At 50.4% G+C, this 62,071-nt stretch overlaps 5 protein-coding genes across 10 annotated transcripts in view; 3 read left to right on the forward strand and 2 right to left on the reverse strand.

Annotated features, from left to right (window-relative positions):
• The window catches only part of si:ch211-137a8.2 (uncharacterized protein LOC777613 homolog), a 7,774-nt gene extending 4,313 nt beyond the window's left edge, over nt 1-3,461 (reverse strand). For 2 of the 3 annotated variants that reach the window (XR_003787896.3, XM_029170342.3), the window contains exons 1-3: nt 3,320-3,461; nt 146-360; nt 1-6 (exon numbers count right to left, since the gene is read on the reverse strand). The exon at nt 1-6 is cut by the window's left edge and continues 145 nt beyond it. Coding sequence is in view for 2 of the 3 variants with exons in the window: in XM_029170342.3 (XP_029026175.1) it covers nt 1-6; nt 146-360; nt 3,320-3,394 (296 nt within the window). In the remaining variant the exon portion in view is untranslated. The other variant, XM_029170343.3, reaches the window with a different exon arrangement.
• A 4,210-nt stretch (nt 3,462-7,671) lies between these two features.
• dharma lies at nt 7,672-8,951 on the forward strand. Its single transcript, XM_029171808.2, has 3 exons — nt 7,672-7,948; nt 8,065-8,273; nt 8,398-8,951. Exons 1-3 carry the CDS (start codon nt 7,672-7,674, stop codon nt 8,494-8,496), a joined length of 585 nt encoding a protein of 194 aa, XP_029027641.2. The 3' UTR covers nt 8,497-8,951.
• Nucleotides 8,952-9,105: 154 nt separating this feature from the next.
• On the reverse strand, nt 9,106-21,322 carry clip3 (CAP-GLY domain containing linker protein 3). 3 transcript variants are annotated; one of them, XM_029170338.2, is made up of 15 exons: nt 21,162-21,322; nt 17,849-18,253; nt 17,349-17,488; nt 17,030-17,123; nt 16,777-16,938; nt 16,577-16,695; nt 16,257-16,493; nt 15,883-15,930; nt 15,642-15,777; nt 15,400-15,564; nt 15,194-15,325; nt 14,986-15,109; nt 14,857-14,924; nt 14,699-14,771; nt 9,106-11,878 (listed from the first exon to the last, which is right to left on the reverse strand). In XM_029170338.2, exons 2-15 carry the CDS (start codon nt 18,228-18,230, stop codon nt 11,824-11,826), a joined length of 1,935 nt encoding a protein of 644 aa, XP_029026171.1. In that variant the 5' UTR covers nt 18,231-18,253; nt 21,162-21,322; the 3' UTR covers nt 9,106-11,823. The 3 variants fall into 3 exon arrangements, with proteins under 3 accessions (XP_029026171.1, XP_029026173.1, XP_029026174.1); XM_029170340.3 differs by lacking the exon at nt 21,162-21,322 and adding an exon at nt 20,961-21,081; XM_029170341.2 differs by lacking the exon at nt 15,883-15,930.
• A 655-nt stretch (nt 21,323-21,977) lies between these two features.
• On the forward strand, nt 21,978-35,291 carry timm50 (translocase of inner mitochondrial membrane 50 homolog (S. cerevisiae)). Of its 2 annotated transcripts, XM_029170344.3 has the most exons (11): nt 21,978-22,238; nt 22,968-23,124; nt 23,938-23,969; nt 26,424-26,445; nt 29,668-29,726; nt 29,893-30,012; nt 30,393-30,497; nt 30,887-30,985; nt 33,387-33,543; nt 34,179-34,285; nt 34,364-35,291. In XM_029170344.3, exons 1-11 carry the CDS (start codon nt 22,026-22,028, stop codon nt 34,460-34,462), a joined length of 1,170 nt encoding a protein of 389 aa, XP_029026177.1. In that variant the 5' UTR covers nt 21,978-22,025; the 3' UTR covers nt 34,463-35,291. The 2 variants fall into 2 exon arrangements, with proteins under 2 accessions (XP_029026177.1, XP_055369811.1); XM_055513836.1 differs by lacking the exons at nt 21,978-22,238; nt 22,968-23,124; nt 23,938-23,969; nt 26,424-26,445 and adding an exon at nt 26,645-26,825.
• Nucleotides 35,292-38,537: 3,246 nt separating this feature from the next.
• Nucleotides 38,538-49,384, forward strand: dlc (deltaC). The gene is made up of 10 exons (XM_029170337.3): nt 38,538-39,582; nt 39,868-40,110; nt 40,250-40,310; nt 40,463-40,720; nt 41,220-41,408; nt 41,580-41,749; nt 41,824-42,040; nt 43,992-44,742; nt 44,840-44,945; nt 48,380-49,384. The coding sequence occupies exons 1-10, from the start codon at nt 39,535-39,537 to the stop codon at nt 48,383-48,385; spliced, it is 2,049 nt and encodes a 682-aa protein (XP_029026170.1). The 5' UTR covers nt 38,538-39,534; the 3' UTR covers nt 48,386-49,384.
• Nucleotides 49,385-62,071: the final 12,687 nt, after the last annotated feature.

Here is a 62,071-nt window from a genome sequence, read left to right on the forward strand (position 1 = left end):
TCCAACCTGAACCACATCAGGGACTTCTCATCATTTCAAATCAAACCGTACCGTTTCATGTGCAATACGTGGGTGGCTTCGACGTCCTGTCGGACCAAGGAGACCCAGGAGCCCAGTGGACGTGAGCCCGTGAAGCATCACTCACCGTCCACTTTCCTGCTCGTCTCCATCTCCGCTCATTTGTTGCGTTTCCTCCTCCAGAGGAGACGAGGCAAATGGAAACGGAGGCTCCGACAGCTCCAGCTCCAACCTCCCAGCTGCAGACGCAGCATCAGCATGTGCTGCCGGACCCGGACCCGGACCCGGGCCGGCGCTGGGCATCCTGCACCTGCTGGGAGCCACGCAGCCCTCGCCTGTTGTCTAAAGACATGAACACATTAGTAGGATTATGGAATAAGGAATAACATAAGAAAGGGTGTTAATCTTTAGTTCAGTTAGTTTAAGTTTGGAGACAGAGTCAGCAGCAAATGTTTGTAATATTCCTTGAAATTCTCTGCTCACGTTGAGTAGCTGCGGTCTTTTAGCTGATGCAAAGTGTGTTGTGAGTGTGTCTGCATGTTATTCAAATCACTCCAACCCATGGAAAACTACCAGACGAAGGCGTCGTCCGGCCCAACGTGGTCCAACGTGCAGACAAGGATCCAGTCACATCCTCAGCTTGTCTGGAGCCGGGTCAGCGTCAGCCTGAAGGACCGATCGCACCGGGGCGCTTTCGGGTCGGACAGGACCGCGACCGCTCTCAGAGACCGAGATTTTTGCGTGGTTACAAACCGACGACACATTGACACGTGAACTTCAGCCTGAGGGCGCGAAGATATGCAGCTCATCTGACTTTAGAAGGAGGCACGGACGGAGTGTCATTCAGATTAAGACGAGGGCTTCCTCTGGAGCCGACGGTGATATGAGGTAAAAGAGCCGAGCTGAGGACTCGGCTTAGACTCATTTACATGAAGCTACAGAACCAGGGAACGCTGCTCTGAGGAGTCACAGCCACAGGTGCTGCTCTCAGCATCACGCACGTCTGTCATGACCAGGGTTCAAAGGTCACCGCATGTCTGAGAAGTGAAATCGTTCCCAGAGCTGCAGTGGAGGAGAAGACCCATCTCTGCTCCCCAGACTCCACGCACAGAACCGGGCCCGCACAGAACCGGGCCGAGGCCAAGCGGGCACAAAGAGCAGCCGATTCAGCCGCTTTTGACGTGGAGGAAAAGGCTTCACAGAATGCTGTTTCCTGCCTCCGCGCCTCCGGCCTCCAGTCAATCTACTGCTCGAAACAAAAGGAGGCTCCAGGCCGCCTCCCTGCTGCTCCTCCTCCTCCTCCTCCTCCTCCTCCTCGGGGAGACAGACAGAGAGCATGAATGAAGACACCTGATCTTAAAGAGCTAATTCTGCAGTTTGAGGCCAGGATGGAAAAGGAGACGGTGGGAATATCTGGAGGGAGGATCGTCCAACATCCCTGAAAAAAAGCTGGAGCCACAGGCGAAACGGGCTCTGCACTGGACCCGACCCGATACGATGATTCATAAAATCAGAACTAAACAGCCAGTAAACGGGAAACTTTCAGCACGTGAAAGATCAAAGTATTTTTAAATTATTCTTTCATAAAAGGTCCAGTTGTTTGTGTCTGGATGCGACTGCAACTGTGGACAGTTCTAAGTACCGGGGTGTTCACCTCAACCATAGACTGGACTGGACTAATAACACTGATGCTCTGTACAAGAGCCAAAGCGGCCTCCACCTGCGGAGGAGACTGAGGTTCTGGAGCGTGCAGGTCCACGTTAAGGACCTTCTATGACTCTGTGGTGGCCTCTGTCATCCACTATGTGGTCTGATGGGAGCAGGCAGGAAAAGGCTGAGGAAGCTGGTGAGGAAGACGAGCTCTGTCCTGGGATGTCCCCTGGACTCTGGAGGACGTTGGCCGAGCTCACATCCATGGACCGTTCCTGTGGGAGCTGTGAGCTCCTTCAGTGGAGACTGATCCACTCAGTGTAGGAAGGAGCGCTACCGCTGTCAGACTGTACAATGTGGAGGTCTGACAGGCAGGTTGTTTGCTCACTTCATCTTGGACACTATTTGAGTTGTTAATACGTACACAATGTTGTTGCTGTCTATTTTTTATGCTCCTTTTTCTTGTGATCCTGCACAATTTCTTTGCTGTTCCAGCAACAGAATTTCCCCGCTTTGGGATCAATACAGTTCAACCATCCATCAGCTCTGGTTTAATGTTAATGCTGCACCTACTAAGACCTCTCCAGAACCGAGCAACTGGATCAGCCGACAGAAGAAAGCACTAACTGCTTCTCCTTCTCTTCACTGCACCACACGGATTAAAACAGCAGCCGAACAAAAGTCAGACAGAATGAAGTCATAACTCTACTCTGATTATGTCGTGTGGAGCTTCAGGCTAATGAGGGCGATGAGATTTCTAAAGGTGTCAGAAGAGCTTTTAACTGCACTCGTCCTAATCCCGTGACCCAAATGGGCCGTGAGCAGGATCTGAAAGCTGAACTGACTAAGCTGGAAAAAAGAGTTTAAGAGGACGCCAGGAGGTTCTGATCCGTTCTAAGACAGACGCTTCAGGCCAAGCCGGTTCAGAACCGGGTCAGACAGAACCAGCTGTATGTGGAAGCATATACCTCATGGTCACCGGTCCAGCTACTGGAGGTTCTGCTGGAAAAGTGCGTCAAATAACCGCGTTAACGTACGACTGTGGAGAAATGACCCAAAGCCGTTTTCTGTATCTGAAGCCAAAAGACGGAGCACAGAAACAGAACCACCACAAGGAGCTGCTGAGCCAGAGAGAAATGACCCGTTCCTCAGCAGAACCTGAACCCAGCTTCTCTTCAGGAACCAAGAGCAAACAGAACATTTAACCCAGGGCAGCAGCTGCTCTGCTTTGTCTCCAGCTATTCAGCTTTAAATGTCATTCACTGGCTTGAACCACGAAAACACGTCACAGCGCGAATGTTTTCTTCCTCAAAGTTAAAACCTCGGTAGAAAGAAATTAAGTTGTTTTAGTGAACGTGCAGAGAAAATCTGACCAACGCAAAACCGAACACTTTCCCAGCACGAAGTCAATGACTGAATGACTGGACCCCGTGCACGCGCGCGCGCGCGCGCGCACAGCCGCAAACGACCAGTTACGCGAACCGGTTCCTTCACTGTACAGGGATTAAATTACCTGCTTTTACAGAAGGTCACATGCTGCATGACAACAACATGCCTTTAAAACAACAACAACGTGCCCAACGAGTTTTAGAGACGCACAACAGCGTCGCACAGACAGATGAAGTAGCTGCGGCCCAATTAATGAACGTACCCGCTGTGGAAGCAGCGCCAACCCAAAAGGCGTCCGAACCGGAGGGAACGCACTTCCGGTGTGTCTGCTCGGCATCAGCTGATGAGAACCATCTGCAGGTGAATTATCTTCAACCTACAGCAGGAACAGCCGCGACGGAAAACACAGCGGTAACACGAGCCTACCTGCTGCAGGTAGCGCACAGGCCACGCCCCGCGGTTCCGGCTGCGTGCGCGCGCACACGCTGCTCGCCCGCGCCTTTTACCTGCGTCCCGTTTTTAAACAAACATTCCTACGCACACTAATAAACTTACTTTCTATCTTTTTTCTTATAGAAGTCGTTAAACATTTAACTTAACCCTAAGCTTCAACTTAATCCGGAATGGGACGTGGCCCTTTATAAACTATAGAGACGAGCAGCTCCGACGTCCTTTAGCTGAAAGCAGCCACAGCATCAAAAAAATGATTAACCAGAGTCACATGAATCAGGAAATATCAATAAACAAGTGAACGTTGCACCAGACTGGAACCAGGAAAGGTTTTAAACAGCGAGGGGACAAATCAGACTCTGCACCTTTGATTGTGTTATGATTGTGAATAGACCTGCTGCAAACCTGAAGCTGGTGAATGGAGCGAGTCCTCAGAGGAACCTCAAAGTCTGAACTAGAAACGCAGCAGCTTCTGAATCGCTTCTTGTCTAATGCTTCACACCTTCTGTTTATTTGGTGCCGCACAGTCTCTTCACTGTGATGAGCGTTCACACATGCGAGGACGAGGCTCGGACTCGTGGAGGCAGTAGATCAGCCCCGAGCTCAGAGGGGTCCTGGACCCTCGGTTCTGATTGGATGGTTGTAAGCAGTTAGCACACACACACACAGGAGCAAATCAATGTGTGTGTGAGCACGTGGGGCTCATCTGCATATATGCAAATGTACTCACATGCTCTGCTGCAGATTGGTGCACAGACTTTATCTCTATGCAATTATGTAAATGAGGCCCAGTGTTGTAGGACAGTTACGTAAACACTGTATTTCAAAGAGAGATTTAGCAGGAAATTACATAAGCGGCTGGTTCCGAGGCTATTTACAGCTGCAGCCGACGAGTCCCCGCGGAGACAATGTGCTGCCTCCACCTCCACCAGGACCACGGGAACCCGGGTTCTGGTTGGGTTCTGCTCTGTGCCGGTCACATCTGTGCACCTCTGGCCACGTTCAGCATGAAACGGATCCTTGATCACAGCTTCACAGACGACGCCTCTTCGTTCCTCAACAGGGAACATTTTAAACAACTCAAGTGTATTTTGTTTCTCGTCACCTGCAGAAAACTGAGTTCAGGTTCACATTCATCTGCTGAACAAGACCAGGTTCTCTGTTGGTTCACATGAGGAGACGTCGTGCAGCTCAGCTTCAAAGTTGATGGTAAAACGTGAGCTGAGACGGCAGACGCCTCCGCAGCGACACCATGACCTGATGTGAATAAACACTACGCAACTGTCTTCAATTCAGTGTGCGTGTGTGTGTCTGGAGGCCGTGTGTGTGCGTGTGTGTGTGTGTGTGTGTGTGTGTGTGTGTGTGTGTGCGTATGTGTGCGTGCGTGTGTGTGTGCGTATGTGTGTGTGCGTGCGTGTGTGTGTGCGTATGTGTGTGTGTGTCTATGTGTGTGTGTGTGCGTATGTGCGTGCGTGTGTGTGTGTCTATGTGTGTGCGTATGTGTGCGTGTGTGTGTGTGTGCGTATGTGTGTGTGCGTGCGTGTGTGTGTGCGTATGTGTGTGTGTGTCTATGTGTGTGTGTGTGTGTGCGTATGTGTGCGTGCGTGTGTGTGTCTATGTGCGTGCGTGTGTGTGTGTCTATGTGTGTGGTATGTGTGCGTGGCGTTGTGTGTGTGTGGTGTGTGTGTGCGTTGTGTGTGTGCGTATGTGTGTGTGTGTCTATGTGTGTGTGTGTGTGCGTATGTGTGCGTGCGTGTGTGTGTGTCTATGCGTGTGCGTATGTGTGCGTGCGTGTGTGTGTGTCTATGTGTGTGCGTATGTGTGCGTGCGTGTGTCATACATTTCTTGACCTTTACTGCATCTTCAGTTCTGACCTTTGTAATAATGGAATCTGCCCCACAAAAACATGTGCAGAGGTGAAACAGTCAGAGCTTCCGGGTGTGTTGTGCGTCACACATCTGAGACTTGCTTGCAGCTCTCAGACTCTGCTGCAGTGGACAGCATGTTGGACTGTGGCTGTGTAGGACTGAGGCAATTTAATGGCTGTGGGTTCGAGTCCCTCTAGAGTTTTCTGACACTGCTTTTTTTCCTCTACTTTCTGTTTCTTTGGTTTTTAGCTGCGTTACACCTCCCAGATGTGAATGATGCAGTTCTACTTTGGACAGACATCTGGGTCGGACTACGGTACCAAGACTCTAAGGAAGCAGAGTCTGACTCGCTGACACTCACATGTGCTGTAACTGACTGGAGGTGTTTTATATCTCAGAGAGTTTGGGTTTTTATGAAATAAATGTAATCCACAATGAAATATGTGACCATTTGTTCATAATATTGTAACCATGTCCTTTTAATTTCACTCAGCGTGTGTCTGTCTGTCGAAGCCTGGTTGTGTGATTTATTCAGCGCCTGCTTTATTCTGGTTCCCATCACTTCAGCATTTGGAGCTTTAGGGCTGAACCTCGATGATGTTGAGTGAGTGGTTCACCTGGTTGAAGGTCAGACAGTCCACTGACGGCCAGCAGAGAGCGTCAACAAAGACAGAGAAAACGCTGTCACCGGGAAAGTGAAGATGAGAGAAATGAAGAGGGAGACGTTACATAATGGTCTTAGCAGCCGTCTGCTCGACTGTCTGCCGCCGCCTGGCGGCCGGACGCGGAACTGCAGCGGATATTCCAGCCATTCTTATATAAGTAGACGGAGTCTGAGGCAGAAGCAGACAAATGCTGAGTTCTGACTGAAGGAAAGTGGAACTCGTCCCAATCCGTTATTTCGCTTATTCCACCTCTACAGCAACATCATGTCAAATAGTGTCAATAAGCGCAGAATTTACCCTCATGTCCTGATCCTTGACAACAGTGTCCGATGCTTTGAACAGAACATTCAAAAGCAATAAAACCATCGTCAAAGAGTCGTTGAAGTGTCTGTCCGCTTCGTTGCATTGGATCGAACCTAACGCTGAAGGGATCATTTCTGCAGTTAAAGGATCGATGTCACTGTGATACTTGTCTGATACGTGTGATCACACGTGAAGGTGAAAATAAAGGCGCAATTTCCTTTCACAAGTGAAGGAGATCAGACAACATAAACATACAAACTTCAGCATCATGGACTTTTCCTTCATGTTTCCATGTCAATGACTAGAAAGCATTGATTGATGTCCTTTGTAATATGATAATTAATCCTTTCATCTCTTCCATCGCACGTTTGATTGTAAACGGGACATTTAAAATAAAGCATGGATGCTTCTACTCTTTGATCTTTGGATATTTAATATCTGCATCAGTGTCATTTTTCCTTTTCATGTCTAAATTGAACGATCAAATTAGAGTAGAAAGGAAGGAAACTGTTTGATCTATAGGTTATTATTCGGTGCGCGCCAGATCACAGACTCAGCAGCTGGAGTCAATACTAAAACGAACATCAGCGCTGATTGACCTCCACGACGCAGACGTTCACAAACACGTGGTGAATCCGTTAACGTTGCTTTTCATTCTATAACTGTAACTTACTACAGTCGTCGATATGAAACTGTGAAGGCGAGCACGTTAGTGACGCTCGCTGCGTCCACGCAGGTCTGGACCTGAACCGTGGCCACATTTTCCGTGAATCCCACCACGAACAGCCGCGTTAAGCGTCTATAAGCACCGCAGTACATAAAGGTACTTGTGTAGAACTTTATGGCGCTTTACTCGATGACGTAATGAATGAAGTGAAAGCTGATTTCTACGTCACTGCAGTTTAGATGAAAATGTTGTACGTCACTACTGGGACCAACTCTTTTCACAAACAATAATAAAATATAATAATCAGGCTGAATCTGAAACCAAAGCGATGATACCACAAAGTATTTGACTTAATTGTCTCTCGGCCTTTGTCCGGTACCGACAGAACCAGGTTGTTTGAAGTTTACTGGAGAAGCGGTTAGTGACGTGAAATCACTTCACATCACTGCTCACTTCAAAGAAGCAAAGGGTTCAAAGGTCAAATCAAAGTCCAGACTTCTCCTCATCTCTGACTGAACTCCACCATCACACACCGAAATCACCTTCATCTCATTAGCATAAGAACGAGCTGCGAGGTGTCCGATGGCCGAACCTCCCTTTAAAACTGGAACCTGGACGCTACTGGAGCAACTTTGTGGCCGCTGCAGATCCTGAAAGGCGAATGATGGACGGAGGCAGAGTGTCGGACTTCAGCATCGAGCGCATCCTGTCCCCGCAGGTCGGACCCAGGCCGCAGGTGGCGGATCTCCCACAGACAGTGTCCGGGGGACTCACTCTGGACTTCGGCTACGCCGGGCCCGCGGCCCCGGGCCCGGCCGCGGCCGCGTGCTGTCAGCGGTACCGAGGGATGGGCTTCGTTGAGGCGTGTTATCCGTGTGGGACGTGCTTCCACCGCCCGGACCTTCACCTCTGCCCCGGAGTTTGTGTTCACGCTGCAGGTACAAAGCCACTCTATTTTTTTCTATTTTGTTTTATCAGTTACAGAAATGCTGTTTTAAAGTTCTGTAAGGATCCACCGCGTCTTTTCCTAACTGCGTTCTGCGCTTCCATCCAGACGCGCAGCTGTGCGCCGGTTTCCACGTCCTCCCGCACCCCGCGGCGCCTCCGCAGGCGCCGCTCCGGCAGAAGACCCGGATGAGGACGGTGTTCACCGACGCTCAGAGCAGGCAGCTGGAGGCGCTGTTCGAGCTCAGCGACTACCCGCACGTGGAGGCGCGCGCCGAGCTGGCGAGACGCACGGGCCTCAGCGAGGAGACCGTGAGGGTGAGTTTTACATCTGATGGACGCCTTTGAGTGTGAGAACGGAGACACCGCGGATGTAACGTAGGATGACATTCAAATGGGAATTTGAAGCACCAGCTCAACCCAAAACTGTCCTCGTTTGCAGGTGTGGTTTAAGAACCGACGGGCTCGAAGGAAGCGGCAGTGCAGCGGCGCCGGCGTCCAGTCTCCCCCCTCTCCCCCAGAGAAGCCCCCGTTCCTCTGACGCTGGGCACGAGCCGCTCTAGTTGGACCGGTGCTGGTCCACATAACCGCTGTTGACCTGGGGTGATGCGTTCACGGCCTGCTGGGAAAGTCACCCGAAGCTGAACTGTACAAGTGAATCTTGAATATTTGGGCTTAGTTCAACTGAATGATTCAAAGATTGATCTTCATATTTTAATGCAAGTTATTTAAGATGCTCTTTGTAGTTTTAAAACACAAGCACCGTTTATAATGATGTGATTTAAAACTGTCTTTTGTTACTTTTGTTAGATTTTTATGAACTTTTTTTTCTTGTATTTATTTCGACAGTCAGACTGAGTGTGTATGGTTTTGTTAAAGCGACCACTGAGTTTCTACTGATGCTGGTTTATATGGACACTGCACATTTTGGGAAATAAAACAGATCCTAAAACTGGACGTTACATTTTTTTGTGTCAAGTCAAGTATGAAGTTATGTTTCACTTACTGTCAGACTGATGCTTGGAAAAGCAGAAACGCTGATATAAAACTCTCTGATGGCAAACAATGCCAAAGTACTGGTTAAATTAACAATTTACTTTATAAACACAACAATCAGATTCAAGTGAGAAAATGCAACAAATACAATAGGTAGAAAAACATCAAATTCTTTATTATATTCATTGAGTTGTTGCTGTTATTAGGAGCATTTCCATGCTGAAGAAGACACAAGATACATGTTGAAAAAACAGATCAGAAAATACTGAGAGCGAGCATGCAGTGAGTATCTGCTGGGATGAGGGCGTTCATGCTCCTTCTCCCGTTTCCCCTTTGACGTCCTTTTAAACAGGAGTGATTCACACACGGACCGTGACCGAGCACAAAGTAACACACAGGCTACAAAACCAGAGAACTCAAAGTACACTTAGTGAGCTTATCAAAATAGAGGCTATAGATCAGTGTTAAAACAGCAGGTGCTGAATTAGTTCTATGACCATGATCTTAACGTTATATTCTCACAAACACTGATTGATTATAGAGGATTTAACAACCCGACAGTTATTCAGCTACAAATCACATGGGTTCTTGGCATTTCTGCTGATCTGCTTTTCATGAGCTTCGTCTGAGTTACAGAGTGGCTGTTTTCAACCTAAGCCTTGTTTTCACGCTTGTCTTCAGATTCTAATGATCGTGAATGACAACGACACAGTGGTGAGAAAATTCTCAAAACTCAGCACCTGAACACAAGCATGTAAAGCATCACTTTAAAACCCAGTCGGCAGAAATGTCAAGCGCAGAAAAAGAGTAAAGCAGACAAGAGCATTCGTCCTTTAAATGGAGAAAACCAGGAAGAACCGGGGAATGAGGAACCCTAACACCAGGCTCATTTACTGCACGGTGAACAACCAGCGACTCACTGACGCCTAGTGGTCAAACCAGAAAGCTCCACATTTACACAGTAGAACACTAAGCTCGACCCAATGGGCTTCACTGGGACAGATTGACTGTACTGTACGTTTACTGTACAAACACAAACGTCCACCATCACTGTGATCCACTAACATCAAAGTTCACCTAAGATAGAGACTGAACAGCTGCTACAGGTTATTAGTAGCAAAGCGTTTCCTATCCGTGAAGTTATGAACAGATGTAAAGTACAAGCTCTTGTCTTTGGGCTGGAGGAAAGTGGCTGTGGGCATAAATACAAGAAGGTAAAACTGTGAGTCATCTGCATATCGCATTGTCACAGCGTTGACAGGCTCTACAGGAAGCCTTCTCTGGACCCGGTAGCTTCCGCCATCAATGCACATTCAAAAGTGGGATCCATGGTCTCAGTTTGGGTTCAGTCATTTCTATACGTGGAATGTCAAATTAATTATTCACTGCGTAGCGTCACAGCCTAACGTGCTGACAAACGAGGTCAGCTGGGAGCAGCTACCAGCACCTTCATGTGATTCGTGTCACATAAGTTGAATCTATCAATGATAGGATGGAGAATAAATTCTGCTGATGAGTGGAAACACTGCAGTTTGTGTAAATATAGAGCTGAAGCTGAATCAACAGGCACAGACCAAGCGACAGCACTGAGCAAGAGCAAACAGCACACGCTTCCTTTCTTTGGGCATTATTTTCTCAGCCTTAACACTTCTGAATGTCCGTGAACAGTTTTAAATGTCCCTGAATGCTCCTAAACGCTCCTAAACGTCCCTCAACGCTCCTGAACGTTCTTGAACGCTCCTGAACGTCCCTGAACGCTCCCGAACGTCCCTGAATGCTCCCGAACGTCCCTCATGGCTCCCGAACGTCCCTGAACGTGCCTGTTGGGAGGTTTTATTCTTGGGGTGAGATCAGGTTTGTATCTGTGCATTACACATTAACACACATTAAGACTGAACACTGCTGCAGTTTACTTCAGTGTTTTCATCCATGCACATAGTTTCAACATTTAGCACATGTAAGTTAAGTGTGTTAAGTAAATAAGTAAGTGTTTTTGCAGATGCTCACATCCACAGAAGACTAATGTCTTAACTCAATGAAGACCAAGGAGAGAAACTATATTAGAGAACATATTCAATGGAGGAGAAAAGTTTATATTTCTGTTCTACAGAAATGAAAGATTAGAAATAATACAACTGTGCAGCTCATTATAATTAACAATCAAACAAACCAAGCTGAAAGTCACTAACCTAAGGTTACGTCCACCAGCAGCAAACCTAAACCTGCATCAACAGAACCCTCGTTTTGGGCCCATCAGCAGGTTGGTTTCCAACATCACATCTGCAGCTCCATGTGTTCCACACACTAGTAGATGAACTTATGTCACAGAGGAATTAGGATGATTTGTTCAGTGTCAGAGTCTCATCATCTGAAATGTTTCCTTTTGTGAGACTCAAACAACTGATCTAACAACGCAACAGCCATAAAGTGACTGAAGCTGTCGATGATCCACCCTGTTTCACTTTGAATCTGACCAAGGTGATGAGCCTCACTGGCTGCTGCTGTCTGACATAAGGCTTCACTGAACGCCTTCATCAGAGACCTCGCAAAAAATGTGGCTGAACCCAAAAGTACAACAAGGAAATCTGTTCCACTGCCAAAACGAAAGGACGGGGACGAATACCAGCTGGGAAATGAGCAACAGCATGCAGAGCTGGACTGTGGTTTAGGAAAAGAACGTCTCAGATACAAGGCACTAGAAGAACGGCTAAATCAGAAGGACGGAGGCCGAGCGTCGGCGAAGTGAGGACCAGAAGTTCACTACGAGGAGTTGGACCGACGACAGCGACGGTCCAAGGACCGTACGACTAACGATGGACAGAAAGCAGAGCAGACAGACTGGACCGTGAAGGAGCAGAGGAGGAAGAGGAGGTTAGGACTGCATCTCAGCACGCAGCATCCATGGAAACCAACAGCAGAACAGCAACCTGCAGGAGGACCGAGAAAGGAGTCAGGAGGAGCAGGAATGAAAGCAGGAGGAGCAAGGGCAGCACAGAGAGGAGGAGGAGGAGGAGGAGGAGAGACGACAGCACAGAGAGGAGGAGGAGGAGGAGGAGGAGGAGGAGAGACGACAGCACAGAGAGGAGGAGGAGGAGGAGAGACGACAGCACAGAGAGGAGGAGGAGGAGGAGGAGGAGGAGAGACGACAGCACAGAGAGGAGGAGGAGGAGGAGGAGGAGAGACGACAGCACAGAGAGGAGGAGGAGGAGGAGGAGGAGGAGAGACGACAGCACAGAGAGGAGGAGGAGGAGGAGAGACGACAGCACAGAGAGGAGGAGGAGGAGGAGGAGGAGGAGGAGAGACGACAGCACAGAGAGGAGGAGGAGGAGGAGGAGGAGAGAGGAGAGACGACAGCACAGAGAGGAGGAGGAGGAGGAGGAGGAGAGACGACAGCACAGAGAGGAGGAGTAGGAGGAGAGACGACAGCACAGAGAGGAGGAGGAGGAGGAGGAGGAGAGACGACAGCACAGAGAGGAGAAGGAGGAGGAGGAGCAACGGCAGCACAGAGAGGAGCAGGAGGAGGAGGAGGAGGAAAGACGACAGCACAGGAGGAGGAGGAGGAGGAGAGACGACAGCACAGAGAGGAGGAGGAGGAGGAGGAGAGACGACAGCACAGAGAGGAGGAGGAGGAGGAGGAAGAGACGGACAGCACAGAGAGGAGGAGGAGGAGGAGGAGGAGGAGAGACGACAGCACAGAGAGGAGGAGGAGGAGGAGGAGGAGGAGAGACGACAGCACAGAGAGGAGGAGGAGGAGGAGAGACGACAGCACAGAGAGGAGGAGGAGGAGGAGGAGGAGAGACGACAGCACAGGAGGAGGAGGAGGAGGAGGAGGAGAGACGACAGCACAGAGAGGAGGAGGAGGAGGAGGAGGAGGAGAGACGACAGCACAGAGAGGAGGAGTAGGAGGAGAGACGACAGCACAGAGAGGAGGAGGAGGAGGAGGAGAGACGACAGCACAGAGAGGAGAAGGAGGAGGAGGAGCAACGGCAGCACAGAGAGGAGCAGGAGGAGGAGGAGGAGGAAAGACGACAGCACAGAGAGGAGGAGGAGGAGGAGAGACGACAGCACAGAGAGGAGGAGGAGGAGGAGAGACGACAGCACAGAGAGGAGGAGGAGGAGGAGGAGAGACGACAGCACAGAGAGGAGGAGGAGGAGGAGGAGGAGGAGAGACGACAGCACAGAGAGGAGAAGGAGGAGGAGGAGGAGGGGAGGAGGAGGAGGAGGAGGAGGAAAGACGACAGCACAGAGAGGAGGAGAAGGAGGAGGAGAGACGACAGCACAGAGAAAAGGAGGAGGAGGAGAGACGACAGCACAGAGGAGGAGGAGGAGGAGGAGGAGAGACGACAGCACAGAGAGGAGGAGGAGGAGGAGAGACGACAGCACAGAGAGGAGGAGGAGGAGGAGGAGGAGGAGGAGAGACGACAGCACAGAGAGGAGGAGGAGGAGGAGGAGAGACGACAGCACAGAGAGAGGAGGAGGAGGAGGAGGAGGAGGAGAGGAGAGACGACAGCACAGAGAGGAGGAGGAGGAGGAGAGAGACAGACGACAGCACAGAGAGGAGGAGAGGAGGAGGAGGAGGAGGAGGAGGAGGAGGAGAGACGACAGCACAGAGAGGAGGAGGAGGAGGAGAGACGACAGCACAGAGAGGAGGAGGAGGAGGAGGAGGAGGAGGAGGAGGAGGAGGAGGAGAGACGACAGCACAGAGAGGAGGAGGAGGAGAGACAACAGCACAGAGGGCAGGAGGAGGAGGAGGAGAGACGACAGCACAGAGAGGAGGAGGAGGAGGAGGAGGAGGAGAGACGACAGCACAGAGAGGAGGAGGAGGAGAGACAACAGCACAGAGAGGAGGAGGAGGAGAGACGACAGCACAGAGAGGAGAAGGAGGAGGAGGAGCAACGGCAGCACAGAGAGGAGCAGGAGGAGGAGGAGGAGGAGGAGGAAAGACGACAGCACAGAGAGGAGGAGGAGGAGGAGGAGAGACGACAGCACAGAGAGGAGGAGGAGGAGGAGAGACGACAGCACAGAGAGGAGGAGGAGGAGGAGAGACGACAGCACAGAGAGGAGGAGGAGGAGGAGGAGGAGAGACGACAGCACAGAGAGGAGAAGGAGGAGGAGGAGGAGGAGGAAAGACGACAGCACAGAGAGGAGGAGGAGGAGGAGAGACGACAGCACAGAGAAAAGGAGGAGGAGGAGAGACGACAGCACAGAGAGGAGGAGGAGGAGGAGGAGGAGAGACGACAGCACAGAGAGGAGAAGGAGGAGGAGGAGGAGGAGGAGGAGGAGGAAAGACGACAGCACAGAGAGGAGGAGGAGGAGGAGAGACGACAGCACAGAGAGGAGAAGGAGGAGGAGGAGAGACGACAGCACAGAGAGGAGGAGGAGTAAGAGGAGGAGAGACGACAGCACAGAGAGGAGGAGGAGGAGAGACGACAGCACAGAGAGGAGAGGAGGAGGAGGAGGAGGAGAGACGACAGCACAGAGAGGAGAAGGAGGAGGAGGAGGAGGAGGAGGAGGAGGAGAGACGACAGCACAGAGAGGAGAAGGAGGAGGAGGAGCAACGGCAGCACAGAGAGGAGCAGGAGGAGGAGGAGAGACGACAGCACAGAAAGGAGGAGGAGGTGGTGGTAAATATCCAACTCCAGACATGTGCGTATATTCGTCCAGAGCCAACGTCTGAGTTTGGGCTCCAGGGTTCTAACTCCAGCCCGGTCTGCTGGACTGAAGGGGTCCAGGCGAGCCGGTCCTACCTGGATATGGAGTTCTCGGAGGTCAGGTCCTTCGGAGAACGCATGGTGTTGAAGTTTCGCTTGGGCTGTGACACTGAGACACAGAAAGACCATTCATGAATTCATCAAATGCTGGAATGGATTCAGACGCAGAACCAGAACGTGTCGGGTCCACTCACTGGTGACCTGGTGGACCTTCTTGACCGTGGAGCCGTCGCCCTGCGAGCCGTCTCTGGGTCCGCAGAGTCTGAGGAGAGCAAAGCGTCAGTCAGTTGATCGCGGCCTCAAACATGCTGACTCAGCGTTACCTCTGCACGCGGGACGGCGGCGCGAACACGCCGTATTTGGGCAGGCAGCTGAAGTACCGGACCCCAAACACGGAACCGTCGTGTTTGCCAGTGGGCTGATCCAGTTCAACTCCAAACCAGAAACCTGCAGGGACAGAGAGCTCTGGTGACAGGCGGCCTCGCTTCCGGCACCGACCAGGACCCGGGTCCCTGAAGGCAGCACACAAACCTGGAGCAAAGTCCGTCTTGCCGAAGTAGCGAACGGTGCCGTGTTTCTGCCCGGCCACCAGAACCTGATCTCCCACGTCCACGTTGGTTCCCTCTGGGTCCAGACTGGCGACGGACGCCTTCTTCCTCTGGGCTGAGATCACACACAGACGTTAGCGCTGCCTCTATCGCGCTGCCTCTATCGCGCTGCGGCGCCGCTAGCTCTACCTTTCTTCTCCCGCTCCTTCTCCTTCTCCTTCTTCTCTTTCTCCTTCTTGGTCTTTCCAGCGAGCCGAGAGGCCAGGTCCAAGCGTGGCGTTCGGGGCGTGGAGGTGACCGACGAAGGAGTCTGATCAACGGCCTTGGAAATCTTTGACACTGGGGCAAAAATTCCTGCCGAGCAGAAAAGGCATCAAAGGTCAGAGACTGAAGCCGAGGCGGCTCTGACCCAGACGCCGGCGAGGCGGTACCTAGTTTAGGAGGACAGATGAAGTAGCGGACTCCGCCCACGCTGCCGTCGTTCTTCCCCTCCGGCTCGTCCAGCTCCACGCCGACCCACTGGCCGCTGGCGAACTCCGTGGTACCACAGAACCTCAGGGTGCCGCTCTGGGGAGAAGACCACAGCAGTTACGGCCCGCTCGGAGCTCAGGCTGCTGCTGCTGCTGCTGGCGCTGGCGCTGGTGTGGACACGTGCAGCCCGGTCCAACCAACCTGTCTGAGGGTTGCAGCCGGGTCCTCTCTGCTCTGGTCTCTCTGGAGCTACACAGCGAGAACATACTGTTCAGAGCCATGCATTCACTACAAACATCCCACTCAAACCAGTGCTTCCAGCAGCTCCACTGCAGCAGCGCCGCTCTTTACGGGAGCTCACCGCGGGTCTGACTGAACGTGGGACTGGAGAATGGAAGGTCTGATCTGATCTGGACTCCTCACAACCTTCCCTCAGCTCCTACATTTCTCAGTCAGCCTGCTTAAATCTTTTTGTCTGGAGACCCCTTCTCCTGTTTCCTGACGCGTTACGACTTGGTGGTTTGGCTTCTAATGATAATCCTGCTCCCAGACCCTGGCAGCTCCTAAGGTCTGACCTTCATGTCGTCCAGCACCACGCGGTCGCCCAGCTTCAGCCCCAGGGACGTCAGCATCAGGTTCCCGGGGATGTTGTCGTAGTTGGGCAGCGTGGCCTTGGGGAGGTTACAGCTGAGGGGCACGGCGTCCAGCAGCAGCTGCTTCAGCTCCTTGGCCGCCATGGCCGCCTCCGCCTTGTCCAGGCTCATGTCCATCGGGTCCGGAACCACCTCGGCTGGAACCTGGCCTTTGTCGTTCTGCAGAAAACGAGGAGAGACTGTTTTTGTGTGACTGTGGAGCTCGAAGCGCCCGACTGTGCTACGATGGCTGCAGCTGGTACCCGGACGGTGGGGTTGGCGCCGTGCTCCAGCAGACACTTCACCGCCCCCAGACACAGGTTGGAGGCAGCGATGTGAAGAGCGGTGCCGTAGTGGAAGTCACTGCACGTGGAGTTCAACACTGTGGAGCACAGAACAAGAAGCCTCCTCAGCAAATTCAGCATTGGTTAAAGTGCCCGCACTCTGGAAGCCGCGTTTGTACCTCTGGGTTTAGCCGCTTTGAGCAGAACCCGGATCAGTTCTGGCACATCGAAGTAGGCGGCGTAGTGCAGCGCGTTCATGTTGGTCCAGCGGCTCCTCAGGCTCACGTCGGCGCCCAGGGACATCAGCTGACTGGTGAGTCGCAGCGCTGCTGCCGGGTCGCCTGCATCACAACACGGCTTGAATCAGGACACTTTCTCCACTAAAGGTTCTGATGCACTATGAAGCTAGAGGGCGGTCCGACAGCGACTCACCGACGCCGTGAGCTCCGGCCTTGCAGCTGTAGTGAAGCAGCGTCATGTCGGTCAGACCGTCGCGGTCGTTCACGTGGCAGCCGCGCTTCAGGATCTGCAGACACGGCACAGACGGCGGTGAATAATACGTTCAGCTTCGCGGCATTAGCAGAATTGAATGCATCCTGCTGAGTCATGGAAGCGCCTCTGACACTGACTGCCTTTGTTCGTGCAGCTTTAACACAAGCTAATGTGGAAGAGGTTGAATCCGGGTCAATGTGAGGATCGGACTCAGCAGAACCGAGGGGAGCCTCGAGCCACTGCTGGATTCCGCTCTCACCTCGTTGCCAATGATGTCGATCTTGTGCTGAACCTGAGGAACCCACTGACGCACGATGGCAAACAGCTCTGGGATACTTGTGCGAGGCTCCATGAGGATCTCCAGACACGCCGGGTCATTCGGGTCGAAGAAGGTGAACGCTGGACAAAAAGTCACACATGAAAAGAAGTTAGAGAATGCGAGATGGACAAGGAAGTGATGAGAGCAGAAGAACGCAGACTGAGGCTGGAGCTTTTCTACAATCACCATCAAATGTGACGTGACCGTGAGCTCCAGGCAGGTTTCATTTCACTGACTAACTGCAACGAGCTCGACAGCAGAGATCAGCTCATCGGCCTCTGGGCTGCAAACTGGATCCTGTGTGCTGCGTTTCAGGTTGGACCCGGGTTCTGGCCAGGACGTTCCACAGCGATGCCAGGCCGCAGTCTGGGCCTCGGCTCCGGGTGGACGTTTGCTTTAGGGTGAAGCAGCCCCCGTCTTACAGTGTGTGTGCAACGTACCGTAGTCCTGGGGCAGCGGTGCCTGGGCGGAGGGGTGCACCATGGCTCGGCGCCGCGGCTCCTGAACTGGACTCTGGTGCTCAGACACAGACTGTGGCTCGGCCTCAGGCTCGGCCTCAGGCTCCCGGTTTGCCTGTGCAGGGTCCTCCTCCTGCTCTCGCTCCTCTTCGTGCTCATTCTCCTCCTCATCCTCCACCTCTGCCCTCTCCTCCCCCTCCCTCTCCTCCTCTAGCTCATACTCCTCCTCGTCTTCCTCGTCTTCGTCCTCATCTTCCTCCTCAGTCAGTGCCTCCTCGTCTTCTCTTTGGACCCTCCCCTCCTCCTGCTCCTCCCGCTCATGCCTCTCCTTCTCCTGCACCTCCAGGTTCTCTTCTTTTGTCATGGTAAGGGATGCTGCAGATGTGCCTGTCAAAGAGGAGGAAGGCATCTTTAATCTCTTTAAAACATTTTACTTTCAGAAGAAAGAAAACAACTTAACAACTAAACCTTTAGTTGTTATTGGTCTTTGGTCCCAACCCTGGACAAACAGGAGACAATGTGACCTGAGCTACAGCAAAGAAAGCATGAAGAAGATTCTCCATACAGCGCCTGACAGATGCACCGGTGCCTGGACCGACCAACACTGGACCGAGCGAACACATCCCAGCTGAACCTGCACGCCTGAGCCGAATGGATTCATAGCATGTGAACAGGTGCAACATGCAGCTCAGAGAATCAGGAGGAACGAGTGCTAAGTGATGAGGGCAGATGCTCAGGAAGCCGACGCTCAGGCTTCCTGTCCATCATCAGCGACTGGCAGCTCCAGCTGGATTCCGTCTACTCCCCACGTCAACAGCAAAGCAGTCACCAAGCAGAAAGCCCTCGTCTGTAATTAGATCCCAATGAAGGAAGCAAGAAGGAATATCCAGTTGTTAATAATTGTTTATACTAGTGTATGTATTGTGTATGAAGTGTGAATGAAGTAAAGGCTAGAACCCGGTGAGGACAGAAATAAAAAAACACCTTGGTCTGTAATAGAACCAAACAGACCTGTACAGGTTAATGAGTGCAGCCTGAAACTGGCACAGGACACCTCCAGTATAAACCAGTGTTGACGGGTTGTTTCACTACAGCCATCAACAGATTAGAGGCATCAGTGGGGAACCAGGGTCTGGACCCACAGTAACTCTACATCAGTACTAAACCGATGTGTGTTCACATCTGGATCACATGCAGCTGCTGATTGGAGCCACACACTGAGCAGAGCTGGACCATCCCGTTTAAACCCCATGTGTCCACGTGGGCTGGGATGCAGAGATCAACCAGTCGGTCAAAGGAGGCGCGTGGGAGCAGCTCCGGACTCCACAAAAACACTTGTTGTTCTAATTTTCATAATCCATGTCTATCTGTGACTATGTGCAGCAGAAGCTACATGCTAAGCTAGTTGCTGCTGTCAGTTGCATCAGACATTCACAGATGCTGGATACTGGTACTGATCTGTGAAAACAGAAAAAAAGCTTGAAACATTTGTCAGCCCTGACACCACACATGTCTGGACTGAATATTGTGTTGTACTTGTCTACTGATCTCAGAGCAGCTGAATTGTGGTCACAAACCAAACACGTGTTGTTTCTCCCTTCTAAGACTCAAACTGATTTGTTTAAAGTCATTATGTGGCTGATGTAATCTGAGGTGTCAGTTGTCTGATTCCTGCCTGAACAGGTGCAGATGAAGGTTATGCAACTTCTACTGCTAATTCCACCCGTTGTGATGAAAAACACCCGGTTCTGTTCATTGTTTTTATGGACAGGATTTCTAGGCTGGTTCAGGGACCACAGGATTGCATCTCTGCCTTTTGCAGATGATGTCGTCCTGTTGGCTTCATCGGTCCAGGACCTCCAGCGTGCGCTGCTGCTGTTTGCAGCTCTGTGTGAAGCAGCTGGGATCAGAATCAGTACCGGTCCGTCGTGGTGGAGAGGGCGCTGAGCCAAAAGGCAAAGCTCTCAATTTACCGGTCAGTCTCCGTTTCTGCCCTCACTCATGGTCATGACCGAAAGGGCAAGATCACGGGTACAAGCGGCCGAAACGAGCGTCCTCCTCAGGGTGGCTGAACGCTCCCTTAGAGACAGGGTGAGGACCAGGGAGCAGCTCGGAGCAGAGTCGCTGCTCCTCCACATCGAGAGGAGCCAGTGGAGGAGGCTCGGGCATCACGTCCCACCGGCAGGAGCCCCGGGGAGAGCCAGGACACGCTGGACATAGAGGGACCGTGTGTCTCGGCCTGGGAACGCCTTGGGTCCCACCGGAAGAGCTGGAGGAGGTGTCCGGGGAGAGGGAAGTCTGGAAGTCTTTGCTCAGACTGCAGCCCCGGATAAGTGGATGAAAATGGATGGATGATGAAAAACAAGTGAACAGATCTCACCAGCAAGGACAAACAGATCGAATGAGGGAAAACAGTGGTGATGAAAACGAGCAAATGAAACCAAATCCAGGACAAACTCATTGGGATCATTGGGATTTTGTGTTCCAGTTGCTGAATGTCAGCGGAAAGCAAAGCTCAGCTGACCCCTGAAGGTTTATTTAATCAGACATGTGCTCTGATGTTTGTCAGGTAGAGAATCACTAGCAGTAGCAGAACAAGGTGGTCACTGGTAGCATCTCCATAATAGGCCTCATAGCAGCTCTTATTGAATAAGAGGCTGCAGGAGCCTGTCAGACTCTAACCTACTCTGAGCTCCTGTGGGAAAACTGGCCCAGATGGAAGCCACCAACAATAGGCCTGTTTTAAGTCAATGTGTCAACTATGTCAACGTGGAAAATACAGTAGAACACCTTCATCTCAGCGTATGTGAAGGACGTATGGAAACCAGGCCTGAAGACGGAGGAGGCGATGCCAACAGCATCCTCCTCCATCCAGCCTCCATTTTACAACAAACCCAGGCCGAGCCTCAACAAAGCCTCCGCGAAAATGAACGCTTCACCAACAGCGTGTGTCGTCGCTGTGTGGATCGACATGAGCAAAAAGAGCAGCGCGTCACAGCTGCCATTTAAGGCTGGTACCAATGTGCGTAGTAAAGGACGGGCCGCGGACCAACAATGAAAACACGCACACGCGACACGAAGCAGTGGAGCTCACGTTTACGCCAAGAACACGCTGCTGGTTCGGCTGCGGGTCCTGTCAGACGCAGAGCAGCTGTTGATCAGAGGCGTCGTTTCGAACAGCGCCCATCTATCGTCTTTCAGCCTCAGCATCTTCCCTGATAAACACCACAACCCGCCGCGGGCTGCTGATTATCAGCTGATCAGAATAACAATAAAACCAGCAAAGTGCTTTTACCTGCAAACAATCCGCTGCTTGGTGGGTCGACGATGAACCAATCGCCCCTCCGATCGGATCCACGGCACAAACAACACTGACGCTGTTCCCCTCCTCGTCCTCCTCCTCCTCCTCCTCCTCCGCCTCCTGCCGACGCTCCAGACCCCCTCCCTCTGGTTCTGTTCTCGGGATCTGTCGCTCTCTGCCACTGTCTCTAATGTTCTCTTCGTCACGTATTGACAAAATGAAGTCTGCATAATGATAACAATAACAATAATAATAATAATAATAATAATAATAATAATAATAATAATAATAATAATAATAATAATAATAATATAATGATCGAATCAATTCTACAGACAAAAACGATTATGTTAGAGGTGTCGTTACACCCCTCATCGCGCCTTTTGGTTTGAGGCCACTGATGTGTTAGTCTTCACAAATTTAAGAACGTCCATATAAAGAGCGTTTGGACTCCCTGCCCCCTAGTGGCCAAAGCAAGCAGCTACACTCCATAAAACACTCCTATAATGTTCATCCTTGTGTTTGCTCTGCTGTGATTAACACAGTTAATCTCTTCTGCTTTTATTTCTGACTTGTTAAATGTTGGTTATGTGTAATGGTGTATTATTGCATAATTGGCTAGACAGAGTTACCTCAAACCATCATGGCAGTTTTGTCTTAAAATCGAAGGTCAGCCTCAACCTTGCTTCTGATTGGATTAAGCAAACTAAGGCCCGCCCTACTCTCGTTGCACGTGATGTATTGATAATTTGACTGCGTTTCTTATATGTCACTCAAATCAGGACGAGCCAATGAGGCGTTTTTGTCCTTTTGACGCACGTCATACACGCTCGCCGGTAGCTTGCGCCACCATCCAAGATGTCTGCTACTTCTTTGCTCCCCATGTGTGTACGCGCGAGCCGGGGTCTCCTGAGGCTCAGGACCGGGCCGGCGGGGGCCTGCTCCCCGGTCGTGCTGGACATTGTCCGTAAGCTTTCCACCGACAAGCCGACGGCGGGAACGGGCAGAGGCACGGGTGGACTGGCCCAAGCCGTCCTCCAGGAGAAACTCCAGCAACAACAGCAGAGTCCGGTGAGGTTGTTAGCCTGCGTAGGTGCGCTTCATTTACACTTCGGTGCTGGCGAGAAAAGCGGCTGCCGCTCCTGCGACGGAACGTGGTAACCCGCCCACACGCGCCGCCCATGTAGAACAAATCCACCTTTCTTACGTTTTTATTTTCAATATAGACTCAACGCCAGCTCAGACGTAACCTTTATATAAGTACTTGACACATTATACTAGTAGCGTTGTGTTTTTTGTGCCTTTGGGCAAGTTCACAAACATACAACCTTTTCTTCACCGGTCCGTGTGTCACACGCAGCTGAATGAATGAACCTGACGTTAGAGGAGCTAACGGCTTAGCTAGCTGATAATGTTAGCTTGTGAGTCAATGGCAGAGGATTTGCGTCTCAGAAACGCCTATTCGATGCTCTGTTCACAACCCGTATCTGAGGGAGACCGTCACATTTCGGGTCAGAACACGTCGTTTTTGTTTTTGTCCTTGTGCTCTGCGACCTGCGAGCGTTAACGTGTGCTTCAGCGGTGTTCGCTCCCGGGCCTCGTCCTAAGTTTCACTGTGTTCTGGTAGTTCCTGTGTGTCAGACTCTCAACATCTCCAGATAAATAATGTCAGCAGCCAAGGTCGGTGTGATCCGAAGGTCAGAACCGACCCCTGCTCGTCCTCCTGCTCTGTTATGTTGTAATAGAGTTACCTTATAGTGGGAGAGGCATTTGAAAATGTACCTGCCTGTTTGTGTCCAGGGCCAGCCTCCCCCCGGGGGGGAGGAGAGCGGGAGGCAGGGAGAAAAGGCGGAGGACAGGAAGCAGAAGGAGAAAAATGCCTATTCCAAGAAGATGCTGCTACAGTTGGCTGGACTCATGGGCATCGGTGGGGCAGTGAGCATCGTCTATATATTCGGTGAGTCTAGAAAAACTACTGTTCAGAACCAGATGCCACTGAATGAAACCAGTAACGAGCATTTTACCAGTTAGAAGGTATATTGTCTTAAGATGTCATGTCCTGCATACTTCTGCTTTTGATTTTTTTATCAGTCTTAAAATGTTGGTTCTTTGGAGATGTCACTGACTGAGCAGCTGAAGGGCCTGATGGTTACAGCCCTACTGGCTGGATCCACCTAATCTTACCTGCTTGGTGCCTTGGTATTTGATGATCAGAGGTCCTCTCCTCACTCTCTGTCAGTGAGGGGTCGTATACACTGCTTGTTCTTGCTCTGTCACCCTGAGCTGCCTGTGGGACTTCCCACTGACTGGGGCTGACAGCTGTCACTGATGAGCAGCTTCAGAGAACAGTGACACTGATGATGATAGAAATAGGTTTACATGATCAGCATCTGGCGTCTAGGTTTATTTCTCTGGGACGCAGCCATGTTTAAAATGTTTTTGGCATTTTCCTTTTTTTACCACATTTCCTGTGATTTCCCGAATGTCTGGTAGTAACAGTCTTTTATTTTAAACCATAAACAACATACTATTGTTTTAAGGGTAATTTAAACCTGCTTATTTTGCAGATGTTTATCTGTAAACTCTCAAATTGTTTTGGGGCCTGTGGAGGTTGAAGATTTCAAATATATTTTGTAGCTTTATCTTTATATTAGGAATACTGAATGGGAATCACTCCTGATGAGTCAGGATCGATCTATCGATCTATCTATCGATCGATCGTTGAAAAAAGCTAATTTCACAAATTACACTTTTTTTTTTTAATTTGCAGGCACCAATTCAGTAGATGAACAAGGGAACATGGTAAGTTTGATTGTCTTCAGTTGTGATCCATAAACAACAGTGGAGGTGTGTTTGATGAGAACGGTCCCACACAGTGGGACTAACACCACTAGTTGTGGCTTTTGATGTTTCTCACAGGTCACACGTCCTCCTCGTGTTGTGTAGTGAGCTGTGAAGACCACACTTCACGGCTCACTGTGACGTGTGCCTGTGTGTGACAGATGTGTGAATGTGGAGCTTGTGGCCAACGTGCAGACGATGTCAGGCGTCAGGATGGGAAAGGAAGGGAGCACACTTCTCTCACCCTTAGCCTGCGCTTTGTTTCATGTAACATTGTTGTTAATGACTGGGTGACACACTTGGCAGGTGCCTGAGACCCTGGGTTAGTGTGAGCTGTGACTTTGTGGATGTGAGGAAAATCAAGGAGCCTAATTATCTCACATCTGCACAGTAATGATCATCGCCTCCAGCCTTTTCATGTTCCTCACTCTGGTAACCTAATGCCGCTTGAAGGGACAGATCTAATTGCATTTACCAGTCACACAAGGATTAGACACCAGATTAAAAGGTGCTTCCATTAACGTTGTCTCGCTTGTTGGGATAATTTATTCATATAACATAGTTGTGTTGCTGTGAAAGACGCAGCTAAGCTGAAATACGTCTTTATTTCCAGCACTGGTGTTGTTGGACTGAGATCATTTGCCAAGAAGAATTCAAATGTTTCTGCATTTATTCTAACTGGTGGGTCAAAATCATTTGAAGGCAGAGAGTCACATCTCCTGCAGGAGTGTCAGCTGCATGTGGAGCCCAGGATTCGTGTCCCTCAGCTGGGTCTCAGGAATTCAGCCAAGCTCTGGGCTGGGAGAGGGTTCTAACGCGCCATCCCACGTCAGCCACATGGCTGCTCGTTCCTATAACCTTGAATCAGGCTCAGTGGAGCCTGACATCAGCAATCCTTTTCTTGTGTGTCTGTCTGACAGCTGCTGGTGTTGGTGTGGGAAGAATATCACTTCAAATAGTAGCAAAGAGCCAAATGCCTCTCGACAGCTTCAAGCTTTGGCCCAGGGTCAAGTAGTGATTGGTCTAAACACTTCAAACAGGACACATGCTTGACATGCTGCTGTCAGGGAGCACACTTATCTGACCTGGAACCTGCAACGAGCCTCCAGCTCCCACCACATGGCCACAGCCTTCAGGCACACTTATCTCACCTCAGAGGCTCCTCACAGTCTCGTGTGTGTTCTTAGGCAGATTGTGCTATGAAGTTAGTAAAGACGTTCTTTTTAAGCTACTGATGTAAAGTTAATTATTTTAAACAGACTCATCCGCACTGTGAATTTGTGAACTTGCACAGAAATGTAGCATTGGTGTTGGTGCTTGAATTCTTGCTCTAATAAGACAAACCCCAGTTCCTTTGATCAGCAGTAGCAATAAGGGGTTCCTGGACTCAGTGCTGTGTTGGTGCGGGAACCAGGACCTGTCCTCTCCTCCGGGCTGTATTTGAGAGCTCGTTCATGACCATTGTCACACATTATAAACCCCCGGGCAGCATCCTGTCAAGCCAACAGGCAGACCCCCCCCCCCCCCCCCCCCCCCCCCCCTTCAGAGTTAAACCTGTGAAACCTCACTCTTCCATGAAATGGTGCTCTAACGCTTCCTCAGGAGGCTGACAGATATGGGTACAGGCGTTATTTATCCGACCAGCAGCTCTTTGCCCAATCTTGAGATTGATTGATGTGAATACATGTGTTGTTGGTCTTTGGTGGTTTGAGATCAATGATGTGGTGAGAGAGAACCAGTTTAGGAGCTGTAAGTGGTCTGTGTCTGTGTGGGAACCAGTCGTCCTGGTTCTCTCCCGGCCTGCTGCAATTGTTCTGAGGTGTTGCTGTCTCACATCTCACCTCATTGCGAGTCCCACAGCTGAGCTCTGCTCTCACTGGCTCCTGGAACTGCTCACTCATTTTCACAGCTACAGCCTCTTTGTCTCTTGAAATTGGGCCCAGAATTTTTTATTCTTCTGCTTAATTAAATCCTAATTAATCTTAAGCGTCTCTAAAGCTTCATCTGCTGCTGTCTTGTTTCTCTAATTTAACGATCTGTCTTGTTGTCACGCATGTAGCTGTGATGACAGGCAGCGCCTGGGTCGGTTTAGAGGCGAGACACAGGCAGACGTTGGCAGGACTGCTCTGCTGTGTTAGTTCACCTGTTGAGCAGTGTTTGGTCGATGTTTGACTGGTTGTCCTGGTAGCTGTGGTTCCCTCCCAGACCACCAGAGGGAGACCTGCACCAAAGCTGCAGACACTCCCCTGACCAGCATCCTCTCATCCTCCATAGTTTTTCCCATTGGGGGCCATGTGTTTGTGTCTCTCTCTTTGTATTTTTTCATCCTGTCCTGCGTTGTGCTGGTTGATGAAGGTAATTTTCTCAGTTGGTGTGTGCACAGATTTTTATCATTTTTCTCTTTGCCTCCAACAGATTCCAGATGAGTTCGACAATGGTAAGTCTAACATTAGTTTAATCTTTTTTTAACGACTTCATGTGTTTTACTTACATTAGGTTTGTGTCTAGATTGGTTATTTAATTTAATCAGCCCTTTTTTAGGTTTTGAGTCATCCACATGAGGAAATGACCTTAGCAGGTATTAGAGTTGCAGCCCTCGCTCTGTGTAAAGCAGGGAATCATGTTTTCTCATCCAGAGACGGGTGTGCGTGCCTGTGTATTTTTCATGCGTTAGTCCAGATGAGTCCTGCTCTGTTACTGATGCCCTGGCAGTGATGGTTGTGGACGGCTTGAATGGTGGATCAGCCCACTGGGCGTGTGTAGCAGCGCCTGGTTGCACTTCATCTTGGTTATCGATGCATCACTGAAGGACTGAAGGTGAAAATAACAATATACTATGATAACAAAAAGATGAATCCAGGACCTGAGTGGAACTAGAACCTGGACAGTCGTCTTAAACTGTTCACTTAAGGCTTAAAGCTTGGGACGGTGGACACTAAAGCAGCTGGTGTTGGCTAACAAACACCTTTAAGCTTTCACGTCCTCTGGTCGATCTGCCCCAACCCGTCTGATTAGTTATTAAACGCGTTCTGATCGCCTGCTGCTACCGATAATCCCTTTATCAATAGCACATTCTCACAGGTCTGCACAATTCCCTCCTCTGCCTCTTCATTCCCCCATCCATCCTAAAATGGTCCCTGATGTCTACTTTGTCCTCATCTGTCTACAGAACTCTATCTCTGTGCCCGTCCACCTGTCTTTAACTTTATGACCATCTCTCTGTCTGTCCATCTGCTCTCATTGCTGTCTGGGTTTCTGGCTTGGCACGGTTTGTAATGCTCATGTAGAGTTGTGTCCAGCAGTTTGTTCGCTTTAACTTTTAACATCACTAAAATGGATAAATTGCATTAAGTCCATCAGTGGTAGAAGTATACTATAGGGTGGAGTCTCTGCCTCTTCGAACACCAGTCTTTCTGTCAACATCCCCCTAACACTCAACAGAAGGAGCCCAGTGGGTGCAGACAGAACTGGTCCTCAGGGACGCTGAAGTATTGACTAATGAATTATTGGTATCAGTAGGCAATCAGAATTAGTTTAATATCAGAGTTCTGTCTCGCCACAGAGAACTGAAGGAAGGCTCACAGCTGTTTGCATGTAATAAACTGATCCAAGTTTAGAGTCTGTCTTTATATATAGATATAGATATAAATATATATATATAGATAGATAGATAGATAGATAGATAGATAGATAGATAGATAGATAGATGAGGAAGGGCGTTTGTTGTTTGATCTCTGTACCTGTTTTTCCGGCCAATCATGACCTCAGGGACCTCTCAGACCTTAGGGACTGGGGACAGTCATCCCTGATGAGCTTAGGGACCGGGGTAAAAGTTCACAGTCCCTCAGGAAGAACAAATGGATCCACAGTCCCACACTCCTTTCATTCCTTCCTCTTACCTTTCTTCTTCTCTTCCCCCGTCTTTTTGTTTTAGTATCCCTTCTATTCACTGCTCTCCTCCTTCGGGAGGAGCAGAGGGTGAGCAGAGGCATGACGGAGCATTGGGTGAATGGGCACATAAGTAGGTCTAGTGGGACATGATGGCTTCAGACTCCCTTTGAAGCATCGTGATGACTCACGATGCTCCTAGGGTCAAAGTATCACCAAACAGTCTGCCTACTGATGGTTCATATTTGATGGTATGAGACTGATTTCTCAAACCCACTTAAACCTTATACTGTGTTGTGCTCAATGATCAGTTCCATAATTAGCTGCTTGGTGGTTCTTTAATGAGGCGCATGAGGCCTGCTCTCTACTGCTGCTCTGAACACACTATTCACGCATACGTTGGTCACAGGAGGACTAGATGGTGATGTGCAGATGCCCAGAGCTTTTGTTTGGGACAGAGGCTCCTCCATTTGTCCCTCCTCACCTCCTCCTTCACACGCCACTTCATCCCCCTCTTACTTTTATTTGTTTTCATTTTGGGGCTTATGCTTCTTGCGCCGCTCTTTTCTTTCTTGTTTTATCTTTCCTGTTTTTGTGTTTACTTTATTCTTGTTAATACTGTTTTCAGCTTTTTCATATCCTTCTTGTCGTCTTTCAGACTCCCTTCTTTCACCCCTCACTTTGTCCTTCTTCATTCATCCTTATGCTGCAGACATCATGTGGTTGAAGGGAAGCTTGTAGCAGTTGAGCCAGGTTGTTGTTGTTGTTGTTGTTGTTGTTGTTGTTGTTGTTGACGACAACTCAAGGCTAAATAACTTGAGTCAGGGTAGATTTAGGTTGAGGGCAGAAGCTGTTTGGTCCTCATCAGTCCACCCGGGACGACTTTACAGAAAGCTGACACTGACCCTGAAAAAGAGGGAAGAACCATGTACAGTATGTCCAGTATGGTTCTGACAGTCCTGTCAGAACCATACTGACGATACTGTTGCAGAGCTGACAGCGCATTATCCAGCCCGTAATACTTGGAGATCATGTGAGCGTGACCAGCTGTAGCTCGTTCCCCTCCTTTGGCCTGTCCTCTGTGACTCTTCCTCCCCCATCATCAGCGTTAATTACATCATGAGAGTCAGAAGTCTGACATTTTACAGATATGCAGCTCTGAGGTTCACGGACCTTCCCTGACCTGCTACAACAGGTTCCCCTGATGGAGAAAGAAGAAGCCCCGCTACTGGACGTTCTGTCCGCCCAACACACCTGTACTCCATCCCAGCAGCACGGTGGCATATGGACTGGCCTTCCTGCTGCAGCATGCTGCTTTGAGCTCTGGGGGGGGTCCCATGGGACCACCGTACGCTACCAGCGTGTGCATGTGTTGTGGTGTATGTGCTTGGCCCCTGGCCTCTGATCATGCCCTGATGTTACTAGCAGGACTCAGCTTGCTGGCTTATCAGCCTGCTTATCAGCGAATTCACTGATTGGTTCGACGGCTTCGGTTCAAACCGGTGACGCTAACTGTTGAACCCGGCCTTGTGCGTGAAAAATGAGCTTAACCAACATGTGGCGCTGCTTTATTTGAGGTTTGCTACGTATGATATTAGAGAAGCCGCTCATATCCTTAAAAATGCATATTGAATGTGGAGAAAACCCAAATGAAGTGGTCATCTGATGTTTTCGAAGATACTTTAGCCACATGAACACTTAACATCTGTGTCCTTGACTTTTCACAGCTCCAGAGACTTTTCTGACTCTTATTTCTTGATTTTGTTTTTAGACCCTCCAGTTCTCCAACAGTTGAAGAGAACCTTTAGGTATTTCAAGGATTACAAACAGGTGAGTGAAGGTGGAAGTGGAAACAAGAGAATGTTCAGGTATTCTCTGGATTCTAGTTAGTTATGTGTTAATTCACCATATTTATTTTCTCGGCCGGATTTTCCATTTTAAAGCCACTGTAAATATGCTACACTAAAATATGTTTATGGTTTCTGAATTTCAACAGATGATCATTGAGCCCACGAGTCCGAAGCTCCTGCCCGACCCTCTGAAGGAGCCGTACTACCAGCCTCCGTACACGCTGGTGCTGGAGCTCACTGACGTCCTGCTGCACCCGGAGTGGTCGGTACGTGTCCTTTGCTCTGAACCACGGTTTGCGTTGCTCACCTGCAGTGTTGCTTCAGGCCAGAGACTAAAGAGGGTTAACGGCTCTGAAGTGGGTCCTATCTCAGCTCGTTCCAGGTCCTAGAGCTCAAGTCTGAGTCCCGATCGTTATGGTTCTGGTCTGGTGCACAGGGCGATTGTAGCCGTTGACACAGAAAAGCCGCTGGTACAACTGTCAGGTTAAATGTATGTAATGTAATGTTACAGGATGATGTGACACTACGTTTCAGGACGTGTCCATTAAAGCTAAGTGCTTGTTGTCAGCTCAGTGAGTTTCATACGACCAGACGTTTCAGTGTATTTGATGGATGTGGACTCTCACAGGTTTCTATTTGCTTCTAGCTGTTGACGGGTTGGCGCTTCAAGAAACGTCCAGGCATCGACTACCTGTTCCAGCAGCTTGCACCGCTCTACGAGATCGTGATCTTCACTGCGGAGACCGGCATGGTGAGGAACGCACTCACACACCTGCCTGCAGGTAGTTTAATGGCGTCGAGCAGCAGACGGCCACTGTGCTGATCACACCTGTTGTTTACTCTCAGGAGGAAACATGGAGCCACTGGTGTAAAAAAATGTTAATTTGGTGAAGTATTTTAACTAAGGAGATATTGGAGTCAGATCTCTGTTTTCTTGGTGTTGGGCACATCGACCGCAAACAAACTCTTCTATGATTAAAGTCAAATTCAGCTCCACGTACTGCTAGGAACCAGGAACATGCTTAGTGCCTGATGCTTCATCTCTCACTGAACAACCTGCAGTTTGCATAGAATGAAGTAAAATGCTCCTTTTTAAATCTGTCTCTATCGAATCACTGGGAACGTGGCTTCTGTTTGCAGACAGCGTATCCGTTGATTGACAGCATCGACCCTCAGGGTTTCATCATGTATCGCCTGTTCAGAGATGCCACACGCTACATGGAGGGACATCACATTAAGGTACAGTGGGTGAATCCGTCTCAGTGGGTGTGAAGTGAAGGCTGGACGACCTCAGTCTTGGTTGTTTACACTTAATATCCTGGTGAGATTATTTATGGTCCACGTCTAAAAATTTTCTGTTTTGCTCAGGTTCAGCTGTCAGTGAGCTGCTGCCTCTGGCTTGTCCTCCCCCTTCAGGCCTCCTCACCCCCCACCCTCCTCTCTGCCTCATTAACCTTCTGCCTCCTTCCGTCTCCCTCCTCATTTTTTACACCCTCCTCCTTCATTCACCAGTTTCCCTTTCGTCCTCCCCCTCCTCCTCCTCCTTCTGTCTCCTTCCAACTGTCGTCTCTGTGTTGAATTAAAGAACAGTCAGCAGTCCATAAGAAGCTGGTTAACCTACTTCCCAGAAACAAGACACACTTGTCCTCTGAATGCAACAGATGCTCAGAGAGAGTTACTGATGCTGAGAGTTAGAAATGCTGCATATGTGCAGAGAAAGTTATTTAATGTGTTGTTGCTGTCTGGATGTGCTTTTTCTGCCATCTGTGGACATAATCCCTTCGTATGAAAACTGCACTTGAAGCTCTGGACACGTGATTAAAAGCCTGCCTCGTGCTTGAGACTGCAAACCTCAGTCTCCTCACGTTAATGTAGAGCATTTCTTAGTGCTCAGACGGTCTTTATTTTTAGTGCGTGCGTGTGTGATGTGGTGGACAGGGATCAAAGCGGAGTCAAAACCAGGTGGAGGAAGCAACTGCAGCTTTAAGCAGTGGGTGTGAGACCACAGTGGATATTCACTCACTGAAGGACAGGTGAAAAACATTATTAAACCTTATCAGTGATGTGATTTACATTCAGTGATGCTCCAGGTCACAGCATGTGGCTGCTCTAAATGCTGGAGCCCACTTTTGGAATTGAGGAACACGTCCCTGCACCTAAAAGCCCTGGCGCTGCCACGGTGGAGAAGTCCCCGTCAGTCACCTGTGGTTTAGGGTTGTTCTGTGGAACAGATGTCGGTCTGAAGGTTAAAATGTTCAAATTCCATTTGTTGTTTTAAGAACAATTATTTGACAAGTCTTTGGTTTGTCAGTAGGTTGGGCTGAGATGCTTCCAGATATGCTGAAATGAACAGCAACAGGTTCGGCTCAGGTTTAATATGATTAAATCCTCATAATCCTCAATATTCCTTACCCCCGACCCTGACGTCCTGCTATTGTTCGCTGCCCTGCATCCTGACATGGATTACATGTCGTCTTATTTGTTGGCTGTTACCAGGGGAAGGAAACACAACAGTTGGGGTAACGGTCTTCTTACTGTCCGGTGGGTAATGAAGACCGGCTGGGTGTCTGTCCCATCTGAAATGGGTTTGTTTCAACAAAAAGGAGCACAGGCCACTTTATGCTGGTATTGATACGCACGTTTATGTATTTGACATGAATCGCTCCAAGGAATAATATCAAACAATTAAACTGAAAACAAACACTTGGATCCTCTGAGCAGATCCACTAAAGTGGGCCATTAGCGGAGCTCCGTATGGAAACAAGTAAAAGAACAGCATGTGTTCATCTGCAGAGCGAAAACCACAGCCACAAACACGTGGAATGGCTTTGGTGAAGTAAACACGAACTCGACGTCCAACCCAGCCTTTAACGGGTGTGGAAGCGAGGGCGCTGGATGCGTCGGCGTCCTGCCAACAGCTTCACACCAGAGTCCAAGGGAAGAACAGTCGTGTGGAAGCTTCATTGACGTGGCTGCACCCGATGCTGATTGGCTCCTTCAGATCCCACTTCCTTTTAGTCCCATCACAGAAGAAGCTGCCATCGAGTAGAGAACCTTTGCTGCTGTGACGGAGCCTTGCGCTTTTACCAGCTGTGTTGCATCTTTGGGTGCTTTTTCACGTCTGACCAAGCTGTGCAGGTGTTTGAGGGCTTCCACTTCTGATGATATAACGACACATACATGAACTGATCCGTGCGTCTGAGGAAAGGGAGACTTGACTCCTGTTTCCTGCAGATGGAGGAATGAACACACATACACCTCATTTTGGTCAGATGCATCACTATGAAAACAGTAATATTAACTCCACATCCGGTTTTGGTTTTTAACCTTCCCTGGATGTGGTTTTGACACAATGGTGGACTTTCACTAACTTGCCTTATACTTTTACAGCTGTGATGCTTCATCCAGGGGCCCTGAGCTGCTGGATGAATGTGTCTGCTGGGGTTTACGCTCAGCGGTGTCGGGGGTTGGGCATTTTATGGTGGATCTCCCTTTGTTTCTTACCCTTAGACACCACCTGGGGAGAAAGAGAGAGAGAATGTGATTTAACCACCAAGAAAAAAACAACGAAAATTCAAAAGCTTTTGTTTTTTCCATTAGCCTTTAGCTCAATCATGTTGGACCTGCTCGTTTCTTTCAGGACGTGTCCTGTCTGAACCGCGACAGCAGTAAGGTGATCGTGGTGGACTGTAAACGGGAGGCGTTCAGTCTGCAGCCCTTCAACGGCATGGCTCTGAAGAAGTGGGACGGGAACTCGGACGACCGGACGCTCTACGACCTCGCCAACTTCCTCAAGAGTAAGAGGCAGAGCGCTGCCTTCAGGGCCCTTCCTGCACAAATGCATCTTGTTTCTTTTTGTGTTGTGTTGTTTCCTGTTTTTTTTTTGTTGCCTAATAAGTTTGACTTACACAATCAAGTAGGGACTTTCCAGCTTTACTGGCTTCATGGCACAGAAGTGTTTAATACAGTGTTTCCCTGCTGAGCTGTGGATCAGTTTACTGCCAGAAATAAACATTCACAACACAGTTGATTTGTTGAAATCCCACAGCTTCGGAAAATAATGTGCCATAAAGTTTTTTGTGGGTGTGTGTGTGGTCGGCCCAAAGTCTGGTCTTTTTGGAGTCAAGGAAAATCTTAGTTGTTTAAGTTTGGGGGAGGAAATACACAAAATACTACAAAGGTCTTAACAGACTGATGAAACCAAGATCCACTCTCTAAGGAAACGAGGAGCAGACTAAGGTAAATCTGACAGAGAGCAACATCATAGTGTTGTGAGTGAGTGAGTTAGTGAGTGAGAGACCGGCTGCATGTAGTTATTGCAACCAATTCTAGTTTGGTTCACTGTTTGTGGTCCAGTGCCACTTGGGCTCATGTGGTGCATTCCAGACCAAAGCCTAAGGTGTAACCAGTGTGTCTCCTGCTCCTCCGGCAGCCATCGCTCTGAGCAGGGTGGAGGACGTTCGCACAGTGCTGGAGAACTACGCTCTGGAGGACGATCCCATCGAGGCCTTCAAGCGCCGACAGGCTCAGCTGGCACAGGTACAGTAGGAGGACACCTCAACTGCTGCCTGGCTGCCGTGGGTTTGCTTCATTGTGACTGATGTGCTTCTGTGTCAGGAGGAGGAGCAGCGTCTGGCCGAGCTCTCCCAGCAGAAGAAACAGGGACTCTCGTTTGGCTCCATTGCGTCACGGTTCTGGCGCTCCAAGCAGCAGTGAGCCCCGCCCTCTCCAAGACTTCCACCAATCACAGCTGAGGCGGTAGATCTGCGTGTTGTAGCCGAGCCGCTCACCTGCTGTGTTGGAACCAAGCCAGGAGATTGGTGGACCTCTGCACCAATCAGGGGCTCAGCCTGGTCATCTCAAGGCAGGAGGCCCCACCCCTGGTCAACCTGGTGTCACCTGACGCGGCTCAAGCTGCTGATTGGTTTGAAAAATGAGGATCCCTGTCAGGAAAAAGCTCCCGCTGTTGGTGGTGGAGGCGGATCTGAGACCAGCGCTGCTATCGCCACTCAAGCTCTGGTTGTCCCCACCACTCTCAGGATCTGACCTGGGATCAGTAGTGTCATATATTTGTTTCTCAGATTTTGCTGATTGGCTACTGAATTGTCAAACAATGTTGTTTATACAAAGCTATTCTGAAATTCACTGTCGGAGCGTCGACCGCTGGGCCAGAGAAGGATTAAAACAGCTTGATTCAGATTTCTTCCTCATCGCTTTCATTCCACAGCTTCATATCTTGTGCTCTGCCTCTGTTTTTAGGGTCAGACCCCATCATTTAACAGACCCCAACTATGTGTGGTGATGTCGCTGCTGTGTCTGGCTGGTTTGAAATGGAGCCGCTGATTGGGGTCAAAGGGGTCAAAGCGCCCACGCTGAGTGTGGTCGTGGTCACAGACTGGTTACTGCTTTTCACACGATCTGGAGATGTTTGACAGAAGGTCTGCTGCTTTCAGGGCTCGGCTGCAGTTGAAGGTTCATGTTGATGTAAACTCTCAAACTTTATCCTCAATAAATCAAACCAATGTGCTGTTGGGTTTTAAGTGGTCGGACTCGTCCCCTCGTCGCGCTTTGTTCACTGGCGCTTTACTTTGCAGACCTCTGCAACTTGCCTCAGTTTTTCCTTCACTGTTTACGATCTAATTATTTTTTTTGTTTTGGTTTTGTGTAAAAACTCAATTTCCACTTGCTGTAAGCAACAACAACAGTTTAAAACTGTTTGGTCAGAGCAAAGTTCAAGGGTTGAGTAGTTTGGCATAATTTGACTTAGTCCTTGTTCATTACAAGCTCATTTTATTGATTAATGTTTAAAAGGTTATTTTGTTAAATTTAAGTGAAATTAAGATTTTAAGAAATTGTAATTCTGACAAACACATGTGTTCCTTTTGGAACTTTTCCTGTTGTTGTCAACTATTGTTCGAGCTGTTGCAGGAGCTCCACTCATAAAACTGTGCTCAAACTCCCAGTGAAGACAGAAAATGCAAATGCCAGTCCGTGGCCGCAGCTGATAATGACCGACGCCCAGCAAATGAAAACACCTCGGCTTCTGCCAAACTCTCTACTGGACCTAAATGAGAGACGGTAAAATATTTGCGAGCTCATAAAATGTGTTTTGGACTTGAAACAAAGAGGAGTCTGCTCACTGGAAATGAATGAGCCCAGTACCGTAACTGGGGTGCTGGTCCAGTCCCCGCTGATGCCAGGAGGCCAAGGAACCTGTGGGTTTCAGGGGTGTGAGGTTTTTAAAGGGTCAGACTATAATTATTGCGGTTCCGCTATATTAATCCTATTTCTGAGTTGGCATCATTAAACGGCGGAGACCGAGACCCACTGGAACGAGGACTTGGATGGTTCAGGACGGAGAGACGTCGCTGCTCTCACGCGTAACTATTTAAAGGTCGATCGGCAAAGTAGCTGAAACTGTCTGTGATGTTAATGGCGTGGGCCGGAAACGAGCGGCTTTTATTGGCCCGCAGGAATCCGCTGAATGAACGTATGCATATTAATGACATGTCTGGGAAGTGCGGGATGACACGTACCTGTCAACGGCCCGCCCGCAGGTGAGCGCGGGGCCGAACCCGCCCTCGTGCTGCTGGTTCACGGGGTCTGTCTGACGTATGAAGAAGCAGCTTTATCCAATGCGACGACTAAAATGAGCAGAAGGTGACCCCGGTCCCGACGCCTCTGCCTTCACGATGCTGGAGAGACGATGATTTACGCGCTGCTGGGCTTTAATCAATCATTTACTTTGTTATTAAGCGAATTTCCCCGCTGTGGGACTAATAAAGGCATTCTATTAATGGGTTGGAAAAATCCTGAGTACAATAAATAACTCGTCAACAACGCTGTTGGGAAAACAAGTCATGAGCGTAATGTGCCTTTATATTAACACCAGTGAGACTCTAATTTATTTAATCATTACGTGCTTTACTGAGGTGCAGCGCATGCAGGTCTGCTGCGCTCGGACCGGGCTGATTTTGGGCCGCCAGCTGTTTGCTGCTCCTCACAGCGGGGTTCTGGAGGTGCGAACCTGGGAGCGCACCAACACGCACACATGCAAACTCGAAGTTCCATTCCTAAACGTTTATTGGATCCTAATTTGATCCAGACCAACTCGGTTTTCATTTGTGGATCTGTGAAATCTATCTAAACACAATTAGATTATTCAGTACAAAAAAGGAGACAGTCGAAGAAAGCAGTGAATCTTCACCTCAGCTGCGTGTTTCTAAATGCTTAATTACAGAAAAGTTTCTTGCCGCTCGGCCAATCGTCTTCCGCCTTGTTTGTTGCGGGGGCGGGGCCAAGCCCAGCTATTGATTGCGTTTACTGTTTTGATATGTTAACCACGGTTTGGACCAATTTGCTTCACGCGGCCGCTCAGGTGTCGCTGTTGACACCTCGCGGGATTCACACGTCCGCAGACTTTCCCACGCACTCTTCCTCCTCGTGCCCCCGGGCTCGCGACACACGCCGTGTGTTCTCTCACTTTAACAAAAGCTCGTGCCGCCGCTTGTCCAACCATTTGGGCACGTGTTGGAGAACAGAAGGCGCAATTATGTGGATGAAATACGTAGACGTCACCTTAAACTTAAAGACTAAAACCAGACGCGAGGGAAAAGGTGGAGAAGCTTCAACAGGAAGGAAACGATGGTGCCGTTGTGACTCAAACACTCAACATTTTAACGTTTCACTTGCAGAATGAAGATGGGGGCGCGTGACGGACGGGGCTTTTGTGGACCCGATACAAATGTGTAGCTACGGGGGCACGCGGGCCTGTGTATGCAAATGGGCGCGTGGCGTGCCTTTGTGGAATCGGATGCGGGGGCAGATGGCGCCGATCGAATATGTGCATATTGTCTGTGCGCACGCGTCCCCCTCGCTCCTCGGGGAGCGGACGCTGCGCGTGCTGAGCAGGTATTCTTGTGTGATGGACGGGCGCGTGCGTCCCGATAATGATCTTTATAACAGAGAAGAGTTTCCAGATAAAACAAGCGGCGTGAAGAGCCTTGTAAAGTACAAATACTATTATGTGTTCTACACGTCTCAGTAAGTACAACTACAAGAAGTCATGTTTACACAGATTAATGATGTCACACCGATGACACTAAAGTGTGACAGCGTGACGACAAAGCGCGTCTTTATCTTTCGGGTGTGGCCTGAGAGCTCACCAACTTCCCTTCGTTGTCGGGATCAGTGTTTACTGTCCGCGTGCTGTTTATATCATATTGTGGCGCTTTGTGTGGAGCTGCCGGAGGACACGCGCGTCTGGAAACAGTGTGGTATGCGGAGCCAGACGGAGCGTGCCTCGTGCCGTGGGTGTGGGATGGGGCGGAGCCACGGGCTCTTATTTTATTAACAGCTGACGGTGATGTGAGTTGGTTGATAGCAACACCTGTGTCACCTGACCTAAGCAGGCTTCCTGCTGGGTCAAAGGTCAGATGCTGCTTCCGTCCTGGTGTGACTGTGCCAGAACGCTGAGCTTTTGTGAATGAGAAGCTTTAAACACAGAGCTACAATTATCTCCTCACCAACATCAGCGTCAACTGCAAGCGGGGACCAGAACCTAGAACACAGTTCTGCTCCACAACAGCTGGAGCTCAACTTGTAGAACACAACAGAACACCAGATGAAGTGGGTGTGCGTGGTCCTCTATATTACTGATCTGTTTTACTTATTGTCTCTTATGATAAGTACTTTGGTTGACATGATGCTGATTTTGAAGTGATATATAAATAAACCTGTTTAAGAGCACCTGTTTCAGGTGCTCTTAAAACAAATAATGATGAGTGTGAGGAAGCGCAGATCAGGATGTGACTCAGTGCTTAAAGCAGCAGGATGAATAAGCTGCGATTTAACCAGAAACAGAGTATGTGTCATCATTATCCCGGTTGTCGGGTCACACACACCCGCGACAAGAGGTTCGACGTGGAGTGTGGCGCTGAAGGTAAGTGGGCGTGGCTTCAGCACGCGACACCGGAACAAAATCGAAAGGAAAAAAGCGGGTTCGTGACTGTAGTTTATTAATGGCTGTTCACCTGAGGACGTGCCTCGCACCTGGACGCTGCCACGGTCGGATTGGCGCGTTTCGGTCGGTGTTTGTGTTGAGTTGTTTTGCAGATGCAGGATTCGATCCAGAGCAGTAGACGTGGAGCCGGTTCGCTCTGCTCGAAGGCCGTTTGGCCGCTGTCGCCTGACAGTTTGTTCGATTGCTCCGCTTAATTGCCCCCCAGCAGTGAAAGGGAATCAAAGCGCCCCCCCCCCCACGCTCGCCCCCGTGGAGCCTCCCACGCTCCACACTGTAAGAAATGGGCGTCTGATTCCACCTGCATTCGTCCATTTACATGAAATGGTGTAAAGGTCACCTGCGCAGACCGCGGCCGGAAACAAACAGAAAGTAGGAGCTGCCAGAAAAGAAGAAAGACTACAACGAAACCGCCCCTGCGCGTCGTCACGTCAGGAAGACGCGTTTCTCAGCAGTAGCACAGCTTGTTCTTCAGGTGGATTTTTTGCAGTGTCCCGCTCGACCCCCGCCTCCTCCTCCTCCTCCTCCACCTTCTGTATAAAAGGCGTCCCAGCTGTCGCGGTTCAGAGTTCAGCTTCGACGGGTCCCGCTCTGCTTCTGTTCCTCCAGACCGGCCCGGCTCGGCTCGGCTCGGCTCGGCTTCGAGACCGGTTCTCCTTCCTAGAACGTTGAGACCTTTATTCCTCCAGGTGAGGCTCCCGTCTCCTGGAGCGCTAGGATTTGGTTCACTTCTGCGTGGAAGCTGCGGTGCCGCTGCCCTGGACGCGCCATGGAGCGTTTCTTGTTGTGCTTTCTGCTGTTTGGATCGGCGCCCACGGTGAGTAGCGCCGCCAGCCACGCTGTAAAGCTCAGGTGATGCGTCGTGGGGTCCTCCTGCGCTGTCCCGAGCTTCTGGCACATGCGTCTTTACGCACGGTGTGCTTTTCATTATGGATGCGCACCCGCTCATTGCGGCTCTGCCCAAAGCCTCAAGCCGCAGATAAGTAACAATGTGACGTGAGCGTAATGTTGCATGTCAACGTGATCGTGCTGTGCGTCAGTGAGCGCCTTGTGCTGCGCGTCCGTCCCTGCGGGTCTGAGCCCTGTTTTCCACCTACTTCAGGTTCTCTCCTCCGGGGTGTTCGAGTTGAAGGTCGAGTCCTTCACCACCTCCCGCGGCGTCTGCAGCTTCCAGCCCCGGGACTGTCGAGTTTTTTTCCGTGCGTGTTTGAAGCACTCCCAGGACGTAATCAACCCGGAGCCGCCGTGCACGTACGGGACAGCGCTCACCGACATCTTCGGTGCCGACTCTATCTCCGTGTCCGAGAGCGCGCCCATCAAGGTTCCCTTTCACTTCAAGTGGCCCGTAAGTAACAGAGTCACACACATTCCTTTGAAAAATTGATTCGCAGTCTGTGTTTACGTGATTTTTAGTTGAACACGCGCCTCACTAATCCCACGCACGTGCACACATCTGATTCTGAATTGTCTTGGCATCATTTCAGGGAAATTTCTCCCTGATCCTCGAAGCCTGGAACGCGGAGTCTTCGGGACTAGAGTCTAAAGGTGACCTGCTGCAGTGTCTCGGCTCCGCCACCAGGCGGCGCTGCCGCGTTCTCATTGGCGTCTAATACGTCCAGATGTGAACAGCACTTTCGAATTGGGTTGAATGCAATTAACGAACCGTGAGCGGGTTGTGACCAGGTGTTCCTTTGCAGAGAACCAGAACAACCTCCTGGTCCGTGTGGCGACCCGGCGCAGGCTGAGCATCGGAGAGGACTGGTCCCAGGACGCGCACGTGGAGGCGCAGAGCGAGCTGCGCTTCTCGTACCGCGTGGTGTGTGAGGAGCACTACCACGGCGCCGCCTGCGCCGCCTACTGCCGCCCGCGCAACGACACCTTCGGACACTTCACCTGCGACGCGGAGGGGCGGCGCCGCTGCCTGGAGGGCTGGAGCGGGGAGTACTGCGCTGAGCGTGAGTTCTGCTCCAGTCACCGCACGCGCTCTGAGGGAACGGGTCGCCCCGTTTCACTCTGGGGCTCCTTCGGGGGGTTGTTTTTGTCCAGTGGCCTTGAAATTGTCGCGTCAGGCAGTTGTCGCAGCCACCTCCGGCCCGGTGGCTGCGGAGGACAATCCAAGCTCCTGTGTTTCCACTGCGTGTGCTGGCTCCTTTGTTTGGAGCTCAACAATGGGCCCCCTGCGGCCCGGCCCGGCCCGGCCCGGCCCGACCCGACCCGGCCGCCCGCCCGCTTTAACAGGGACACGCGCTGCAGCCTAATGTGCGCTGCCTTGCGTAAGGAGCGGCATGTGTTGCTTTTGTTGTGCGGCCAGCTGCCTGCTCCAGCACCCAACACGCACCTGCAGAGCTGGTGTGGGAGGCGGGCCGGGCCGGGCCGGGCCGGGCCTCTGTGATCTCAACCAACCTGAGACACACGTACTAACACTCTCCCCTTTCTCCCTTGACCTCCCATCAGCCATCTGTCCTGGAGGGTGCAGCGACAAGGGCTTCTGCGAGGCCCCGGGCGCCTGCGTGTGTCAGCAGGGCTGGCAGGGCGAGCGCTGCCAGCAGTGCGCGCGCCACCCGGGCTGCCTCCACGGGACCTGCCAGCAGCCCTGGCAGTGCAACTGCCGGGAGGGCTGGGGCGGCCTGTACTGCGACCAAGGTGGGTTCCTGCCCGCCGACGCAGGGTTAAAACCGCACGTCTGCACGTCAACACTCTTAATGACCAGAACTGGCACAAACGTGCTGGGTCGAGGTTCTGTCTGGAGTCCTAATGAAACGGACAGTTCTAAAATCCAGGGCTGACGGCGCGTCATCTGTTTCTTCATTCCAGACCTGAATTACTGCACCAACCACAAGCCGTGCCAGAACGGCGCCTCGTGCACCAACACGGGCCAGGGCAGCTACACGTGCGCCTGCCGGCCCGGCTTCGCCGGCGTCAACTGTGAGGTCCAGAGCAACGAGTGCGACAGCGGCCCCTGCAGGAACGGCGGCAGCTGCACAGTAAGTGGGCGCCGGCGGCGCCGCTGGCGAGCGGGTGAGGGCAGGCGTCTCACCCGGCCTCCGTGTCCCCCCAGGACCTGCAGAGCGACTACTCGTGCGCGTGCCCTCAGGGCTTCTACGGGAAGAACTGCGAGGTCAGCGCCATGACGTGCGCCGACGGGCCCTGCTTCAACGGAGGGAGCTGCCTGGAGGGCGGCGCCGGCGGCTACAGCTGCCGCTGCCCCCACGGCTTCACGGGCTCCAACTGCGAGAGGAGGACGGACCGGTGCAGCAGCAGCCCCTGCGCTAACGGTACGTCACGCTCCGGGTTGGCGGAACCCACGCTAGAACGTGTCTGCAGCAGCAGCTGATCCAAGCCTCCGATACTGAAGTTCCTCGCGTTCAGAGATATTTGCTTTTCAGGTTTTTCAGGTATCAGAATTCTAGCATACTTTTAGCACAAGCCTTTTCCTTCACCTGCAGCGTCTGAGTGTCATTGATCACACGAAGCCCCGGGTGCTGGGCTGTTCTAGAACCTCGGCCCGGTGGGAAGCTGTGATTGGTTCTGATGGTTCATCTGCAGCTCTCGCTGACTGGATCCTCCTGCTTCAGGCTGTTTGGACGTGCTCTCAGCCTCTCGGATCTAAAGGCAGCTAATCGTAAACGGGTTCATGGTTGTTTCTGAGCTGAACCAGTTTCTTATGAACAGAAAGCGGCCGCAGCCGCTCGCTCCTGCAGTGTTTCATAGTTTCTCTGTTTATTGTGTGTGAACGGCTGTAAATGTCTGCAAGAAGAAGCACAGTCAAGTGTCTGTTTGAAGCAGACGCACATTTTATGTCTGCTGCCGATTTGTCTGACGGCAACATTAAAGTCTTGCCAGGAGAAACTCCGGTCACGTCGTAGATTTACTGACAAAACCGCGCGTTGCAGCTGACACTGACTTTGGACGACGCGAGAGTCGCTGACCGGACTCAAACACGCACTGCAGGTCTCGCGTAGATGCCGAGTGTGAAGCTCGAGCCCCGGGTTCGGGTTCACGCTTCGCTGCTCATGGGATGATTTAGACTTCCTGTTGGGATCCCGTCTGCCGTGCCGTGAAGTGCGTGCGTGGGATTTGTATAATAAACAGAGGGCGTTTGTAATGGCTGCCTTCGTGCTCCCACTGGTCTGAATGCGTCTCAAGGCCTCCTCCTCCTCCTCCTGCTGAGCGCGAGGTGTGTTCAGGGCAGATAAACCTCTGCATTGTCACGTAGCAGCGTCTTATCAACACCAACCGCTGAATCCTCCGCACGCCTGGAAACAAACCTGTTTGACGTCGGCCTCGTTTTCTACCTGACTGCCGCCGACTTCATCAACGGCACAGTTCTGGAAATGCAGAACCGATCTTATCGAGCTGCTCGTTTTTTACACGTTTAGCTGCATCGAGTGGCGCTGATGGAAAGTGTGTGCGCGTGCGCGTGTGCGCGTGTGTGCGCGTGTGCGTGCGCGTATGTGTGCGCGTGCGCGCGATGTTCAGAGCAGCATTGTCTGTGATGGATTAGATGTCGGTTACAAGTCCCAACACTGATTTCCCAGTTTATTGAGCTGAAGAGCTGCCTGGAAGGAAGAGAAAGGCTCTGGAAACTGTCCAGCAGTAAACTGTGAGTTAGAGAAAACAGGTTTTCAGGCTCCAAGGACACACATCGTCCTGATGGTATCGAGTGATAACAGCCAAATAAGCCTCAGTGAACAGAATGAAATCTGTCCTGAAGGTTCAAGTCTGGTTGACGTGATAATCGTGACCGGACGGCATCGAGTGGAAGCGAATCAGTCAGTGTGTGCAAGGGTCCGGCTCCCTCGGGTCCTTATTAGTCTCCTGCTTATCTGGAATCTGCAGCGGTTCCGGCCTCTAAGTGAGTCTGACGCTGTTTGCGCTGTTGCAACATACCATCATCCGCACAGAACCAAATATGGAGGCGAGGAGTTTGTTTTCTCAGTGCCGGCTGCAGTTCGTTGCCCCGAAGACGCCTTCCCTTCATTTGTTCCACACGGCAAAGGTCCCTCCATTCTTCACTGTCCTGGCAGCGAACAATGTTTGTTTAATTTTATAAACCGTGGTCTTATATATTATAAGTTTGTCTGTATAAGTTTATACAGTTGTCTGCATTTCACAAGTCAAATTTTTGGTGATCGAACCGCAGACCTTTTGCCCTTGAGGCCGACGCTCTAACAACTGAGCTACTGGTTTTTACTGTGGTGCTCACCTTCTCCGTCCTTCCCACAGGCGCTCAGTGTTTGGACCTGGGCTCCCGGGTCGTGTGCCGCTGTCGGCCCGGCTTCACGGGACCGCGCTGCGACACCAGCATGGGAGCGTGCGCCAGCCATCCCTGCCGCAACGCCGGCACCTGCGAGGAGCGCGGCAGCGACTTCGCCTGCAGCTGCGCACTGGGCTTCGAGGGCAAGGACTGCTCCACGCGGACCTGCGAGCGCTTCCCCTGCAGCAACGGCGGGACCTGCTTCACCCTCTTCACCGGGCCGGTGTGTCGGTGCCCGCCGGGCTTCACGGGAGCCCGCTGCGAGGCCGCGCCGAGGACCACCTCCACCTCCTCCTCCTCCACCACGACGGCCGCTCTTCCTCCGCCCGTGACCCCCCCCCCCGCGCTCATCGCAGCCATCGTTTTCGGCTCGGTGACGCTGGTTCTGCTGGTGTGCGCCGCTGCCCACGTTCTGCGGCAGCTGCGCAGAGGCAGGGAGCTCAGAGCTCTTTCCACATCGGTGAAGAACGACCTGGAGATGGTGAACAACCGCAGCGCGGTGGTCGGGGGCGGCGGCCCCAATAAAGGACTGCCAGGAGCTGCCCTGAGCCTGAAGGAGAAGGAGGCCTTCCTCAACTCTGCAGGGCCGCTGAAAGTGTCCAACAAGGACGCGGCGCTGGCGGAGAAAGGCGGGAACAGCATGGCGCTGTTCAAAAACAAAATGGCGGACTGCAACCTGGTGAAGGAGGAGCAGCATCTGGACAAGAACACTTTTGAGCAGTAAGCAGCTGTTTGAGTCGTTCACTGTCACCGGATGCTTCCAGCTGTCGCACCGTTAGATCTGATCCCTTGTTGTTGCTTCCTCTCTCTCTAACAGTAAGAAGTGTGACTCGTTCGTCGTGGTCCCGCCTCGATGGGACAGTGTGTATCATCCAGTGTTCATCATCCCAGAGCAGATGGAGCAGCGTGTGTTCGCTACGGAGGTCAGCACACATCTACTAACACTACAACTGAAACTTCTCACACTTCCAGTGTTGACAAAGTACAAACGTCAGTAAATTTGATGGAGGGAGCTCAGTATCTGAAGGTGGCCCAGCATCTCAGTCTACAGCAGCGTCACTGGCGCTATATCACAGAGGAAGGTTGGAAACCTGGTCTTAAAGTAGAACCTGACCTGAAGCTGGTTCCACAGACGAGCTTGGCAACTAAATGCTCTGCCGCCATCCTACAAATAGAACCACCAGAAGAGCAGCTCTGAGAGAGAAGCATGAGGAGCTATGAGATCTGAAGTGAGGAGGATGGAAGAGATGATGTAGGAGAAGTGTGATCTCTGTTCGTGAGTCTATTCAGACTCTGGCTGCAGCTTTGTAAAGAGTCACTGGACAAATTGAGTAGGGAGGTACAGTGATCCAGGCTGGAGGGAACTGATGATGTCATGGATCAGCATCACTCCTGGTTCTAGTGATGTTCCTCACATGGTAGTGTTAATGTGTTAGATGATGAAAATGAGAGATGTTGGTCAAAGATGATACCAAAGGTTCCTCAGTAGAACCTGAGGCTACATAATGTCATCCAGAGAAACTGTGCGATTCAATAATGTGTCTATGATGATTATAGTTGTTTAATCTATTATATTTTTAGGCTCAGTAATAAAAAAACTGGTTTATCTGAATTTATTTGAAAAACTCTTAGACGTCCAGGATTTGATGTCTTTTTAAACGGATAGAACGGAGTGTCATCTGCATAATAATGAACATTTATAGTATATATTCAGGAGCTGAGTTCCAATGTTTCGTTGGTGCCGTTCAGCCCCTCTGGAGGTTTTATGGTTTTAAGCGGTGCAGCTGTACCACACAATGCACTCAATGACACAGTGGTGGAAGTCTCCTGTGGGACAGGTGTCAGGTGACACTGGCCTGCCTTTGTGACCAGGATGGAAGCGTTCAGAGACCATGTTAGAACCTCATATGTGGACTCTAAAGAATTTGAAGCTGGGTGCCAGTTTAACAGCAGCTTTGTTGATGTCAATTGGTGAGTGAGTGAGTGGGACCAACGGCTTGTCTGAAATCCAGAATGTACACAATCCACTTTGTCTTGTTGGTGTTGAGATCTGGGTTATTGTCTTTCTACTAGGTGATGGATCTCCCCTCTCGCTGTCTGTCATCTGCAAACTTGACCATGCTTTTTGAAGCATAGACAAGTCTGCAGTCATGGGTGAATTGGGAGTATAGAAGAGGAGGTACAAGGTACAAATCCCTGTGGGACCTCAGTGCAGAGGGTCTGTGGTTTGATAGTCTGTGTTTGAACAGGGTTCTTGTGCATGCTTGACGTCAAGTTATCTCAGCTTCAGGATTAGCTTAAAAGGGCTGAAAACTGAGCTGAACAGTAAACAGCATTCTGGCATGGGTCCAAGTTGTCCAAGTGAGTCAGAGCAGAATGAAGAACTGTGGAAATGGTGTCATCAATTGGTATAGGTCCAGATTGGTTGATTGGCTTTACGACGGGCAGACTTGAAGCCGATTGGGACAGATTGAAGATGTTCGTATAGACCTCAGCCAGCTGATCCGTAACCAGCAGAGCTGCATGGTGGCATCCTGCAGGTTTGTGGTCGTTGATGGTCTCCTCAATCAACTGCTTGTGTGCATGTTTGGCTTTGCAGGTATGCCAGGGGTGTCCAACCCTGGTCCTCGAGAGCCACAGTCCTGCTGGTTTTCCAACTCTCCCTGTCCCAGCTAATAAGGATCACCTTGACCAGGTGTGTTCAGTCAATAAGCAGCAAACTGACACACCTGATCAAGGTGATGAGCAGAGAATTGGAAAACCAGCAGGACTGTGGTTTTCGAGGACCAGGGTTGGACACCCCTGCTGTAGTCTTCTTGGTCTGGAATCTTTGCAGAACAGATCTTGAGTTATTAAAATCCACAGTGATGATAAAAGCCCCATCGGACGATCAGACTGCAGTCTGTTGACAGCAGAGCTGAGTTCTTTCATAGCCAAGCTAGTGCTAGTAGCATACTGACATATACTGCTATCACAACGGGTGTGAACTCGCGTAGATGATCAAGATCGGCAGAGCAGCGGAATAAAAGTGAGCCAGTTCACCGTGTTTTGTAGACATAAATCAGCCTCCACCTGTCCTTGCATTAATATGAATTAGCATGCTGCGTCTCTGTCGACCCTAACAAAGCTTTGCCCATCAAGCTCCTGCGCTGTTGGAGATGCCTCTGCTCATCCGAGTTTGCAAAGAAAATACTAGGAACCGATGTGGGTTTAACTTACTTTACGTTGTTTGTTTCCCTCGTTTCTGTTTACAGCGTCAGACAGTTTCGGTCACTTCAGGCTTCCTGACAAGCTTAGGTGGTTTCTCATCAAATGTAAAAAAGTGGCCTGACAGAGTTTCTGTGCATACGTATAATGTCTGTCCATTGTTACGCAGATTGTGTTAGGAGAACATTCTGTAAAAAACACAAATGGCAAATCTGGAGAGACACTGAGCCTCGTGCCGCCAGCTTGGTTTTCAGTTCTGATGCTGTGTTGTGATCTGTTGTATCAAATGCAGCACTAAGATCTAGCAGGAACAACAGAAAACTCCCGTAATTTCTGGACTATGGAGCTCACCCGTATTTAAGCTGCACATTTAGATTTTAATTTGAAACTTTTTTTCACATGTCTATAAGCTGCAGGTGTCCAAGTTGTAATGTGAGATATTTACACAGTTGATATACAAAGATTTTGTAACTTAAATACAGTAAATGTCAATCACATAAGGGCACTGCCTAAAAAAATGCTGTATCGAAACACTGTTAGCAAGATCCCACTGAAGATTCTCAACTCTATTACATAGCAATGACTAAGGGGCATGCAGCATGCAACACACAAGCCTCAGTAGCTTTGTCAGATCTGCACACTGTGAACATCTCTGCTGTGTTTGGGGGCATGAAGCTCATAAGCCGGTAAAATCCACCAATTAGCCGCACTGTTTAAGACGTTGAGTTCAAAGCACGTGAAAAAAGCAGCAGCTTATAGTCCAGAAATTACGGTAGATGTCTGAAGCTGAAGACTCTGACCTCTGATTCAGTGATGATGGATCGAAGTCTCCATGCGGGTTTTTCCTACTCACCGTTTTTTTTCATTGTTTGTGCTGATGCACTGAGGTTCCATCTTGACATCTGTATGTTTCCTTCTGTGCTTTTGTGGCTCGAGGTGCAGCAGTGCCGAGTCTCTTATGCAGTGAAGCTGCAGCATCAGCCACTTTACCTGTGACTACGGAGCAGAAGGACCCCCATCTTATTATTGATTTTAAAGGATTTATTAATTCCAATAACTTACTCTATTCGTGATATTGTGACTGTTTCATAAATGAATGAACCAAGTCATCATGTTTGCTGATGACTCACTGCTGTTTTGTCATCCTCAGGTATAACCTCCAGAGTCTGAGCCTCCAGCTGATGAACTTCTATGAAGGTGAAGCTGTTCCTGTGCAGGACAGTTCACACTGAGGATCTTTTTCACAAACTTTATTTTATTTAATATTTATTACTGCTGCTGAGCAGAAATAGGCAAGAAACGCGCTGTTTTCTGCTACTGACAATGTTCAGATGGTGATGGACTGGAAAAGAAAGAAGGAGCAGAGACCGAATATCCGGCCTCATTTGCACTATTTATCTTTTTTATACTTATAAATATTAATATAATTTTGCCGTTTCTATATCTGAATGTTGTTCGGATTAAATGTGAAGAGGAGTTTTTGGCCAATAAGCAATCAAGAAGAACGGTGCCTTAGCTTTGTTGCCTAATGACTGTGGCAGCTGTTTCCAGGAGGCTTCATTTAGGTCAAAGAGTCTGAACTATTCCCGTCAGAGACTGACGAGTGACATCCATCCGTCCCATTTACTTATTGTGTGGTTTCATCACTATTAAAAAAAGAGGAATCACGTCAACCTACAATCATGGTTCACTCCTAGAAACTCTCAAGTGCATCTGGGACAAACGCCTGCCTTCAGAGCAGTGGGATGAACCTGTCCTCACAGACGACGTGGAACCAGTCACCAGATGAACGAGGAGCAGAACTCGCGTTGCTGCCTTCATCAAGCTGATCTGAGTCCCAACTCGTCACAGCCCGTTTGCTTCTGTTTTTAATATGCTGAAGAGCTCCAAAGAGTTTTACTCCTTCTTTTTTACTTAATCCATTTTGATACCAAAAATACGTGTTGTTCCTCTGTAATGCTTTCTTTGAACTATCTTCTTTAATTTAAGACAATGCAATGTACATATCCTCCAGGAGATGGTTTTCTTATTTAATTCTTTGCTTTGTAAGTAATGTATTTATATAAAACGGAGAACTGTATATATGTCTGTTAACGTACCTAATGCCTCCCAATGAAGAAATATATATTTTCATAAATAAATTTGAAAATGACGACAGTTAGTCAAAGTGTTTTTCTCAGCACTGAAAGGGAGCAGCTCCTTATGATGCCGGTTGTGGAGAAGCAGCGGGTTTTATGTTTTGGATCAGAACATCTGAGCATGTTGAACTTATCACCACCATTTGAGCTTTTAGGCTCCAGGTCAAGTCAAGCATCGCTAACGCTCTCTGAAGGTCTCCAACCAACCAAAGGACTGCCAGGATGCGGACGGCATCGTCTTCGCCCTCCTGTATGGTTTCTCTCTGTGGCAGATGCCCGGCTAGAATCGTCTCTGCTGTTCTGTGTTGTTAATTGATAACGTCTCCTGGTTAGTGAGTAGCTGCTGCCTCATGTCTCTGGAACAGGTCATTTGAGACAAACCCACCGGTCTTCAGGTTGAACAGCGTCGCCGTGGAAACCAACGAACTGGTGAACTGGCCAATGGTCAAAGGTCACCTGGTGGGGTACCTGAGTCTGCTAGTAAACACAGGCCCGGTTCTGCTGCGTTGATGCCTCTTCAGCAGATCAACGCTGAGGTTTGTTGCACTACCACTGGGTCTGAAATCTGAGGTGGAAGAACCAAAGAAAACAAAGACGAGTTCAGGGAAATGCCCAGTTGTGCCCATGTATTCACTGTGTGGGGATTTGCCCTGTTTATCAGTGCGTCAGATTCTGCTTCCTTTTCGCTGATTAGAGGAAAAGGATCCAGATTGTCTGAGTGCTGCTCAGAAAAGAAAGTAGCAACAGGATGTGGCCCCAGATCTTCAGCAGCAGGAAACAAAGTGGGACAGATTGCAGGCAGCTCTAACAAAGCTGCAGCTCACACATTAGAGATCATCACGTTTAAACCAACAATGGTGCTGAGACTCAGCGGGTCTTGTGTTCTGATCCAGTCTGTTACACTGTCACAGGTTAAAGCGTCCTTCTAAGTCTAAAACTAAGTGCAGCTCTAAAGGGATGTTCAAAGCAGGTAAATGACTGAGGGTGAAGAACACACACAGATGAAACACACAGCTGTCATCACTCCATCACCGCCCCTGACCTCTGACCTCTGCCCCCCCCATGCTACAGTGTGTCTGCCCTTTATCCTGTATGTGTGCACTGTGTGTGGAACAGGAAGAGCAAGACGATCAATCAAGTCTCTGGGCCTCATGATGAACATTTCAGACACCCACTTCATGGGAACAACTCCTGTGATCGTTCCTTCACGGTGGACGAAGTACCAGAAGCACATAAACTCTCACTGACACGCGGTGAATGTAGGTAGTCTGAGAAGGACAATGCAGCTCGTCGCGCGGCGAACGCAACGCTGTCACAGTCCACAGCTAAGTTTGAGGCCCGGCGCTGGTTCTGTGGAGACGTGAACACAAACAGGAAGCCTGTAGGTTCTGCAGATACGTTTCCCAGGAAATAGGGAAGATTTTAAAGAAAATTCCCAGGAAGTGTCAGAATGAGAGGTCCGGCCCGGTCCAGGATGCAACACTCACTGGTGATCAGGAGTCAAACAGTTTGTTTATGCTGTGGCCGCAGGGTGTGTTCCAACAAAACCATAGAACAATATCAGGCTTGGTTTGGTTTGGTTCTGTTTGGGTTGCTGTTTGTGGGTGTTTTAATAGTTCTTGCTGCTCAGAAGGACTGTGTTGTGTTGTGATGAAGCTTCTGTAGAGCTCCTATAATTAGTTGTGGTTTCCCGGGAAGGTCAAAGGTCATTTTAGGAGGAAGTGACCAAAAGAAATAGTAGAATTAGACGGAGGAGCTTCAGTGTGAGGACGAACGGACCTCATCAGGTTCATAGAAAACCTACGAGTCTGAATTTCTGATGTTGTGGAGCTCAAAGCTCAGAAGAAGAAGCAGCTGAAGTGGAGGCAGCGGGTCAGTTCCTGTTCAGCTTGTGGACGGGAGGCTGGCGAAGCTGTTGGAAGCTGTTTGTCCCCAGAGCGCCAGCAGCTGCTCGTCTTCTTCTGGAGCTTCGTTTGCAGGACCGTTCACCAGAAACAAGAAGAGCCCACAGCTTCCCCTCCACCCTCCTCCTCTCTGCGTCTGTAGGAGCCGACCTTTGACCCTCCCCACCGTGGGAACGTCGTCAGCGCGAGATGGCGTGACGACTGGGAGGACATTGCCACGGCGATGATGAGTCTAACAGAAGCCCGACACCTGTCGGACCCGTCTCCACCCAACACACACGGTGTGCCCTAAACCTTTCAAAATAAAACCTCAGTTAAGATACCTTCGCCAGTCCCACGGTTCTGCCTCTCTTTCACGCTCTCTGTGCACACGGAACCTAGAACCTGGAACCATGAAGTCATCTGGTTTCTTGGCTTTTGGTGGAGCTTGTCATGAAATGAACAATACGTCACAGGTTCAGCAGCTAAGATCCTGTCTCCACACATTTACCTGAGCTCTGTTTGTGTTGGACAAGGAAACCAGATCACCTGGATTCAGTTGTGTTTTAGGACGTTTGATAATGAAATGCTGATTAATTACTCTAACTACTGCATTCCTGAGGGCGGCACGGTGGTGCGGTGGGTAGCACTGTCGCCTCACAGCAAGGAGGTTCTGGGTTCGATTCCCGGAGGCGACCCTGGCGCCTTTCTGTGTGGAGTTTGCACGTTCTCCCCGTGCTTGCGTGGGTTCTCTCCGGGTTCTCCGGCTTCCTCCCACAGTCCAAAGACGTGCATTAGGTTGATTGGCCTCTCTCCATTGCCCGTAGGTGTGAGTGTGTGAGTGAATGCTTGTCTGTCTATGTGTTGCCCTGCGATGGACTGGCGACCTGTCCAGGGTGTACCCTGCCTCTCGCCCGTAGCCAGCTGGGATAGGCTCCAGCACCCCGTGACCCCGCACTAGGGAGTAAGCGGTTAAGAAAATGGATGGATGGATACTGCATTCCTGGATACCGAACCTCAGGCTGATCCTCCAGCTCTGGAGCTACTGCAGCCTGGGTTCTGGTCTGGACCCGGGTTCAGTGTGCTGAGGGAGGCTCCACAGGTTCTGCCACGGCTCGGTTCCCGTGGGTCTGAGCCGAAGTTTCAGAGTCTTTGCACGGATGGAGGCGGAGTCAGAGAAGCAACTATCTGCTGCAAACAGTGTCAGCTGTAATTAACCCTGGTGCAAATGTTGGTCACATCTGGAGGAAATCAGCATTTATTCTTCACTTCCCTCAAACACGTTTGTAACAAGTAGTTTCTGTTTTCTGTGTCTGTAATTCAAATACAACTTTAACTTCTCTTGTTTTATTGTTTTGTTTTCGTTTGTTTTATCATTTGTGTTTTTTGTTTTTGCTTATTTCATCGTTTCTTTTTTTCTATGTTTTTGTTTATTTTAGCATTTCTTTTCTTTTCTGTTTGTTTGTTTTATCGTCGTTTTCCAGTTGATGTCTGACCTCTTGCAGAGACTGAAGCCGGATGGTTGTGTGATGTGACCGATCAGGATCCATCACTTGATTTATGGCTGTTTGTTTATGGTGGAGGCAGGAATGTGATGGGAACAGAGCGGGACACAGCTGTTCACCAGCGCCGCTCTCACACCACCGTCTCTGACGAGCTGTCAGCTGACGAATGCTCCTCTTCTACCTGGATCACATGATGCAGATGTGACATCCGTGATGCTGTTCGACCTCGGCTTCAGGAATGAGCGCTCAGCAAAGCGGCTGCCAGAGGAAGCTGCTCCTCCTCCTCCACAGATAACCTGCGACCTGCTCTCCGCTCAGTCGTCGCTCTCTAATGACCCGGTTGCTGCAACAGTCACAGTGTGAGCAGTGAAATATGGCAGGAAGGCAATTTGGCTGGAATGTGATAAGACCAAAACACTTAGGCTGCACAAAATATACCAGAACGTATTGTGTAAATTGAATAGCTCAAGAGCTGTTTAGTTTTGCTTTGAGAGCTATGAAAGCATCAGCTTTCAGGTACGAGCAGCTGTGGATGTTGAAACTTAACGTCTGAGTCAAGAACAGCGAGGTCCGTTTGAATGGAGCCGCTCCCTCAGGGTGAAGCTCAGGACGCATTCGCTGTCTGGACGTGCACGTTTTGAGGTGAGAAACTGCACAGTCATGGTTCTGACCCGAGGCGCATGTAAACAAAGTGCATCACTGGTTTCAGTTCCTCCATAAACAACCTTCAGGACCATAAAAGAGGAAGCTGGAGCTGATGAGCACCTGCTGCCACCAGTCAGGGGCTTTTTCTGAGCGGAGGTTCCTCTTGAGGCTGTTCTGTATTTTATCAGGAGCTGCTTAGATGATGCCGAGCCGCCTCGTGTCCAGGACGGGCCTCGACCAGTGGATCGGGTTTATGTCTGATGGCACCTGGCGACGACCAGGTCCGATTCCTGAGCCGACGCTGATCGAGACCCAAATAATGCTTGTCACTTTCTTTCTCTGCAGCAAACTGACACCATCAGACACATTAAAAGTGAAAGTCATCTGACATTTTGTTTTGCAGCCATAACAATGAGAACAATGTGAAGTATTTTTGTGGTAATTGCTTATAAAGTTTGTACTCGGCTCCTTTTGTTTTAATATCAGGAAGTTTTAGAAAAAGTCCAAACGATTGTTTGCCTTTCTTTAAGCCAGCAGGAAGCAGGAATTTCCCATTGTGAGCCTGCACTGGAACACAGCATTGGCTGGCCGTGATTGGCCGTGAGTGGTCAGCTGACGCATGTCTGGCAGGTGTGCGAGGAGCACCTGGAGGTCTGTGGCTGCAGGTCAAAGGTCAGGCCTCCACGCGTTCACGCAGCGAGCGTTTCCCAGAATGCCCTCTGGGAAGCTGCTGTGTGACCTTTTGTGAGAGTGAGAGCGAGTCAGTGCTGCAGAGGAAACTCCTCCCTGCAGATCTGACCTGCCTGTTTCTCTGGAATGTTGGTTGCTGCTTTTACTGGAACCGTTATTTATTTACTGCTCATTCAAGTCTGCTCATGTTTGACTTCCATCAAACATTCTGCTTCTCCGCTGGTTTCCTGAGCCACAGCGCCACAGGCCCGGCTCGCTTCGAGGGTCCGTCAGAACCTTCCGGACGCCGCGCCTGCAGCTTCAGAAGCAGACGCGAAGGCCGCCGTGCGTTCATGTCACTTCCAGGTTTCAAATCAAGAACAGGGCAAAATCATTAAAGCAGCAGATTCTCCAGCGACAGGCTTCACGCACACTCCTTGTTCCAGGTAAATAATGCAACAGCTTCTGTAACTGCAATAACCGACAAACGGGTTGGACCTGAACCCAACAGCAGCTTCCGTTTAATTGGCTCATAGATGAAGGCGATCCAGTTTCATGCTCAATGTTCTTTCTGTTCTCGCTTTTATTTTGGCACTTCCTGTTTGCTTTCTGTTGAGCCGTAGTTCATTCCAGTACTCGCTGTCATGTGTCAGATCGAAGTCCCTGGATTTGATTGAGTGCCTGTTTGTGACCTGGTCTTTGCCTCGTCCCGGCCTGGACCGGCTGGACTTTGGGTCCTCACCTTCTGTGACAGAACCCCCAACCTGAACCTGAGGACACAAGGTTACAGGAAGTGTGGAGTTCACGCCCACGCACGCTCGTACAACGCTCTGCTTCCTCACGTGTGACCGGAACTGCTGCTTTCTGCCTCTTTTGCAACGTCTTCCACAGAAATGAAGCGGCGGCTTTGTTTACTCACTGAGGGAGAGAGATGGATGAGACCAGGCCTGTTTATTCTGAGTGAACGTCTCCTCAGCTGACTTCTCCAGAAGTGTCACCGTGAGCGATGGAGCAGCAGAAACAGATACTGAAACCACTTACAGTTTATTGTGGAGACAGACTCAGCGCAAAGAAGCTGAACCTCAGCTTCAGCTGAGCTGCCAATCAAAGCCACAGACACCGAACCAGGTGAAAAACCTGAAGCAGCTGATTTATTAAAGAAGTAATAAAAACCACAGGGCGATGAATCGTCCCCACGTTGACCTGGTGCCGGTCCAGTCCTGTAGCTGGGACAGAACCCAGTGCATGTGAAGACGTGGGACCTGCATCCTGTCTGAGATGTTCTGGATGAAGCAACGTGTCTGAGAACGGAGGAGGACGAGGCCACAGCGGCTGCAGCACATCTGTTTACTGTAATCCTCCTCCATCCAGTTTCCCAACTCTGTTTGGCAAGACTGCGAATGTGCTGAGGGGGCGAGTAGGTAGGTCTGACTGCACAGATACGAGGGTTGCACTGAACACATGCGAACGCTGGGAGCTGCTGATTGGACGCGGCAGCTTCCTGACTCACCTGTTCACCTGTCAATCAACAGCAGCCGACCACACGGTAGCAACATCAACGGGAGTCATATCACATTTTTGTACTTTTATTGGTGCCTCCACACAAAGGTTGGAGGTCACAGCTGCTTTATGGTGAAACCTGGTGATGTTACCATAGTAACAAGTCTTTAACGAGTCTAACGAGCAGCTCAGTCTAGTTCTGGTTTGACTCACGGTTCAGTGAAGGCATGAGTCATTGCATCACACAGACGCTATGCTGATGGTCCGGTTTGACCAGAATAGAACTTTCAGCTGACAGAAACATGTCAACTGTTGCTTTAGGCGCTTGATGAAACGACCGATTTGTTTTTCTCTTTCTTCTGAAACTTCATGGACGTCAACTGAGAACTGGAAGTTAAAACCAGAGACGGAAGGAAAAGATGAACACAAACCTTCACCTCAGACAGAAAGCAAACATCTGTGGGAGGAGGAGCATGCTCCCAGTCTTCGTACTGGGACGACGGCCGCTGCTCCCAGTCTGCGTACTGGGACGAAGGCCGCTGCTCCCAGTCTGCGTACTGGGACGACGGCCGCTGCTCCCAGTCTGCGTACTGGGACGACGGCCGCTGCTCCCAGTCTGCCTACTGGGACGACGGCCGCTGCTCCCAGTCTGCGTACTGGGACGAAGGCCGCTGCTCCCAGTCTGCGTACTGGGACGACGGCCGCTGCCCCCAGTCTGCGTACTGGGACGACGGCCGCTGCTCCCAGTCTGCGTACTGGGACGAAGGCCGCTGCTCCCCGTCTGCCTACTGGGACGACGGCCGCTGCTCCCCGTCTGCGTACTGGGACGACGGCCGCTGCTCCCAGTCTGCGTACTGGGACGACGGCCGCTGCTCCCAGTCTGCCTACTGGGACGACGGCCGCTGCTCCCCGTCTGCGTACTGGGACGACGGCCGCTGCTCCCAGTCTGCCTACTGGGACGACGGCCGCTGCTCCCAGTCTGCGTACTGGGACGACGGCCGCTGCTCCCAGTCTGCGTACTGGGACGACGGCCGCTGCTCCCAGTCTGCGTACTGGGACGACGGCCGCTGCTCCCAGTCTGCGTACTGGGACGAAGGCCGCTGCTCCCAGTCTGCGTACTGGGACGACGGCCGCTGCTCCCAGTCTGCCTACTGGGACGACGGCCGCTGCTCCCAGTCTGCGTACTGGGACGACGGCCGCTGCTCCCAGTCTGCGTACTGGGACGACGGCCGCTGCTCCCAGTCTGCGTACTGGGACGACGGCCGCTGCTCCCAGTCTGCGTACTGGGACGACGGCCGCTGCTCCCAGTCTGCGTACTGGGACGACGGCCGCTGCTCCCAGTCTGCGTACTGGGACGACGGCCGCTGCTCCCAGTCTGCGTACTGGGACGACGGCCGCTGCTCCCCGTCTGCGTACTGGGACGACGGCCGCTGCTCCCAGTCTGCGTACTGGGACGAAGGACTGCTTCTTCTGGTGTGTGTATTGGGACAAACGCTGAAGGAAGCGTTTCCAGCTTCCTGTTTTCTTTGTGTTGTCTCATCGTGTGTGTCCTTTCAGCAGCGACGTATCTGCGGAGGTCACTGGTTCAAATACAAATGCTTTTACTATAAAAAGCGGCTCCATTTCCTGTCTGCCGTGTCCTCTTCCTGCCGCTGACTCCGTGCTGATGTTTGTAGATGCAGTCGGTGCCTTCGCAGGTTTGAACCAGTTGAACAAGTCAACACATCCATCATCAGCTCTGATCAGGTCCTTATCATGGAGGAAAAATGTCGTGTTGACTCTTGTTTTGAGCCTGTGGTTTGGCTCTGGGATGTACTAAACCAAACAGGCTGCCAGCGGCCGGTTTCCATGACAACACAGGTATCTGACGGGCAGGAAGCTGGTGGGACGTGTGTGGTTAACAGCCTGCCTGGATCCTGGCACCCTCTGCAGCGCTGTTTCAAGCCATGAGCCCGGTTTTGTTCTGCAGCGAGACTGAAACTGAGTTCATAGACTTTGACGTGTTTGGTTCTGGTCTGGTCCCACCTGCTGACGGCTCGGCCCACATTCCTTCGTCCTTATTGTCACTCTGTGATGCAAAGCGACAAGTCCATCGCTGTGGATGATTTTCCCCCAGAGCTGAGTCCAGAGGACAGAGGGGCAGCAGGGGGCCCGGTACTTCCTGGTTGGATCACATGCACGTCATGGTGCGGTCCGGAACCTGCCGGCAGCGCCTTCACACCACGGTGACGAAGGTTCTCTGTGGATCACTCATTTACTGCTGCCTTGGGTCTGGGTCCTTATCTGGCACCGTGTCACAGTGAGGCTTCCTCTTGCGCCGTCTGTCACTCAGGTTTATGTTGTTTATTTGATCAGAGATTTGCTGACATGTTCTATTGGATCCATCGAGACCAGAACCGGCCGTGACTGAAGGCAGGTAATGTGACGAACTGCGAAGCGTTCAACTCTAAGGGGGATTCTGAGCTGTAGGGAGTTGTTTGTCCATCGACCTTTTGGAGGCTGAAACATCTGAACAATCTGATTCGATTGTGATCTGGCCTAATGGGAAATTCACAGCTACATGTGGAACCAGCCGCGGGTTTGCATCTAAGCGCTTCCTGGAACGCCCACCTACGCTGTTTAGTAGTGATTCAGGCTTTCAATGGAATGTCTCACGTTTTCTGATGTGCTGCCAAAGTAAACACAGAGCAACAAATCAGCTGTTTGGGTTTTACCAGCTTCTACACAGCTGATGCTTCAGCGATGAGGGAGTTTACAGGCACAGGCTGCATAAAGGCCACAGGCAGCCAGGCACCGGGCCGGGGCGGGTTTTCCCAGGAAGAACCGGGGGCTCAGATGTAAACACGCTGAGAGCATCACTGCTGAACACAAACAAGCTGCGCCATCGTGCCATCATTCGACTGAGATGAGTCAATTTAGCTCTGCCTCCGCAAGCAGAATCTCATCACTGCTGCTGCTTCAGCAGCTTCAGGTTCAGTCAGATCAGTGGAATCCTGGTCCCACACAAATCAATCCAACATCAGCAAGAAAAGCTGTCAGCAAATGCATCGTGACAGACAGAGCCGAGCCAGAACCAAGAGGGAACAGGCTTTGTTTAAACGGATGCTTCGCGAACCATGGTTCTGAACCGTCTGGACTCACCAAAATGTGAAGCCTCTAAGGTTCATTTAATTACTCCTGATGAGGTGAAGGTCGGAGTCTTCTCACCTTCTCACCACAATGATGCTCTGGGATGAACTGAGGTGGTTCTGGAGCCTTTCTGGAGACAGCATCGACTACAGCTGCTTCTTCTGCTCCGCATGTGTTAGTTCAGCCCAGTTCAGCTCTGCAGAATCATCGAGACCAATTAGACCTTAGTCATCGGAGGCTGTTTGGGTTCATCTTCTCGCTCTTAGGTCAGAAATATTTTCCAAAAGTCACGTTATAAGATCTGACCCTCTGCAAATCCAACACATTTAATTAACTTAAGAATTAAGTATTCTTTTCAATGACCTTTGAATGAGAAACCTCCAGCAGAACCAGACTTGATGTGATCCACCTGCCTCCAGCAACTCACAGCTGTAATACCGAGCTCAGTGTCAGAGGATGAACCTGCTGGTTTCGACTTGAACACCAACGTTTTCATAAATGGGAGCTCAGTGACACAAAGCTCAAATCGCTGTATGGTGAACCAGCTTTCCTTCCAAACAGAACATGGAAAGAGGCTTCTGCTGCACATATGTTGCTAGGGGAACATGAATCTGTCCTCCATTTGTCCGGATGTTTGAGGCGGTTTGAGGCTCAGTCCAAAGCAACCTGGGTTAATTTTCCTCTGACACTCGTCTTCAGCAGGTGCATCACTGAAACTGAATGCAAAACCACAGATGAAACCATCGTATGTAACAGGACTCCAAATCGCAGCAGGTGGTTGTTTTTAAACAATGGTGGACGAACGTGCCTTTTTAGAGCAAATATAACATTTGTAATATTAACAAATGTCAGAGGAACAAGATTAGATGTGATCAGGGATCAGTGATGAGTGATCAGGTAATCAGTGATCAGGTGATCAGGTAATCAGTGATCAGGTGATCAGGTAATCAAGTAACCAGGGATCAGGTAATCATTGATCAGGTAATCAGTAATCAGGCATCAGGTAATCAAGTAACCAGGGATCAGGTAATTAAAGATCAGGTAATCAGTGATCAGGTAATCAGTAATCAGGGATCAGGTAATCAAGTAACCAGGGATCAGGTAATCAAAGATCAGGTAATCAGCGATCAAGTAATCAGTAATCAGGGATCAGGTAATCAGTGATCAGGTAATCAGTAATAGGGGATCAGGTAATCAGTGATCAGGGATCAGCGATTGGGTAATCAGGGATCAGGTAATCAGTGATCAGGTAATCAGTAATCAGGGATCAGATAATCAGTGATCAGGGATCAGCGATTGGGTAACCAGGGATCAGGGATCAGGTAATCAGCGATCAGGTAATCAGCGATCAGGTAATCAGTAATCAGGGATCAGGTAATCAGGGATCAGGGATCAGCGATCAGGTAACCAGGGATCAGCGATCAGGTAATCAAAGATCAGGTAATCAGCGATCAGGTAATCAGTCATCAGGGATCAGGTAATCAGTCATCAGGGATCAGCGATCAGGTAATCAGGGATCAGGGATCAGCGATCAGGTAATCAGTGATCAGGTAATCAGGGATCAGGTAATCAGGGATCAGATAATCAGCGATCAGCTAATCAGTAATCAGGGATCCGGTAGTCAGGGATCAGGTAATCAGTGATCAGGGATCAGGTAATCAGGGATCAGGTAATCAGTGATCAGGTAATCAGGGATCAGCAATCAGTGATCAACGATCAGGTAATCAGTGATCAGGTAATCAGTGATCAGGTAATCAGGGATCAGGTAATCAAAGATCAGGTAATCAGCGATCAGGTAATCAGTAATCAGGGATCAGGTAATCAGTGATCAGGGATCAGCGATCAGGTAACCAGTAATCAGGGATCAGGTAGTCAGGGATCAGGTAATCAGTGATCAGGGATCAGCGATCAGGTAACCAGTAATCAGCGATCAGGTAATCAGTGATCAGGGATCAGGTAATCAGTGATCAGGTAATCAGGGATCAGCGATCAACGATCAACGATCAGGTAATCAGTGATCAGGTAATCAGGGATCAGGTAATCAGGGATCAGGTAATCAGTGATCAGCGACCCGGTGAAGGTGATCAAGTAACCGTTGTACAACTGAAACTGAGCGGTTGCGTCGGCGTTTCTTAACAAACCAGTGCATTTCTTTATCTAGGATCTAAAACAAAGAGGCTTTTACTAGAAGCGGGTGCGTCATTAACGGATTGTTTGTGTGTGGACAGATGACACGGGGAAAACCTGTCACTAATATAATACTGAAAGTGAAGCAGCCACATCAAGTTTCTGCGTTGACCTGAGATTTTCTCCCAAAACACTGACGTTCTTTAATAGTTAATTTTAGGAATCTCGCCAAACGTATTGAAACTGGACTCCAGACAGAAAGCGATCAGCTCCAGAAAAGCCCTGGAGAAGGGTTCTGTGACACCTGTCACTGTTCTGAACTTGTCGTATGTGGTCGGTCGTCAGAGGAACTAATCAGCCTTCGCTTTCTCCTGCGCTGGGCAGGAATGTTCCGGCTCATTACCAGCCTGGACTCAGTGGGATGTTCCTCCATCTCTGCTGCACAGAAACAATAGCTCAGTTATATAAGCACATTCCTCACATCTTTAAAAACAGCAGAGATGTTTTGCGTCTTTTACACTAATTTAAGTTCCCCTGTTCAATGGTCTGATGTTAAACAAGGAGCCAACGTCTCCAGCAGGAGGTCTACACGGGGCTCCACACCAGCAGCTAAGACTGGACCCCCCCAGCCCAGCCCAGCTGAGCTAGAACCCATCCTGCTTCAGGGTTCTGTCTTTAGGGCACTAAGTGGCGCTGTGTCTGCGTGTATATCAGTCCAGGACCAGTGGCTGCATCCTCCTCCAGCTGCACACTGGGCTGAGCCCAGTGATCGGATCAGGGCCCAGACCAGCGACCCGGACCAGGGCCCGGACCAGCGAGCCGGACCAGCGAGCCGGACCAGGGCCCAGACCAGCGACCGGACCAGCGACCCGGACCAGGGCCCAGACCAGCAACCTGAACTAGCAACCCGGACCAGGGCCCAGACCAGCGACCGAACCAGCAACCTGGACCAACGACCCGGACGAGCACTTTCTACGCACTCAGAGCTGTGGAACACGCTCTGAAAAGCTCTTGTCTCATTTATGACTGGGTTTAATGACCAATAGTAAAGTTCAGAGTCTAATGAGTCACCTGTTATCACACAGTGAGGTGTTCACTATGTGATAACACTTTCATTTCACAGCCTGGACTCACAGAAGGCCACTTATAAGAAACGGTGACAGAAAGTAAACAAGGAAACAGGTTCAGCGCTGCAGTAGTTTCTAGCAAAACCAGAACCTTTTCTAAATCACTGTCTCTACATCTG

The sequence above is a fragment of the Betta splendens genome, chromosome 13 (genome assembly GCF_900634795.4).
Source record: "Betta splendens chromosome 13, fBetSpl5.4, whole genome shotgun sequence".
NCBI lineage: Eukaryota > Metazoa > Chordata > Actinopteri > Anabantiformes > Osphronemidae > Betta > Betta splendens.

What these genes read in the sequence shown, in the direction of transcription:
- clip3 (XM_029170338.2), bottom strand. Translation starts at nt 18,230, where the DNA reads ATGACAAAAGAAGAGAACCTGGAGGTGCAGGAGAAGGAGAGGCATGAG. An exon ending in ACCGCTGCCCCAGGACTACG is followed by an intron (nt 17,489 to 17,848) that starts GTACGTTGCACA and finishes CTTTTTGTCCAG; the next exon opens with CGTTCACCTTCTTCGACCCG. An exon ending in GGCCGGAGCTCACGGCGTCG is followed by an intron (nt 16,939 to 17,029) that starts GTGAGTCGCTGT and finishes GTTGTGATGCAG; the next exon opens with GCGACCCGGCAGCAGCGCTG.
- dlc (XM_029170337.3), top strand. Translation starts at nt 39,535, where the DNA reads ATGGAGCGTTTCTTGTTGTGCTTTCTGCTGTTTGGATCGGCGCCCACG. An exon ending in CCTTTCACTTCAAGTGGCCC is followed by an intron (nt 40,111 to 40,249) that starts GTAAGTAACAGA and finishes GCATCATTTCAG; the next exon opens with GGAAATTTCTCCCTGATCCT. An exon ending in GGAACGGCGGCAGCTGCACA is followed by an intron (nt 41,750 to 41,823) that starts GTAAGTGGGCGC and finishes GTGTCCCCCCAG; the next exon opens with GACCTGCAGAGCGACTACTC.
- timm50 (XM_029170344.3), top strand. Translation starts at nt 22,026, where the DNA reads ATGTCTGCTACTTCTTTGCTCCCCATGTGTGTACGCGCGAGCCGGGGT. An exon ending in TAGATGAACAAGGGAACATG is followed by an intron (nt 23,970 to 26,423) that starts GTAAGTTTGATT and finishes TGCCTCCAACAG; the next exon opens with ATTCCAGATGAGTTCGACAA. An exon ending in ATTTCAAGGATTACAAACAG is followed by an intron (nt 29,727 to 29,892) that starts GTGAGTGAAGGT and finishes GAATTTCAACAG; the next exon opens with ATGATCATTGAGCCCACGAG.
- dharma (XM_029171808.2), top strand. Translation starts at nt 7,672, where the DNA reads ATGATGGACGGAGGCAGAGTGTCGGACTTCAGCATCGAGCGCATCCTG. An exon ending in AGTTTGTGTTCACGCTGCAG is followed by an intron (nt 7,949 to 8,064) that starts GTACAAAGCCAC and finishes GCTTCCATCCAG; the next exon opens with ACGCGCAGCTGTGCGCCGGT. An exon ending in TCAGCGAGGAGACCGTGAGG is followed by an intron (nt 8,274 to 8,397) that starts GTGAGTTTTACA and finishes CCTCGTTTGCAG; the next exon opens with GTGTGGTTTAAGAACCGACG.